At 56.2% G+C, this 52670-nt stretch overlaps 2 protein-coding genes across 7 annotated transcripts; one reads left to right on the forward strand and one right to left on the reverse strand.

Moving 5' to 3' along the window:
* Positions 1-1000: 1000 nt before the first annotated feature.
* Positions 1001-23633, forward strand: NR5A1 (nuclear receptor subfamily 5 group A member 1). 2 transcript variants are annotated; one of them, XM_054084347.1, is made up of 7 exons: positions 1001-1663; positions 4252-4366; positions 4983-5124; positions 8721-9361; positions 16364-16483; positions 17051-17198; positions 21431-23633. In XM_054084347.1, exons 1-7 carry the CDS (start codon positions 1449-1451, stop codon positions 21676-21678), a joined length of 1629 nt encoding a protein of 542 aa, XP_053940322.1. In that variant the 5' UTR covers positions 1001-1448; the 3' UTR covers positions 21679-23633. The 2 variants fall into 2 exon arrangements, with proteins under 2 accessions (XP_053940322.1, XP_053940323.1); XM_054084348.1 differs by having other exon boundaries at positions 1523-1663; positions 4131-4366; positions 21431-23632.
* Positions 23634-24488: 855 nt separating this feature from the next.
* Positions 24489-52428, reverse strand: ADGRD2 (adhesion G protein-coupled receptor D2). 5 transcript variants are annotated; one of them, XM_054084573.1, is made up of 26 exons: positions 52099-52428; positions 50235-50299; positions 50084-50147; positions 49161-49391; positions 47798-48451; positions 47085-47183; positions 46531-46616; positions 45849-46130; positions 44428-44539; positions 43897-44031; positions 43508-43625; positions 42782-42887; positions 42163-42218; positions 40955-41081; positions 40739-40842; positions 40293-40395; positions 39890-40043; positions 38966-39099; positions 38222-38337; positions 36619-36739; positions 32347-32388; positions 32087-32140; positions 31644-31788; positions 31089-31147; positions 28473-28503; positions 25256-27598 (listed from the first exon to the last, which is right to left on the reverse strand). In XM_054084573.1, exons 2-26 carry the CDS (start codon positions 50280-50282, stop codon positions 27414-27416), a joined length of 3366 nt encoding a protein of 1121 aa, XP_053940548.1. In that variant the 5' UTR covers positions 50283-50299; positions 52099-52428; the 3' UTR covers positions 25256-27413. The 5 variants fall into 5 exon arrangements, 4 of the variants coding, with proteins under 4 accessions (XP_053940550.1, XP_053940548.1, XP_053940549.1 ...); XM_054084575.1 differs by lacking the exons at positions 25256-27598; positions 52099-52428 and adding an exon at positions 24489-25249 and having other exon boundaries at positions 50235-50362; XM_054084574.1 differs by lacking the exon at positions 52099-52428 and having other exon boundaries at positions 25256-27554; positions 50235-50362.
* Positions 52429-52670: the final 242 nt, after the last annotated feature.

A 52670-nucleotide genomic window follows, 5' to 3' on the forward strand; every position in this document is an offset into this window, starting at 1 on the left:
TCTGGAACGAGCTTCCCAACCCGCCGTGGCGGTTGGGCCGTGGCCTTGGCAAGCGCCCATGCAAAGGAAAGTGCCCAAGGCCAGCGGGGACGTATTTACCCCTGAAAGCACCTTGCCACAAAAATAGCCAGCGGCCGGTGTGAGGCCGGGGCTTCCCAGGGGAACAATGCCCGGCGGGAGGAAGCGGCCGTGGCTGCCCCGCGGCTCCATCCCTGCCTCGTGCGGTGCTGAGCCGCGAGCCGCTGTGTGCTGGCCCAGCAGGGACCTTGAACCCGCCACAGATTTATTTTCTCTGACATTGGCATCGCGTCGGAACATCTGGCATGCGGCTGATAATTGCTGGCGATCGGGGCGGAAGCTGCTCTGGGCCTGGAGCTTCTTCCAGAGCTCTGTTTTCATTAGTTTCTCTCCTCTTTTCAGCTGCAGAGTGAGGAAAAAACAAGCTGGGCTGCGCAGCTTCACCGTTCCTCTCCCCGCAGCCGCAGTGCCGGGGGTCCCTGCTCCCTCGGCGCGGGCGCACCACGGGCTCCGTTGCTCCTGCTGTGCCTGGGCTGCACCCTGACCGACGCCGAGGGGGAAGAGCCCTTTCTTGAGCCCTGAGCCGGAGATTGTGTGTCCTGCCCTGCCGCCCTGGACGCCGCCACCGGCCCATCCTCGGGGCCGGCGTCACTGCGGGACGAGGCAGAGCGCAGGACCCCGTGCACGAGACGCTGTGGTGATGGATGGCTGCAGCGTGGGGCTGGCGCTGGGACCGAGTCCTTGCTCTGGCTGCGCAGGCATCCCCTCCGGCCTCTCGCCCCCGCGCCTGACCTTTCTGCCTCCTGTTTTCACAGGGCTGTTGGAAATCAAAGCCCCGGAGCCAACGTGGTGCCCGTGGGTCTGGCTCTGGTGATGGAGGATGGCAGAAGCCACGTGGCAAACTCCTCCATCTCCGGGGCTCAGCTGCCCTGCCACGTCCCCAGCCCAGAGGAACATGCTTTCCTCCAGGGCCATTTCGGCACACGTGGAGCCACTGGCTGTGAGCATCGCGTGCTCCCAGGGTCCCCGGGCACAGGGCGCCACGCATGGAGGAGCCGCCTCCTGCCCTCCCTGCAGACCCTGGGCTGCCGGTCCTGGTGCTGGGAGGGTGCAATGGGCTTGTGCTGCTCCCGAGGCGTCCTGCCCCGCGCCCACGGCCCCTTCCCTCCCGCCTCAGGCCATAAATCAGCGTGGCTGTGGGTGCTGGCGCGCTCGCGGCCGCCCGCCTGTGCCCCCCGCCTCCGCGTAGGGTCTCTCTCCCCTGGCGCGTTATCTGCCGCAGGGGTCCCACTTATCTCCCCTGTCACTTTCTAATGCTAGTTTATGGTCAGCATTTTGTAGCTTAATTGTGATGTTTTTCAGCACGGTCACGTGGCCGCAGAAACCAATAAGGCACCGAAGTGGGTCCATCCTGGTTGAGCCTGGCCCCCATGGGGAGGAGATTGGCTGGTGTCCTGCCTTGGGCGGCGTGTGCTCAGCCAGAGCCCCGACACCTTCCCAGCGGACAAGGGTCCCATAAATCCCCCATCCCGCTGCGGACGGAGCAGTGGTGCCCAGCACCCCGTGGTGGCTCCTTGGTGGCAGCTCTCAACCAGAGGTGTGAGCAAGACTGTGCGGTCGCAGCAGGGCACGCAGCTGCCTCGGGGTGAGTACGTGTCCGTGGGGAGCACCGCGGTGCCCCATCCTGCCTGCCTCCCACCCGCTGACGCCGTTCCGTGGCATGGCGGCGGCCGAGGCTGGAGTTGGGGATATGGCAGGGCTTGGCAAGGAAGCGGGAGCCATGCGTGGGCCGCCGCTTCCCGTTCTGTCCCCATCAGTAGGGATGGAGGCTCTGCGCACGGTGGGCAGCAGAGCGAGGCCTCGCCGTAGCCTTGGCCTCTCGGCCGTGCTGCTGCCCAGAAATGATAGATGTAGCTGCCAAGGGGCTTTGGAAGCCGGAGGGTGGCTGGGAGTCCTCGGAAACCCCAGCACTGTGTGTCAGCCGTGGGAGGACAGGCAGCCTCCTCACCCCAGAGCAGGCGTGGGAGCAGCCGGGACCCCTCGGCACCCAGGGCAGGCTGAGCCTTCATCCCTTTCTCATCCCATTCCGTTGGGCGCTGCAGCCCTTGGCCCCATGTCGCTTTTGTTCCTCTCGATGTTTGCTGGGCTCTTCTCCTGAGCTGCGGCCCCTCCTGGGCTCCTCTTCCTGGAGGGCAGATCTGCTGCGAGGCTGTCCGGCAGCTCCCCCGGGAGCCTGCAGTGAGCACGGGGGCCACGGTCCAGGGGTTCCGCTGGTGGTGGGAGCACTCCTTCCTGGCCCAACAGTGGCTGACCCGCTATTCTTAGCCTGGGCTCCATCCCTGGTGGCTCTGGAGCGATGCTTCACCGAGCCCGTTTCCTGTTTGCCGCTCTCCCTGCCAGCTTTGCTTCCTACCCACTGCGGCAGCGTGGAGCGAGCCGGGTGGGATGAGTTGTGTGTGATGAGCCATGAGGGACAAACCCTGTGGGATCAGTTGTGCAGGATAAGCTGTGTGGGATGAGCCACGCCGGGCCAGCAGCCACAGCTCCCCTTCGCAGGGCGCTGCTGGCAGCACAGACCCCAGACACGCGGGAGCTCCAGGTGCCCACAGAATCAGGGACCCCCTACACTGCCCTCCCGGCAGCTCCTTCGGGGGTCAGAACACCTCAAATTGGAGCTCCCTCCCTGGAGTTCTGCAGGTAGCCGGATCCTGCCCAGGCTGGGACAGGCTGTGCCTGCACACCAGCCCCAAAGGGACTTCTGATGGAGCAGGTCAGCCCGGGGTTGAGCCACAGCGCCTGGCTCAGTGCTGGAGCCTCCAGCTCCCCGCGGCCGAGTGCGGCACACGGCCAGCTTGGGAGCATCCGGATAAGCAGGACGTGCTGGGAGCATGGGTGCCTCTGTGCCAGTGTGCTGGCACTATAGAACAGTTCATTAAGAATGTGAAGCAATGAATTAAATCCTGGCGATGAACAATCGCTGTTGGAAGGCACGTCAGGACTCCGTAGGTAGTGGCTGTTCCGTGCTAGGTGGCCAGTGCTAGGTCTGAACTGTCACCTCCTTGGTGGCCCCAGTGGAGGTGTCAGGATGTGCCGAACACCCCAGTGTTCCTCATGTGCCATTCCCTGAGCTTTGTGAGCATCTCCTCGCAGCTGGCTGGCCAGTGGGACCACCCAGTGTGGGGTAACGGGGTTGGACCTGGCAGGGCCTGGGGGTCCTGGGGGTTCTGCGCGGAGTAGGGCTGGCTGTGGAGTGTTCCTCTTGCTCAGATTATTGCGCTGCAGCCTCTGGGATTCTTGGCTCCCATGCTCAGTGCAGCCCCCAGTATTCCCAGTTCCAATGCTCATGTGCACAGTGCAGTATTCCACTCACAGGCTGGGCGCTGGGGGAAGCGGAGGGCTGGTTATTCCCCACAGATGGTGTGGGGCAGTGCGCCCGAGGCTTGGGGGAGTAGGCAAGGTCTCAAACCCCTTTCTGCAAAGAGGGTCCCTGTGCCCACTCTGCCCTTGGGGTCTGTGAGGCCTGGCTGAGCATCTTCCCCCATCCCGGGAGCAGTGGCAGGAGCTGCTCTTGGGGGGCTGCTCCTGCTCCCGACTGCTGCTCCCCTCGCCTGGGGCTGCCACTGGGGCCATGCCCACTGCTGCTGGGGCTGCCACCAGTGGGGCACATCCCTGCATCCCCACACCCTTGCATTCCTGTGTCCCCTGTTGCGGGTCCCTCTGTCCCTCCATTCCTCCTTCCCTGGGTGTGGGTCCTTCCATCCTGCACCCCTGCAGCCCCAGGTGTGGGTCCCTCCATCTCACATCCCCAGGTGCGGGTCCCTCTGTCCTTCCATCCCCGGGTGCGGGTCCCTCTGTCCTTCCATCCCCCCGTGCAGGTCCCTCCATTGCTGCATCCCGCATCCCTGGGTGCAGGTCCCTCCGTCCCTGCATCCCGCATCCCCGGGTGCGGGTCCCTCTGCTCCTCCATCCCCGGGTGCGGTCCCTCCACCCCTGCATCCCGCACCCCCGGGTCCCTCCGCCCCCGTCCCCCGGCCGCCCGCTCCCCAGAGGAGGTTCCCCAGCCCCCGGGGGGGTGGCCGCTCGCCCGCACCAACATGGAGCTGCTCTTCCAGGCGCTATAAAGGGCTCGGCGCCGGCACCTGCCGCTCGGTGCGCGCCGCGCCGCTCCGCTCCGCACCCGCCGGGGCTCGGGGCCGCCCGCCCGTCCCGCTGAGCCGCGGGCTCGTCCCGCAGCGCCCTGGAGGGGATGGACTATTCCTATGATGAGGACCTGGACGAGCTGTGTCCGGTCTGCGGGGACAAGGTCTCCGGGTACCACTACGGGCTGCTCACCTGCGAGAGCTGCAAGGTAGGGGCGTGCGGGAGCGGGAACGGGGCTGTGCGGGCATCGGGGGACGGGACCGGGCAACGGGACCGGGGCCGTGCGGGCATCGGGGAGGGAGACCGGGGTAACGGGAATGGGGCTGTGCGGGGAACGGAGAACGGGACCGAGCATGCGGCGTTGGGGCTGTGCGGGAAACGGGGAAAGGCAGCCGGGGCTGTGCGGGGAGCGGGGGGAAGCGCGGCTGAGGCGCGCGGGGAGCGGAGCCCTGCGGAGCCGGGGAAACGGGGCTGGAGCCGTGCGGGGACTGGGGCTGTGCGGGGACCGGGAGCCCTGCGGGGGCCGCGGAAAGACGGCGGAGGCTGTGCGGGAGCCGCAGCCGGGGCTACGGCCGGGGCCGTGTGGGGACTGGGGTTTTGCGGGACTGTGCGGGGCCCCCGGCACGGAGGAGCGGGGAGGGGGCTCTGCAGGGCCGGGGGCAGCGGGGCCGGCCGGGGGCCCTTCCTCGCCCGTTTTCGTTAGCGGCGAATTCGCCTTCGGCGGCGGGACCGGAGCCCGGGGGCGCGGGGACCGGGTGCCGGTGCCGGGATATCGGGATGCCGGTGCCGAGGTAACGGGGTGCCGGTGCCGGTGCCCGCCGCAGGGCTTCTTCAAGCGGACAGTGCAGAACAACAAGCACTACACCTGCACGGAGAGCCAGAACTGCAAGATCGACAAGACCCAGCGCAAGCGCTGCCCCTACTGCCGCTTCCAGAAGTGCCTGACCGTGGGGATGCGCCTGGAAGGTAGGAGGGCTCCGCCGCCCCCGGCCCGGCCCGCCGCCGCTTCCAGCCCGTTTTCCTCTCCCAAGTTAAGGAAAAATTCGTTTTTTCGAGTCGCCTCCTGCTTTTCCTTTCTTTGTTTTTGTTTTGTTTCCCCGGGGTTTTTTTGGCCGCTGCGGCTTCAACTTTCCAGGATTTTTTTTGCTGGCAGAACGGGTGGGAACTAGCGCACAAATAATTGTTTTCCTTAAGAGCGTAATTCCAGAAACTGAGACTTAAGGAAAATGTTGAAAATGTTAAAACGACAAAACTGCTGCGGTCCCAGCACGAATTATATTTTCCCCCTCGGTGAAACGCAGCAAAACCGATTTCTCGGCTGCCTGACTTAGGAAAAACATTTACAGCCCCCACCTCGCTCACGGCAGAGAATTCGATCCCGATTGAGGGATCAGAGTCGGGCCCCGCCGCCCCCAGGGTGGGTGTCGCGATGTCTGCAGTGTTAGTGCAGGCGAGCGAAATCCATTCGGGACACAGAGAGCGGCAGAAGAGCGCGGAGCAAAAACACCCGCGGAAAGGATTCCCCCGCTCCGAATCAGCTCCCCCTCCACCTCTTCTCCACTGAAATCGTCCACATTTTGCAGCAGATGGGAGTGGTCAGATGTGCCAGCCGGGCTGAGCCCCCCATCCTCTCTCCTGGCCGGGCTGAGCCCCCCATCCTCTCTCCTGGTCGGGTTTAGAGCCCCCCATCCTCTCTCCTGGCCGGGTTTAGCTCCCCCCATCCTCTCTCCTGGCCGGGTTTAGCCCCCCCCATCCTCTCTCCTGGCCGGGCTTAGCCCCCCCATCCTCTCTCCTGGCCGGGTTTAGCCCCCCCCATCCTCTCTCCTGGCCGGGTTTATCTCTCCCCATCCTCTCTCCTGGCCGGGTTTAGCCCCCCCCATCCTCTCTCCTGGCCGGGTTTAGCCCCCCCATCCTCTCTCCTGGCCGGGCTGAGCAGAGGCGCAGGAACGAGACACAACATCGAGCTGCAAAGCAGCCCCTGCGAACTCCCGGCGTGGGCTGCCTTCAGCCCTGTGTCCAAACAGCCCCCAGTTTGGCTCTGGACTGGAGCTACCGGTGCCCTGAATCAATCCGTGTGGGGGAGTTCGGCGGCGCTGCAGAGGATTCGGGGTGCCGGGCAGGGGCAGCGCTTGTGTGTCCGGTGGTCTCCCTTTGCCCGTTTTCAGCGGTTTTTGTCTCGCTCTCCGCCGGTCCCGTGGCCGGGGAAGGGCGGCAGCCGGGGTCTCGGCAGGCTGCTCCTCCCAAACTCCCGGGTTTTGCTCGTTTTCCTTGCTGTCAGCTCCTCGGTGAAGCCCTGCGGTGGGGCAGCTGACGGGGATCACCCGACAGAGGGTGACTTTCCTGCAGAATTGTCTTTTTTGTGGTTAAAAGCGGAGCCCGTCTTTTCCCAGATCTTAGTATTTTTCGGGAGGGACCCCAAGCTGAGGCTTTGAAGGTGAGCCTTCAGCTCTGGGGCAGGAGCGAGCCCGAAACAATTGATTCTGGGGACAGGGTGCTGACCCAGGCTCTCCTTGGCGTGCCCAGAGGGATGGGGCAGCGCAGCCCTGGGCCCCCCCAGGCACCCCCGGGCAGGGGAGGCAGAGCTCGGGGAGCTGCTCCCACCATCCAGAGCTGCGTGCCAGGGCGAGGGCAGGCGAGGCCGAGGGAGCGGGAAGGGAATCTGCAGGGCGCAGCGTGTGCCCACTGCTGTGCTGGCTTTGTTGGGGGATGCTGGGGTGCAGGCGCTTCTGGGAGTCTCTGCTTGGGCCCCCCTCGCCCCAGAGGTCGGGGGGCATCGGTTGCTTCCCAACAGCCAGCTGGGACGCAGCAAATAGCAAGTTGTTCCCGATCCCAACGGAGTCACGAACTGCAGGAAAAGCAGAGCAGGAGGGAATTAAGAGGCCTCTTCTCCCTTTGTGTCCGTGCTGGGGAGGGAAGGAGGTGTACGTGCCTGCGGAGGGTTTGTGAGGGTGGGCTGCGAGCACCTCTGGCCGTGCCTGGGGGTGCGGGCAGCGCCAGCTCCCGTCTGTGCACCCCTGCCCAGGGTCGTGGGGTCTGCCTGGGGTGCGATGCCCGGGCATCGCTGGGCCCAGACTTGAGCTGTGGTGGAAACGTGTAGCTTTGAGCGGGTTGGGGCTCTGGGCTTTCAGTGCGGTCTGTGGTGCCATCCTGGGCTGGGTGAGGGCTCTGCCCGCGGGGTCCTGGCGGGAGCGTGCACACATGCTGACTGCGCCCGCCGCCCTCGCACCCCTGAGCTCAGGAGCTGCCCCAGGGCAGCGCTCTGTTGCCCAGAGGCGTGTGGGCAGGTTTTCAGGAGCTGGGGGGCTATAGCACCCCCACCTTAGAGGATGCTTCTGGCTGCCCTGCTCCCAGCGAGATGCTGTTTTCATGGATAAAGAATGAGGGAGGAAGCGCGGGGCGGCTCTCCTGGGAGCACATTCCTGCTCACCCTGGAAATGCTGCTGCTCCTGGCCGACGCTCCCGCTTTTCCAGCCAGCCTGGAGAGAGTCTGGGAGGTGTCCTGGCTCTCCGGGGTGGGGGGGCTGGCCACACTTCCAGCATCTGCAGGATAAGTAGGCAAAAGAGAGGCAGAGGTAACAGCTGAGACACAAAAGCAAGACCCGCCTGCTGTCAGCGCGGACGTAAACTAGCAGAGGTTTTTTTCCCTTTGATGCTAAGTCTGCAGACTGTTCTCTCTGTCGTGCTCTCCTCCATCCCTCCGCATTGCCATCCAGCTCCCAGCTTCTGGGGAGCTGAGGCTCTTCCAGGGGTGGGCTGGGAACGCAGCCGGGCGGTGCAGAGGGACGAGCTCCTGCTGCAGAGAAGCACCTGCTCCCGTGCACGCTGACACATTCTTGGGTTTCTTTGGGGGTTCAGGGGGAACATCTGCTTTGTTGCAACTGAGAGATCACGATGGGGCCATCAGAGTGACTCTGCCAGCGGGACGCTCCGGCAGAGCTCTCAGCCGTAGCTGATACCCAGCAGGGATGGGCAGCATCCTGCCCACAAGCCACCGCAGTGCTGCCGCGGGGTACACCATGCCCGGCTGGGCCTGCCAGCCGTGCTGCCCAAGAAACAGGCAGAGATTTGCATGTGCAGCCTCGATGCAGGCAAACCAGGCTCTGAGAGGGCTGAGGGGTCTCAGGCTCTGCAGAAACAAGGAAATCCTAGGGCAGGTCCAGTGTCAGGGGTTATAAAAATGAAAGTGGGTGTCGAGATCCTTCATCAGCCCAGGCTTCATGGACTGTCCCCCCAACCCACGAGGGATGCAAGCTGCTTTATCCCCTAGTCCATTTTGTAGTTAAAGCCAAATGTCTCTCCCTTTCCTGCAATTCCCAGAGGCTCTGATGGTGACACCAGCAAGGCAAGAGCTGGGGCCAGGCACCCGAACCTGCCATGCCGTGTCCCTGGTGTAGCTGGCTGGGCGAAGAACAGCATAGTCTGCCAGTGGCTCTCTGGGAAGGTCTCCCCAGTGTCCCCCGGCCCTGTTTGTCCACCAAATCCCCATTTTCTTCATGCTGTGTGGAAGTGCTGGTGTCCCTGGGGCAGCTTCACTGCAGCCTCTGCCTCTCTCTGCCCCTCAGCTGTGCGTGCCGACCGGATGCGCGGAGGGAGGAACAAGTTTGGACCCATGTACAAGCGGGACCGTGCCTTAAAGCAGCAGAAGAAAGCTCTGATCCGTGCCAACGGCTTCAAGCTGGAGACCGTGCCTCAGATCATGTCCCCAGTGCAGCACGACTACAGTCTGTCCTCCACCATCCACAGCATCCACACCATGTCCAAGACCTTGCCACCCAACTCTGCCGCCCTGACGCCCATCGACTACGAGCGCAGCCCCTACGGGACACCCTCTCTGGGAATGACTGTGCCCAGCCACACGCCGCTTGCCGGCTACCACTACCCTTCCTTCCCCAACCGCACCATCAAGTCCGAGTACCCGGACCACTACACAAACACACACGAGTCCATGCCTGCCTACGTGTACCCAGAGACCTACCCCAGCAGCTCCCCTCCCGACATCCCCGAGGTCATCCTGAAGCTGCTGCAGCTGGAGCCCGACGAGGCCCAGGTGAAGGCACGGATTCTGGCCTGCCTGCAGCAAGAGCAAGGCAAAGGTCGGCATGAGAAGCTCAGCACCTTTGGCCTCATGTGCAAGATGGCTGATCAGACTCTCTTCGCCATCGTGGAGTGGGCGCGGAGCTGCATCTTCTTCAAGGAGCTGGAGGTAGGAGCCTGGGCAAGGGGGAGGGATGCTACGCTGGGCAGGGGGTGGGAGGCAGGTGGGACTGGGGCTGAAATGTCATAAAGATGAGATGCTGCCATGGGTAGGATTGTGTTAGAAATGCTGTGAGGTTGGGATGCTGTAATGGGCAGGATTGGGGCTGATACGCCCCAAGGACAGGGCGATGCCTGCAGGCATGAGCCCAGGGCCACCAGCACTGCTCTTGCATCTCTGTCCCGCTCCTGGCTCCTTGCGTGGCAGGGTTGGAGGCACCAGGGCCCCGTTGCAATGCTGGAGCGATTCCCGCTGTCACCGTGGGGCTAATGATTTCAGATTCATCATGGCAGAGGCAGGTGTGGAGGCAATTGCCGGCAGAGTGACGGCAGTGTCAAGCTCAAGATATAATTGAAAAATGTAACGTTGAGGAATTATAGTTGAGACAATTCTCCCCTCCGCCTTTAGGAGGAAAATCGATGCTGTCAGGTGGGTGCCTATTATCACCAGGCAGCAGGGTAGGGCTGGCCGGGGTGGCGGACAGGAGCGTGCCTGGCTGGGGGACGTGATGCTGACCCCCATCCTCTCTAGCGAGTCCCCTCCAGTACTTACTGGATTAAGGGGTGGGTTGGCAGAGGTTGGACAGCCTCTGCCATCCTGCAAACCTTGCCAAGACCCCTGATGTTTTCCAGCCGTGTCCTGAGCTGACCTAAGATCCCAAACCGGCACAAAAATGGGAGACAAAATTTTGCAATGTGGCCAAAACCCAGAAAGCCACATCCTGGGGTGGCTGGGAGACCCGTGTGACTTCCCGTGCTCCAAGTGTGAAGCTGCACTACCTGACTCTGGCCAAAGCCACCCTGTCCTGTGGTGCTGTAGGGACCGTACCCTGGGACGGGGCCAGACTCTTCCTTGTGCCCACCCTGCAGGGAGCCATGGGGCCACACGTGGCAGAGCCTCGCGGCTCAAAATAGCCCCCGGCTACCAGAACAGTGTCAGGAAACGGCATTGTAGGGGTGGGTTGGGTTCATTTCAATCATATCAGTGTCCAGCCTGGATTTTTGGGAACAGGGTGGTGGTTGTTTTGCGGGAGATATTGTAAACACTGTAAATTCAGCTCCCGACTGTATTGCTGTGTAGCCTTGTAACTCCATTGTCAGCCTGATTGTGCCACCAAAATAGGCTGTTACCCTATGAATCCGTGTCTGCAGGCGCTTCTCCTCCTGCAGGGGTCGGGGGGGACGGCAGTGACAGACACCCCACCTGGGCAGGGCCACCAGCATCCTGCTGGCAGCGGGACACGTCCCTCCTGTGCCCAGGGATGGGGGCTCAGCTGGGCATCCCTGCCCATCCCTGACACCCTGGGGACTCGTGCCTTTTGCCTTCATCCGCATGGTGAGCATGGGACATATTCCCAGCATCCTGCAGGGTCAGGGACCTAGAGATACTGTGTCCTACCCTGATTCCAGAGGGTGTGTGAAAAAGCACGGCTGTGGGCAGCCTCGGCTCCCTCCCGGGCGCCAGGGCACGGTGTGGCGGTGCCCGGGCCCCTCTGTGCGTGCCCCACCAGGGATGGTGCCGAAGCCGCCTGCCACCCACCCGGCACGCAGTGTCCTCCTCAGCACAGGGCTGTGGCTTTCCCGTGGGTGTGTGGAGCAAAGCCTTTGGAAAACAGGAGTAGTTCTCCATCTCCTGAAAGCCCATTCCTGCTCCTGCCAGGCACATAAAAGCAAACAGCTGCTGGGGCGGTAAATGAACTCCTGCTAGTGCCGCGTTTATGGCTTTGCCCTAAAGCCCGCTAGCACGGAGTAAAATTGCGCTGTTGGAGATCGATGGCCATCGTGCAGGCACTCCTTACCCGGCACTCGGGGCTCCTCGGAGCAGGGGATGCCAGCAGCCCTCTCCTCCCCTGGGAATGTCTGCGGAGGGCGATGGTCTCCATCTGAGTCTGGGAAGGGCTGTTGGCTGAGGCTGGCGTGGAGATGCAGGCATTGTGTTGGGGCATCACTCCAGGGCGTTACGCCGAGGTGAGAGGGTGCAGGTGGGTGACGGGGTGTGGGCAGATGACCCCACGCATGGTGTCCCCCGCCTGAATGCTCCCAGCACCCACGTGCTCCTGCTGCAGGGCTGGTTTGCAGAGGTCTGGCTTCTCCCCTGGGCACCACGGAGAGCCTGGAGAGGAGGGGACAAACCCTCAGGGGCACGATGGCCCGTGCCTGGCCAGGACGAGCCTTTGCTCCCTGCCCAGGGAGAGCAGGAGTGGGTCCCCCTGGAAGTGGCAGTGTCGTTGCCATTCCCACACCAGCGGCCTGGCGAGGTGCAGCGGCACACCGGGGGTTTTGCCATCTCCTGGAGGCAGGGTGGGGTGTGGTGGGGAGAGCCCCCCTGGCTCTGCCGCTGCGCCGCGGAAGGAGGGGGAGATGGGCTAATGGCCTCTTGACATCGGCTCACACGCCACGTCTGCCCGCAGGCGCGGGGCAGTCAGATTGAAAACAGATTTAACTTCCCAGATATATCGTTTCATTTAAGGGCCAGTAATTCTGTCAGTCTGCCACTGACAAACGAGGGTCCCCATGCCAATCCGCCGGGGAGACTGATGTCGTGGCGTTCATCTCGTGTCACCAGGCAGAGAATTACGGACTGCGCTGGCCTTCGGAGGCAAGACTAATAATGCCGAGCGGCAGAGGGGGATTTGGGGGCCCGCTTGTTTATCGAGGGCCGGCCAGGCAGCCGCGGCGCGAGGCTGCGCGGGCGGAGGTGGAAGAGGTCAGCGCTGACGCCCATAAATACGAACTTTAACTGAGTCTAGATGAGATGTGTCAGGACTGAGGGAAGATTTGCAGCATCTCTTCAGGAAGAAAAATATGGGCTGGGGGTGAAATATATTTTGTCGGGTCGTGCGTCTCAGGCAACTTTGTCCTTTCAGATGTAATTTTTTCATATATATATGTAGACAGACAGACAGAGAGGTGTGCACACTCACGCACACTTGCACACTCACGTTGTGTCTGGGTTTGGTTTGGTTTATATCCCGCACAACCTGGTTTATATAGGTGTTACGTCCACATGTATGTATAAATACTGTGCACACAGGGGTGCAGTGACCTTTAGATTGGGATGAGCAGCCAGGAATGCTAAACAAATTGCCTGGTTTCAGCCTGAAGGCCGGGCTGGGCTGGGTGCGTGGCGGGCCCCTGCTGCTGGTGGAGGAGCACGGTGTAGCCACGGGGAGATGGGCTGCCGGGCCCCTCCTTGCCATGGGGCTGAGGCAAACCGCCCTCCCAGCCACGGACGAGCACTAGTGTTGGGAGGTCTCGGAGGGCAGCATCGTTCCCACAGACCAAGGGGTTCCTGCGGGTCACTGGGTCTGTCTGCTGGGCTGCTCTCTTTTGCTTTCTTGTTAGAGATCTCGGAGCAACGATGAAGCCTATTTGTAGTCAGTTTCTTCTCTGCCTTTAACATGCATGGGTCATCTTGACCCCATCTCCTGGCCGGCAGCCAGAGCGTTTTTGGCAGATTTAAAATCTCCTTCTGGTCATGGATGCTGCAGCGATGTTTAGCATCCTATGCACTGGGGGAAATGTGACAGCTTCCCCTGCCCGCGGGCATCCTGGCTGGCACAGCCCTGCCCTCGCTCCTGGGGCACACACACAGAGCTACGATGCCCATGCAGCCCTGCAGCCAGCAATAGCAGCAGCCTGGGCACAACAGCATGCTCTGCCAGCTGAGAGATGAAATCCTGGTCCTGCCGCCCCGGTCTTGGTGGTTTTCTTGCTCTGTTACCCATCGTGGTGGTACCTGGGCAGGAGGATGAGGACCTGCATTGACAATTAACACCTTAGACTTGTGAGGGGTTTTGATTGCGGGTGGCTGGTGGACAGTAATCCACTTTCGCACTTCTCGGTAGCCAAGGTGATGCGTCCTGCTCACACCCAGTAATTGCCTGGCAGTGGCTCGGGGTGCTGGTGTGTGCTGTGCTCCTACATGGGAGCTGCTGGGGCCAATCCTGCACCAGTGATCTGGGAAGCTGCCCAGAGAGCATCCCTGGGGGGAAGACAGGTTGAGGGCATCCAAGAGATCCTTGTGTTCATGGCATGCTGGTGCCAGGTGGGCAGAGGCAGGGGATTGGTGTCCTGGGACCCACTCATGGCTTCCAAGCAAAGCAGCATTGTTGGTGGCCACTGCTTCCTAATGCTGCAGAGGTGTTCAGTGGCTGATGGTGGTACCAGGCTTGGGGATGCCCTGGAGAAGCCATGCAGGGAGCAGCAAGTGGGGCTGTGCTGTCCCTGTGGGTGTTTGGTTCCGGGGCGCTGAGGAACTGGGGTGTCCTGGGCACATTTTGAGGAGCCTCAGGATTCACAAGAGCTTCTTCTCCCCATGCCAACTAGCCCGTAGTGAGGGTTGCAGGAGGTTTAAAGCTCAGGGCAGCACTGTTGGTGCCTCTGCACACCCTGCCTCCCCTCTGGCCCCTGGTCCGAGCCCAGCTGCTGCAGACAAATGGATTTTTCTGTGGGTCGCAGTAAGATGCATTCAGCTGCCAGTGGCCGTGGAGCGCTCGCCCTGCGTGGAGAATGTTTCTCTGCTGGGTTTTGTGAACGGGTTAAATGCTTGCTTTAAAAAAAAAAGGAAAAAAAAAAATTACCTCTTAAAGACAGCTTGCATCAGGTCCTTGACAAAGCCCTCCACTGAAAAGCCTTGACATTAAAAGAGGAAAATCCTTTGCTTAACTTTTAAAGGCAGGAGTGTGTGCGTGCCGCCTGGCCAGGAGGATTGATGGACTCTGAGTGGCCGTCCATTAGCGGCCCTCTGCTCCTGGCGGGCACCGGGGAGGTGACGGGAGCCCCTCGCAGTGGGGCTGTGGGGGATGCCTGCTGCGCCGGCCGCGGGCACGGAGACCGCTGGGTGCTGGGGGTGGGCAGGGCTGGGGGTGCTGGTGCCGTCCCCGAGCCCTGCCCATCCCCCAGAGTCCCCAGTCTGCCTGGTCACGCTCCCAACCACATCCCCTCACGCCGTGGCCACGAGGCTCTGGCACGTCGCGATGCTCCAGGGAAAGGCCATGGCACGCTGGAGCACGCTGGCAGGGGAACGGCACGCAGGGCAAAACGTGCTGCTGATGGGGTGCGCGGAGATGCTCGGCTGAGGGAGCTGGCCCTGCCGCGGGGCCCGTGATCAGCCGGGCAGGCGTTTTTAAAGGAGTTAAAGAAGATTTCAAAAGCTGTTGAAATGCTTCCTTTTAGAGAAGCTAAATTTTTTAAAACTATTTTTCAGAGCAAAACCTTTAGTCTAGCTCTTCCGGAGCTCATCCCGCTCAGGAATGAGGCACAGGAAGAAGCTTCCAAAACAAGGCTGTGCCTCAGCTGGGGCGGAGGAGCTCGGTCCCGGCTGGGCTGGCAGTGCCGGGAGCCGTGCGAGGGCTGCCACAGCCAACCGCCTGGCTCGGGGCAGAGGTCATCCGGAACACCAAAAATCTCCATTTTGTTTTGATGCCGAATGAGCTTTTCCCCAGTTCTTTGTTGAGTAGCTGAACAGAAACCTCGCGGTCAGTACCTCCGGGCCATGTACCGCTCCTGCGCTCTCTCGGGTGCTGTGCCCAGCCTCGGCAGCCCTGTGGCCCCTCGCTGCGGGCGGCCTTGTGCCATCGGGCACCACAGCCGTGGCCCCAGCGCTGCCCTCCCCAGCGCTGCTGTGTGCCCAGGCTGACCACCCACCGCGCTCGAGAAACAAATCCCGGCGGCTGGCGGTGAGTGCTGGGCTCCGAGACCATAAAGCTCTTTCTCATCTGACTTCTATTCCTTTTGCAATCTCTCAGCACTGGTTTATTGCAGCTTCTTCAGCAGAACGAGGGTATTATCCAGTCCTGCGATACTGCATCTGTCTTCCTTCTATTAAAGGCAGGGAGCACAATGGCCTGCAGAGCTCTTTGCTCTTTGCTCTGCTCTGCAGGGCAGCATCTCCCACAACCCCAGCCCTTTCCCTGCACTCGCCTCACAGGAGGGGCTCCGGGCAGGGTGCGGGTTCAGCTCTTTACAGAAAGGAGCTGGGGTCCTGTGGAGAGCACCAACAGTGGGACAAAGCCGGCGACCCATGGCGGTTGTTGGTGAGGTGGTGGGGAGGCAGCTGAGCATCCTGCGCGCTGCCCGAGCTGGGATGGCAGCGTGCCCTGTGTCCTGCCGCAGCTCCAGGCCCTGAGCTCTTTCTTTGACCCAATACAGTTTGTCCTGCTGCCCACCGGCTTTCCCACATCACCTCTGGAGGTCCTTGGGTCCTTGCTGCTCGTGTCCTGGGTGAGCTTTCCACCAGGGCGTTTGCAGGCATTTCTTTGAAAGCATAGCTGTGGATGCTTGTATTTGTGCCCGCATGTACACACCAGTAGACGTGCAAATGTGCCCGTGATCACACGTGTGTTGCTGCACGGGCAAGGGCTGACGCGGCAGCTGCAGGGCACAGCGGTGCCCAGTGGCTCCCCACGGCCATGTCCCCCAACACCAGCAGTCCCAGGCAGGGAGGTGAGCTTGGGCACTGTCTTCTTTCATTTTAAAGTATCTGGAGGGGCTGCCTGGAGACACGGGGCCTGTGTGCAGCAGCCGTGCGTTCCCTCCTGTCCAGGGATGTGTCCAGCAGTAATTTTGTTAGAAATTTGTATGCGGTTTGGGGAGAATGTGCCTGCTGAGGGAAAACCTGTGCTGATAAGAGTTGGTGAGTGCCACCAAAACACTGAGCTGCTTCAAAGCTGGCTCTGGACAGCCCCCCAACTTATCTCTTCTCCTGAAGCCCAGGTTGCCCCTTGCTTGGGGTAAACCTCATCCCTGCCTGCCTGAGGGTACCCCGCTGCCAGCCTGGCCTCCCCTGGGACATCTGCCAGGCCTGGGGTCGGTGCTGTAGAGCAAGGCACGCGTGGGGCGTGAGCCCGCAGGAGTAACGTGGCTGCAGGACACTGATGGTCGCAGTCCTTGCTGCAGGTGCTGCCCCGGCACGGTGGGCATCAGCAGCACTGCTGTGGCTGTGTTTCAGGTGGGCGACCAGATGAAGTTGCTGCAGAACTGCTGGAGCGAGCTGCTAGTGTTCGACCACGTCTACCGGCAGCTGCAGCACGGCAAGGAGCACAGCGTGCTGCTCGTCACCGGCCAGGAGGTGAGTACAGGCCGACGCAGACCGCAGTGGCTGCTGAGGTTGGGGGAGTGATGGCTGGAGTGGGAGCCCAGGGGTGACTTTCATCTTAATTCTGGCTGTGTGGCCAGCCTGGCACAGAGTAGATGGGTTGATATTGCTGCGCTTTGGGACTGCTTGTTCAGAGAGTCATGTCTCATCTCATCCCATCCCATCCCATCCCACCCCATCCCATCCCATCCCATCCCATCCCATCCCATCCCATCCCATCCCACCTCTTCCCATCCCATCCCGTTCTGCCCAACCATGCAGCTTCTGATTTGGGTGGAAAATATTCTCATGGAAAGATCAAGACGCTCATCTATACTTGCAGAGATGGAGTGTGAAAAGGGATCCTCCCTTCCAAAGGGATGGATTTGGAGGTGCAGATGACCACAGCACTAGAGAAATGGGGTTCACATTTCACCCATTAGTCTTTGCTTTGGTGTCCCTAAGTGGGCTGATGCTCGACTGCTGCCCTGCGCAGGGTCCACTACAGCGGGTTTGAGAGGGCTGTGGCTTCAGCAGCTGATGCCGTCCCCATCCCTGCAGGTGGACATGTCGACTGTCGCAGCGCAGGCTGGCTCCATCCTGAACACGTTGGTGCTGCGGGCGCAGGAGCTCGTCCTGCACTTGCACTCGCTCCAAGTGGACCGGCAGGAGTTTGTCTGCCTGAAGTTCCTCATCCTCTTCAGCCTTGGTGAGTACCACTGTGGGGACACCGGGGTGAGGGGTGGTCACGCTTGAGAGTCTCAGCCTCTGCTGCGGGGTCTCGGGAGCCAGAGAGCAGGCGGGACGCAGCCCAGGGTCTGAACATGCTGCTGCACATGACTGTGGCTGACTGGCGACCGAGGGGCTTTTAGTGAGGAGAAAGGGTTGGGAGCTGCTGGCTCCCCACCTCACTGAGCAGTCCAAAACTCCTCTGGCTGTGGGGCCAGGCTCTGCATCCAGCCGCGGAGGATGTTGTGCCCTGCTGGCCAAGTGGAGCCTGTTTTGGTCCCTTGGCTGTTGCATCGGGCAGGGAAACAACCTGCTGATACGGCAGCGGCAAAGCAGGCGTGTTGACAGAGGCGGCAGCCGGGGATGGCCCTATCTCCCAGGATTTGCGTCAGATCGCCCGTGCCTCCGCAGGGGGCAGGGGCTGCACGCGGCTCCTGATTAGGCTCAGCTCCGGGCCGAGGCAGCGGGTTCACACGGTCCCGCCTCACCCAGACAAAATAAGTGGGAGCCGTGGGTGCTGCTGCCAGAGCCCACAGTGTCCCTGGGGCTGTACAGTAGCTCTGCCCCGATCCCGTCCTGATCCTGCCCTGCTCCCATCCTGGCCATGCTGCTGCTGCCCCCGCGGGGAGCACCTCCCCATCCACCATGGCCTGGGTGGCACCTCCTTTGCCCACAGGCATCGCCCCAAGTCAGGGATGCTCGTCAGAGTCCCACCAGAACGATCTCAGCCCTCGACGGGGCTGCAGGCAGTCCTGAGCACCATGGGGACCCCACAGCGCCCACCCACCCACATTACTGGCGCCGACACCTTCCCCTCAGCCCCGTCCCGGTGGGAGATCTCACCTCCTGGCGTTAGGATGGCGCTGGGGCCTGTGAGGGGCTCAGCTGGCTGCCACGCTCCTGGCTTGCACCTCTGCCGCTGTGGCTGCTTCACTTCACACACCTCCATGGCCGCTGCTAATTGCACGGACACAGACAGAGCAGGAACTGGCATTTCCCTGTGGAAACTTGTGCTTGGATCGCTGCAGTGCCCAGGTGTTGGCACCACTCTGGGATGGTGATCCCAGTCGGGGCAGCCCTGTCGTCACCCTCATCCCCATCCCCGTTCCCGTCCCTGCCACTCTATCCCTATCCCATTCCCAAAGCCTCTCCTGGTGCTTGCGCTGCTGCGTCGCAGGGTCCCGCAGGGAGCTCCTAGCAGCTCTGCCCCATCGCCACGCGCAGGGCCGGGAGCAGCAGAGCGCGGCCATCGCTGGGTGTTTTGGCAGTTTGGGCTGGAGGGAGGGCCTGCATCGCCGTGTGTCACCACCGCCCAGGAGCCAACCTGCTCCACGAGCAGCGCGGCCGCCGGCTGGAGAGGTTAAGTGGGAGCGCAGACGCGCTGCAGGCAGTGGGAATCCATTCCCCCACCCAAAAGGCCGGGATCAGGGCCAGGGCCAGAGCCGCCTGAAGGACCCACTGGGTTGACACCGGTTTGCGGGTGAGCCTGAGGGGCGCAGGGGCCCAGGGAGGGTGGGTGCCTCGGGCGCAGGAGTTGCGCTGCCGTCCCATCCTGCACCTGCGGCATCTCCTCCCGCAGCTTGCTTTTCCTCTAGAGCTGTTTTGAAATCCAGAGAAATTAGATATGGTGATTTGCTGCTCAAACAGTGATAAGGTGTGGCACAAACAGTGCCCGGGCTGGGAAATCCAGGAGCTCCCCAAGCCGGGCGCTTCCCTGGCTGCTGCCCCGGGGGCTCAGCGCCGGGAGAGTGCGTGCCCCGTGGTGCCCCTCGTCACGGCACGGTGCCACCGCCAGCATCCTCCCGGGGTGCAGCCGGCACCCACCGAGGCTGTGCCGAGCACGGCTGTGGTTCTGCTTCCCCAGAGCAGCGGCTTTCAAGGAGGGCATGGAATCAAATAGCTGTATTTTCCCATACATCGTTTTGCCCCAAATCCAACTTTTTCTCTCCATATTGCAGAGCTCACTTGTAGTAATTTGCCCTTCACAGGCTCAGCTGTAGAGGATGGGATTGTGTATTATGTGCAGGATGTAATTGCCTTTAACAAGAGAATTTCCACATTTACCACTCTGCCACAGCACAATCAAAGCCAAGCCCTGCTCACAAGAGCTGCCATTTGAGTTCTAAATAGATTTCTCTCCTGAGCAGGTAAAGAGATTTAATTAAAATTAGGGCTTCTCAAAATAGCAATATTTATGAGGACGGCACAGGTTAGCTTTGTTCTACAGAAGGGCTTAATAGAGCCTTAATGGATTGACCTATCATTCGATTTCATGACTTACATTCATGAAGCAGCTACTCTTGGGGAGGGGAGGAAGAGAGGCTTTTATAGCCCACATTCCCTTAAGCGTTTGCAATTTATCAGCAGCTTCTCCCAAACAAAAGGAGCTGTGAATAGGAAGAACACTTGAGGGCATAGAAATAATCCCAGGCATATCTGTATGTGTGATGGGAGGCTTTGTCACAGGACAGTCTTTGCAACTGCTGCAGTGTCTCTAAATGAAGTGAGTCAATGTTATTTGGACAACATTCTTTATTCCTTGCAGGAATGAAAAGATTATTCAAATATTCAATTAAACAGTGAATAGGGTCTTTCAGAGAACCAGGTGAGTTCATCGAGTAGAACTAGCTATTGTTGAGCCAACTCAGGGGATAGATTTGACATTTATCAATATAACTTCTTTTTTTTTTAATGACATGCACAATAACCTTATGCAGATAAAGAGATTTCATAACAACCTCCCAGGTAGAAGAGAGATGGCCACAACAGGGGCAAATGTGCCGCAGGAGTGACAAGGGAAGGGTGATCTGATAAAGCGCATCTTGGCATGAGCCGTGGCGCTTTATGCCTGCGCCACGCAGGGCCCGGCCGTGCAGCCTGGCGTAGGCGTCGCTGGAGGCTGTGTCTCCCCAGGACCCCGCAGACCCTGACAGTGCCTCTGCTCCCCAGGCTCGGCCCCACCATGGGCCGGGGGCTCCCAGCTCTGGGGGGCTGCAGCAGCACTGGGGGCCGCGGGGGCTCGAGGGAGCTCTGCCGGAGCAGGCAGCGGCGTGGGGAGGGCAAGCGGGGTCCCATCTGCCACCCCCACCGCCCTCCCAATAGCTGCTCAGCTCTTTGGCTACAGCAGGAACCCGTCTGGGTTAAAAGCTGTATTTGGTTCCCCTCTTTTTTTGAGTGAAACTCAGAAATAAACCCCAAATGCCTTGGCCAGAACCCGTGCCCACATTCCCCTGTTCCCAGCCCGCAGGTGCGATGTGTCCGGGCTGCCAACACAGACCTGAATTTGGCTGTGTGTCGGCAGCTCCGTACAGTGGATCCGCTAAATCCGCTGCCCCACACGGGCTCGGTGCCGGGGTTTGCAGCAAGGTCTCCTGCGGGAGGGCGCTGAGGTGCCATCGCTGCGTGTAGCACCGACTCCCGAAAGCCCCTGGAATCTTTGTGTGGGGCTGAGTTGATGACATTGCACAGGTTGAAAACCAGCGTTGATTCATGGAGCGCTCATGGCAACCCAAGCCCCAGGGCGGCGTCCTTGGAGGGCAGACCTCAACTCAGCTGCCCCATAAGCCTGGAGAAACCCTGACCCACCACCCTGGGCTGTTCTTGGTGCTGTCATCTCTTGGGGTGAGCGCTGCCCTGGGGCTGTGCGGCCCCAGTTCCTGCAGTGCTGCCCTTGGGGCTGCAGCGGGCTCTTGGTTGCCAGACCTGTCTGCACCCCAGTGCCGCTGCCTGCTGCGCCTCTTCCTGTGCTGCAGGGATTGCGGGGGAGCTGCTGCGACCCTGGCGAGGCGCGGAGGATTAGGGTTTCCAGGCTGGTGAGCCTGGTTGCCACACTGGAAAGATGAGGTTTATCGAGGAATTAATTTAGCTGCTTGCCCAACCTTCGGGAATTAAAGGAGGCTGATGGCAACGGCTCCCTGAGAGTGGGCGCAGGTGGTAACACATTTCGGCTTTGATGCTTACTGGGTGGCAAGGAGAGAGGGGCACCAGCCCTCCTGCTGCCGTGGAGGTGTGGGAGTCTGTCTTCAGCATTGGGGAGACCCAGGAGGCAGGGCAGGGATGGGTAAGGATGGGGCATGGAACCCCTCCTGCACTGCATCCTCATGCATGAGAGCTGTTGATTGGGGAGCACGGGTTCCTCCTTGCGCAGCACAATATGGATTGGGCAGATGCATGGGTTTGGCACGGTTTCACTGTCCCGCGTTCCCCTTGCAGATGTGAAGTACCTGGAGAACCACTCTCTGGCTAAGGACGCTCAGGAGAAGGCCAACGCGGCACTGCTGGAGTACACGGTGTGCCACTACCCTCACTCCACGGACAAGTTCCGGCAGCTGCTGCTGCGGCTGGCGGAGGTCCGAGCGCTGAGCATGCAGGCAGAGGAGTACCTGTACCACAAGCACCTGAGCGGGGAGGTGCCCTGCAACAACCTCCTCATCGAGATGCTGCACGCCAAGCGGACTTGAGCGTGGCCGCCAGCACAGACCTGTCGGAGCCGCGGTGCTGCCAGCAGCGCAGCAGGGGCAGGATGTGCGCCCGGGCTGGCCGGCCGGCGCTGCGTCTCCACCCCGCCTTTCTCAGTGATGCTATTTAACCTGTACTATTGGAAAAGTCCCAGATGGTTTATTTTAGTACACAGTAAGGATGGTTGCTGGCTGTGGGGCTGTGGGCTCGGCTGCCAGCCTGCCCCATCGGCAGCGCTGCCCCCAGCTTCTCTGCACCTGGGGTGCCTGACCTGTCGCCTGCCCGACACAGCTCTGCACCAAGAAGGAAGGGCAAAACCTGTCTGGGCTCTGCTCCTATTTATGCTCCTCTCCTGCTGTCCCTACCTCCCATTTCTCCACCACTGCCATCCTTCTCCCAACCCTGCTGCATGTCTCAGGGCCCCTCGTGCACAGGGCAGGGGAGAGGCAAGGTGAAACCTCCTCCCGGGTTGTGGTTTCGCGGTGGTTGTGGTGTCGCCGGGCACCGGCATAGAGGCAGAGGAGTTCTGCAGGAGCCGCGCAGAACCCAGGGGCCGAGGCTGGAGGGGTCAGCCCCACGCAGCCAAGCCGGGACCCCAAGGTGTGTGTGCTGGGGTCCTCACACGCAAGGGCAGGCAGGGAGGGCAGCGCTGAGCCCACCATACACATTCGTTTTCTCAGAGCTTGCCGGTGCTGGAGGCAGCAGCCGTGGCTTTGCAGCCCGTGGCAGCCACGGTGCCCAGAGCTCACAGGGCAGCACATCTCTGCCGTGTCAAAGATTTGCTGCAGAGGCTCTAAGACATTCAGTACTGGGAGCAGGAACCATCCCTGGGACATTTTGGACCCGTGGCCCTGCCGCTGCCCCCTTGGTGCCAGCACAGCAACCCCGTGGCTGGAAAGCTTTGCGAGTCACAGTGCTCAGGTGGCATCGGCTCCATGACCCAAGCATGGGAACAGGGTGGCCCCAGCACGGTGGCACCGGGCAGCACAGGTCCGGCCTCACTCCAGCCATCAGCCATGCCCGGGCAGCGCCTGGAGAACAGACCGGGACGGCATGGGGCTGTGATGGACCCTGTGCACGGGTGGCAGTGGCAGAGCAGCCGGGCAGGAGGGAGGTGCGGGTCCAGCTCAGCAGCAGGTCCAGGCTGCAAACAGCCCAGAGCTGCTCTCGCACCCATGCGCTGGGGGCTGGGGGTGGCTGGGGAGCTTTGCAGCCCCTCCTGCATTTACTTGCCTAAGTGTGTGGGTAAGGCAAAGAATCATCCTGTGCTTCACGCCGGGCTGTGTCCTCGGCCCCTCAGTCACATTCTGCTGTGTCCTCAAGCAAACTGTGTTGAAGCCACAAGAGCAGAGCTAGGGGTTCCTCTGCCGTTGCGGGGCAGGGGCTCACAGGCTGGACTGGGCAGCACTGGGGGCTGTAGCCCCAGGAGCTGGGAGGTGCTGGGTTCTCTCTACTGCTTTCTCTCGGTCTCAGCCATGCTCTCCTCTCCTGCAACCCCGCCACTGGGCAGCCCAGCTCAGCTCCCCCACCGCAGCCAGGCCACCGGCTCCCCTGGGCTCCTCCTGTGCGACTGGGGTTGCTTCAGGTCTGTTTTCCACGGCGGGCGTTTGCTCCTCATTTCGAGGGGGCTGTTGTCCGTCACGGCTCTGCGCAGAGCTGGTGCCTTGAGGAGCTGCAGCCGCTGTGCCCGGAGCTGCATGGATTGTGGAAGCTTGTTAGATGCAGAAGAGCATGTCGGTCTGCTTTTCAACATGTTTGTGCGTTTTCCTCCTCAAGTCTGTGGTTCGGTTTCACCTTCTTCTTTCTGTGAACTTAAAGAACTGGAGCAAATGGTTTGGGAGGTAAAAGATGTTTTATTTTCAGAAAATGAAAAGTGTCCTTAAGTGTCTCTCTTTCTCTGTCTCTCACATCCTTTTCTCCCTCTCATCCCTCCCCTTTCCCACTCCCCACCCTTCCTTCCCAGGCAGGAGGTTACCAACTTCCTTGTCAGGAGCAAAGCACTGTAATAAATTTTGCAGTTCATTTAAAAAGGCGGACTTTGTCTTTTTTGACATCTTTCTGCCCTGCTTTGTTGGTGTCACCGCCTCCCCCTGGCGGGATGCCCTGCCTGGTGTCCCCGCAGGAGAGCACCATTGGCCCCAGCGCCCATATGTGTCTCTCCCGGAGCACCGACTGCCTTTGGTGGGACTGGGGCACCATGGCTGCGGGAGAGAGGTGGGATTCCAGGCACTGGTGACTCAGGATCTGGCTCAAAGTGCTGCTGGGAATTGCCATAGCGACTCTGAGTGTGCTCTGCAAGTGAGCTCAGGAATGACGACGTTTATGGGCAATTGGCTCAGACTCGGGATTTTTCTCGCGGCCCTTGGTGGTCCCCATGGCCCCGGCATGTGCACCACGGAAGGGAGCAAACCCACCGCAAATCACAGCACTGCGATAGGTTTGATGACCCGTCTGCAAGTCTTTCAGTGCTGGAAAGTGCCCCACGCCCCGGCTCTCCCCGATGCCAGCGGCGGCAGATGCTGCTGGGCTGACCCTGACAAGCGGAGCGATGGTCGCTGCGCACACCTCGCTCTCCTGACCAGTGCCCGGCTGCTCTAGCACATAACCACGTGAATACCTGGTGGCCAGCACATGCTGTGCCAAGACCAGGAACACCACGCAATGCAGGAGACAGCGCGCAGTGCCCTCTTCCCCGCACCACAGCCAAACAGCCCCTCCCAGCCACGTGAAGCCACCGCACGCTGCCGCGCCCCAGCACCAGCCCATCGCCACGGATACACTGCGACACGGAGAGGAGGCTGCCTTTAAAATCAGCATTTACTGTCATAATCAGCAAAAGAACCAACAAGTTTTATGTGCTCTAAACACTAGGAAGGTAACAGGAGAACCAGTCGGATGCGAAGAGAACAGGGAAAGGAAACATAACCGCAGCTGGCAAGGGGCCACGGCAGCCGGGGGGGAGCCCGGGGAGGAGCGGGGAGAGCATTTTCATCCTAAGCAGCAGGAGATGCTACTGAAGCCAGCTGCTGTCTTCCTTAGTGCATGTGCTTCCTATGCGGCTCATCCCCAGCCCTGCGCTGGCAGAGCAGTGTGCCAGCGGGGGTCAGGATGGCACAGGAACACGGGCACGGCTGCCACGGGCAAAGCGGGACTCGCTCCCATGCCGCCTGCTCCAGGTCCCCCAAGCTAAACAAGCTCTCCTGGCAGCACCTGCACACGCTGCCGGCCACGTGCTGCCGGCGGTGCAGCGGCATGGCAGCGCCCCACGGGCCGGGCTCGGCTGCTCCGGGCTGGCGCGCGGGCTGGGTAGGGGTCATGGCGAGCACCTGCCTGTTGGGTCCCTGTCCCTGGAGAGCTGCAGCGCAGTTTTCAGCAGTGGATGAGACCTCACGCTACCCCAGTCCAGCCTTGGTGTTGTCCGCACATGCTGCCAGGAGGAAGCGCAGGGCTAACGCCTCTGCCTAGACAGGGACAGCCCTCTGCTTGGAAGCCAGCTCCGCCGACTCGCTGTCCTCCTGGCCGCTGGAAGAGCTTCGGTGTTGTGGACCCGTCACCCAGAAACTTCTCAGAAACCTAAAGCAAAAGAGAGATGGTCTCAGCTGCCCCAGCAGGGAGGGGAGGGCAGGGGTCTGGGTGCACCACTGAGGTTCCCTCTAAATACAGCCCTTACGGCAGGGACGCAAAGCAGCCTCCGTGCATGGCACCGCAGTCATAAGGAGGACCTCTCTTCTTCCCTCCTCAGAAATTAGCCTGCCGTGCATGGCAGCAAGCTCGGAGAGTGCTGAAGTAGGAGGTTTAAATGGGATTTAATGGGAATACTAGTGCTACCATGGCACTGACAGTGCACAGGCTGCACCTCCTTCTGTCAGGGCATGTGGTACCTTCTACCCATCAGGAAGGACTGTGGCACATACGACAGTGGTGATCCCACTGCAGAACGGCCTGGCGGGCTCGGCCTGGGGCGGTTCTGCATTTCTCCCACTGCTCACAACACTCAGGTGCTTTACCGGCTTTGAATCCCAAAGACTTATAATGTCCTTATTATTTCAAACCCAATCTTATTTAACACGGCATGGCGAGAGTTGCAAAATTACTCAGTATCGATCAGAGAAAGGCTGGGCCATGGAGACAAGATCCGTGTTGCTATGTGTGGCTTAGCAACATATAAACGTATTCAAACAGAATAATGAAATTATCGTGGGGAAACAAAGCAGCCATCACTTGAAGAGATGGAGGATGTGGAGGCCTCTTGGAGCTCTTGTTTGCCAAGACAAGGAAGACGGTACTTATTGTTTGTGCAAATATGTGAACCCCCCCGGCCATCCCCTGTTTACATAAAGGGTGTAATGAATCTGGGCAGCGCTCACTGCAGCGCGCAGCTTTGTACAGCTGGGCTGGAGCTCATTACTGCGGAAACGTGCGGCCTCTCCAAGTGAATTGAGTCCTCGCGGGGGGAGCCCTCGTCCTGGGGGTGGGGAGGGAGCCCATACCTGCCTCCCGGCTGCAGCCGTGCTGCAAAACTCCTCATTTCTGTGGTTCTCACACCGGCCTGGCACTTACCTGGATTTTATCCACCCTCATCCTCACACACGTTAATGCATCAGTGGGAGCCCACCCACCACAGGCCACCAGCTGCCTCTTGCACTTGAAGCCAGCACGATGCCCACAGCTCTCGCAAGAGAGGTGCTGCAGCAGAGGAGAGGTGGATCCCATCTCAGATCCAGCATGGCTTTCCTGGGAGACTGCGAGCAAGGCATTTAAGTGCTAAGTCTCCCACTGGCACCCAGGTTTCAGTGCTCTCCCTTCCACCAGCCCCTGCGCTGGGCTGCGGGGCAGCAGGCTCCTCCCGGGTCTCTGCAGGAGCTCCTGCAAGCCTCGCTGCTGCAGGGACATCACCATTTTCATTAGGGCTGGCTGGACATTTTCAAATAAAGATATCTGGGGCAAAATATGCCTCTTTTCATTGAATTATTTGGGAGAAAACAAATAGAAAAGGAGAAACAGTGTCTGTGTTGAACTGGCTGGTCTCTTGCCCATCACCAAGCACCCAGGTTTATGGTTTGCTTCCCCTGTAGACATTATCCCTCCCCATGAGCTACACAGCATTTTGCTCTGTTGAACAAGCTGTGAAGATTGGAGCCTGTGCAATGCTGAGCTGCTCTGTGCTCTTCCAGGCATTACCACAGCTGGGAATTACTGTCCTTTATTATTTCTTTCTAATGGCTGCAAGCACTTGTCTTTGAGCCCAGCACCTTGGAGCAGCAGGCACCAGCGCTGTGCTGCACGCTGGCTTGCACGTACACAAGTGTGCAGAGGAGTGCTCTTCTGGTTCAAGGAGATCCTCTTGTTCACCTCAGGCTGAAGGGTGCCCAACCTAGGGCTCCCTCACCCCTGGGCTAATGAGGAGCCGCTCTCCGTGCTAGCAGAGAGTGTTGGCCATGCACCCACCGGCTGCTTCTATGGCCGTTGTGCATCAGCCGGCGCTCAAGGGGGCAGGCAGCGAGCCCAGCCCGGCATCCCCACCGTCCTCTGGGCAGAACCAGGCTTTTAAAAATACACTGAGGACTTACCTGAGCAAAGAAAACCAAATTAAGCAACCCACCTCTTTGCACAGCTGGAGTTTAATACACATGTGGCCATATCAAAATATGCAGGAACAGGTGAGGGTGGGAGTGTCGGGGGCAGAGCACAAACGCATGCGCTGGGTGTAGGTCATGCGGTCTCTGAGACCCCACTCCTATGCCTGAAATGCTGCAGCACATTTACTCCAAGCTGCCACCTTTTCTGCCTTGCTCATGTGTCCACTCTGGGGAGGAAAGCTGCAGTGCTTCTGGGTGGCATCGTCTGGAAAATAGTCTAAGCATGCCCTGCTTAGACACTTAATGTGGAGCAAAATCAGAATCCTGCTAATGCACTGCTTCCCTTGACAAAAGAAAATGTAACAATGCAGAAATAGTAATATCTGTCCACTCCCAGCGCTCCTTCACTACCCTGTCTGCTTGAGTGACCCCATCCAGAGCCTGCATCCAGTGTGCTGGGAGTACTCAGCAGTTGTTAGTAAAAAAAATAAAGCTAAATGTGCTACACCCGTAGCCAGAGGAAGTGGGGACCTGCTCAAAGCCAGGCATGGAAGTTGGGGAGGAAGCAGGGAGCTGCGGGCTGGCCAGCCTCTCCCCAGCACTGCGGCAAGCAGAGATCTGGGGCTTAGAAGGGATTTCTGGTTTTAATTCTACCCACCTCCATGGTGACATTGGCCTTTCTACAACCTGAAACAGAAGAAGCTAAATGGCTGCTTTTAAGCTCATAAATCCAGCCCTGTCTGAATACCCCACTTTCCCTTCTTTGGAAGCAAGTCCCTTCTAACACCCACCAGTGCTTTCTGCGGCAGCGGCTGGTTTAAAATACCCCAAGGCAGCAAGGAGCTGTTGCCACCCAGAAAGCAGCCCAGGTCTCACCAAGCAGCGAGGAAGGAGCAGAGACACAGGGAGAAACCAGGCGAGTGCCCTCAGTTGGGCATCCTCGGCTGAGCCACCAGTGCTGCCGGGAGGAGGCAACGCCAGCAGCACCAGCAGAGCTGCTGGGGCTTCATAATTTCCCTCTCCCTCATCTCTTCAGGGGGATACACATCTCCCAACAGCCTGGCCAGGACTGCAGCCGCCTGAACAGTTTGGAAATAAAACGTTTCCTAAAGCCTGAGCAAAACCAACCAGCCCTCTGGGCAGGACACTGCCGTGAACCACAGGAACCAGTACCAGCAGTAACAAAAATTAAAGAAAATTATGTAGGCAAATGTTACCTGAGGATTTGAACGCTGTCAGCTCTACAGCCTGAAAGAGGGGAGAACATTTGTTAGTAGAAGGTACAAGTCTGATTGCTTCGCTGCTGACAACCCCTTGCCATGCTCCCTGGGGCCAGGCAGGGCTCCCCCAGCACCGGCATCGCACTGCGCTCTCCCACAGCCACCACGAAGGCTGGGAACTGGAGCCTTCATCCCAGTTCCGGAGGGATGGGCACCTTGCAGAGTGCCCCTGGACACAGCTGTGCTTCTCAGCAGTGCTTGGGCAGTGAGCTGTGCCCACTCCACACACCCTCCCCGGGGACCCTCCAGCCCCCAGGTGACCCAGCTGTCTGGAGACCATGCTGGAGACCACAGGAAAACCCAGGAGAAGAGAAAAAGAGAACTTTCCCCCCAGTGCTGCAGTGGAAAAAGTACACGCAAGCCTGCTCCCTGTGCTGAAGTGATGGTTAATGCTCCATGAGGTGTGAAATTCCCGCTCCCAGCCCAACAGCAATAAATATCACCAAACAACATTTAAAAAAGCTGAAACACAAAGAACATCTCGTCTGTGTTTGTATGAAGATACAAACTTCACTCACTCAGTGTTTTGTCATTTGGAGTGTTTTCAAATGTTTTTAAGTAGCATCTTCTCTTCATCCAAACTATTGTGCAGCTGCCAGTGACATTCTCAACGCACCGCTCCTCCAGCGAGTGCCGTGACTCATTTCACCAGGGAACAGGGAAAACAGCTCTGCCTTATATAACTACAGAGCTCTGAAAGCTGCACCAATCCAGCACCACCCGGGGTGCAGCTGCGCCCACTACCTCTGCAGTGAAGATAGGGCTCGGATGGACCCCCCCGGCTGGCTCAGCATCGCGGGGCTCACACTGACACGGAGGGAGTACTGAGGGCTGCGCGGTTGCAGCACAGTCTACACGGGCAAGGGCCATGCCCGCTCTCCCCAGGCACCCACTGGCATCAGCCTCGCCTTCTGCTGCATCCGTGTTAGTTGGAATGGAAATAAGTGCATTAAAAATGCAATGTTCAAGCAGCAAAGATACAGCAAAGTCCTTGGTGACCCTCACACGGAGGAACACGCTTTCTGACTTTGCCTGCTAGGAAATGCCATGGCCTTGGCATTTAGATCTGCTGCCTCCTAACGCTCCCTGCCTTAGTGAACTCCAGTCCCTGGGCTAATCCCTTTGGCCCATGTCTCATATCTGGTGCCAGGAGCTTAGCCCCTGTCCCCGTTTACACAGCCAGCACCTGGCTGACTGAGAAAAGCATCACCTGCGAATGAATCCCCATCCGCGTTCAGCAGGAGGTGAGGAATGGCGTTAACCACAATATAAATCATGAGAGATGGAAATATGGATTTTATTGAGTAGCTTCAAAACGATATGCCAGCTATAGAAGTATTATCTATTGGATAAATAAGAGCTGTCTATGTGACACAGGTTTTCAAAGGATAAATATTAGAGAGGGAGAGAGAGATCCTTCAGTGAGAGACTCATGAAAGTAGTGTTGGATTCTATTCTGGGGAAATTACAGCACTTGTACATCAAGTGCACAAGGACTGATGATCATTTCAATAGTGGGAGAGGGAAGTGCTATCCAAGTAGTCAAATTTAAATTGTTCCCTGCTTTGGGCCGTACCTTGCTGAGCTCTGCACCACACTCCTGAAGTTCAGCACAACCCAGCCTGTGCTCCCTGCATGGGTGCGGCTCACCCACCGCAGGGACAGCAAGCCCCTGCCGCCCACTTCTAATTCGCTATCCCTGCAGGAAGTATCCTGCCTTGATATGTACCAGCTTGGTGCTTTACTGGCTCAAATTCACTGGCTCCTTCTCTTCATTTATGTCCCTTGCTACGCTCACCCTCTCAGTGCAGCCGTGGGGCTGGTTGCCCATTAACTCAGGGATGAGCTCTCACTTTGGAAATGGGCCATTCTGTGGCCTCTCCCTTTATGCCCTCAGAACACATGGTCTCCCCTGCTCTCCTCTGCTGCCTGCCCTGCCCAGGACAGCCTCAGCTCCAGCAGCTGCCTCCTGAGCCAAGCCCTGCCAGGGCAGGTCAGTGACTGGGACCTCCTGCCCAAGAGCCCACCTAAATCTCCACCCCATGCTCCCACAGAAGACAGCAAACACTCAGCTGCATCTGGCTTGACTACCAGGAGTGGCCACTATGGACACAGACCCACATGTCTCAGATGATTTTAATGACTTTAATCAATGCACTGCTAATAATGAGTATGCATTTTAATAAACCGTCCTTCAGGATGTACAGCAAAACCTTCTCGGTTTAGGCAGGTGGGCCATGTGTCTGCACTGGTGCACAGGAGGAGAGCACGGATGCTGAGCTAGCTCACTGCCTGCTCCCTCACCAACACTCAGTAACTTCTTTAATGCCCTGGGACAGAGGGGATCAGAGTCACCTGCAGCCTGTGCCCAGGGTGGATGAGTCAGGCAGCTTCGGGGACTTACTCAACATAGACTGGATTTGTGCTGGAGCTGGTAGCACTGCCAGGTGTCCTCAGCCCCAGCCCCTCGCTGGAACCATCAGACATCATTCCTGCATAACTGCTACGCTCTGTGTATGGGTAATTCTGTAAGGATAACAAGACATTACGTACCGGTCTCTCTGGTGACATAATTGATGAAATCCCCACGGGAATTTTGGGTCCAAAATTTCCTAAGGAGCGAAGGAATAGAAATATTAATGCTTTACCAAGAACTCAGTGATTTGCGCCCCATAAGTATCTCCCACTGAAGCAAAAGGACTAAACAGGTTATCTGCATAATTGCACCCACAGACTGGTTTGGAGCACGTGACACCTTTTTCCCCCAGAAGCCAACCCCCCCCTGTTTCTACTGCCACCTTTGCCACCCCTTCTCCAGAAAATTCATTTTGACACAAACATGCATTCTTGCCTCAAGAGAACGCAGCGCTGCACAACACAGTGATGAGATGCCCGTGCTCAGCTAGGCTGAAGGGACAAACCCAACCCAACATTCGCATGCACATGGTTGCTGCTTTCCCTGAGAATCCTGAGAGTCTCCCAGACCAGAAGTGCTCACATGACCACAGGATGCATATTGGTTAAACACAGTGTCCACTGAAATTGAGGCCCTGAGAACAACATTTCACCGTAGTCACATCACACAGCCTGGGTGCCACTCCTCCTTACCTTTGTTGGTGATGTTCTTCACTGGAGGGTCTCTCTGCACAGGGCTCGACAAGGCACTCTCAGCTGCAGAAGGACTCAGCTTCCCTGTCTCCCAGGAGGTCGTGTTCCTTGGACTTGATAAGTAGTTGACGGGATGAGAACAGTTCTGTAACGATGGGGAAGAGAGAGAGGAGAGTGAAAACTGCAGCAAGAGTTTTGCTAGATCCAGGCCCAAGATTGATTTAATCTGCTGCCTAATCAGGGCAGATTATCTCTGGGTCTGCATTGTCCAACAGGACTGCAAAGAGGGAGGGAGCCTCTGCCACGCTCCCTCTGTAGGACAAGAAAAGTAAGACTTCCTGTCCAACATCATCTCCTCAAAGGAGTCCAAACACACATCGAGGGACCTCCTCTGGTGGGTGCATGATGAACGAAGAGGGCAGCAGGGCTTCCTTGCAACTTACTGTGAACGAGAGTGCTTTCTTCTTGTCCTTCATCCTCTGGATGGCATTCCTCACCTGGAGCAGAGCAAGGACATTAGAGAGAGCCACAGCAACTCCAGCAGAGCAGGAGATCCTCCGAGTCATGGAGAAAAAGCAACCACTGTTCCAGAAGCACAGTCGGGGCTATGCTGCCTGTTCCTACCTACCCCAGCTACCCCCTTGACTGCTAATCAACAGCTGATGTGACAAGTGACCGAGTCCCAGCCAAGGGCAAGTCTTACCTCACTGTTATAGATTGCATAGACCAGGAATATGTACAGGCCCTGAAAAGGAGAGAGCACAGGAAGGGTTAGAGATATACAACTGGCTTGTGCTACTTTGCATGTGAGGAAGAGTCTGATGAGCACCAGAGTGGGTAAGGACTCAGGCTAACAGGAAGAGGCACAGAGGGCCAGCACGGCACAGCCAGGGGCAGCTGGGCAGGAAGGACTTTCCTTAAAACGACACTTAAGACCAGGCTCTTCACAGACAGTCCAAAGCAGAGACGGTCCCTGCCCCAGCCCCTTCTCATTCTCTCCTCATTTCATTTCAGGGGAGGAGACATCTCTCACGGAGCACTCAGCATCCTGAGCCCAAAGCTCTCTTGCACTCCTGTTCACTCATGCATGCAAAACCCCTCAGGAAACACCTCCTTCAGATCTCAGAACCAGAAACCACTGGGAATTAATTGTGAGCGGAACTGAAATGTGGGAAGTAGCTCTCCCTTACCCTCAAAGCACCGACTCTGAGGGGGCTTTTACCACCCTCCCACAGACCGAGTCAGCTTGATGCTGGGAACGCTTCCTCTGTCCCCCAAAGTGACAGACCACAGCGTTAACAGGACCCTCCAACTCAGTGGGGTGCTGGTGCAGAGGCTTTGCTCAGCCCCAGTCTGGACAATCCTTCCCACCGGCACACCGGGGCTCCAGCAGCCTTGGCCACCCTCTCCCTATTCGCCAAAGCAGAGCTGTTGCGTGCACACACAGAGGATGGGCAAGCAATGACCTGGTCTGCCATGACAAAACGCGCAACCACAGCTCCATGCCGGGTGCTGGAGCAGGATGCACTAAGAGAAAGTGCCCAGGGCAGGGCTGGAGCGAGCATTGCCTGGAGACCAGAGCCTGGGGCTAATTACAGCTCCAGCCCAACGATTCTGGCATTAAGGCAGCCCTATCTGGCCCACCAGATTTATGTTATATCTGTGGGGTGTTTGTTATCGCAGCTAGATAAATCAGCTGCAGCAAGAAAAGTAATCCATCTTGTCTTCAATAAGCCTTGCTCTTCATCTGCGAGCTCTTGGCAGGCGGAATGGTAGCAGTACCCTGGCGCCGTGCCATGACCTGTCCTTCAGCCAGCAATGCCGGTCACTCCCCCAGACCAGATTTCTGGCCAGGCTGCCAAGGCAGGTCTTCCTTGAAATAATCATTCTGGATGAGCGCGGGGAGGAGGGGAGCGGTGAGGTCTGCTGGGAGGAGAGCGAGGAAGGAGAGGAGGCCCAGCTGCAGCAGCGGGCGGAAGCGGAGTCGTGGCTCCGGAGAAGGGTGTGCTGCTGCCCAAGCTCCTGCTCCTGCGCCATCTTCTCTGGCAGAGCCCGCAATGGCCCGGCGCCGTGGCTCCCGTGCTCACAGCAGGGCAGGCACTGGGTGGCCACAGGCAACAGCACAGCACGTGCTGGGACCTGCAGAGCAGGATGGATGCTCCTTCCTGGTGTCTGTCCATCCAGCAACCACATCCTGCTGCACTCTGCCACTCCATCTGGGAGCAATGCCATCTCCCACGCCCCTCTCACCAGAGACGGGTGAATGGCTCTGTAGATCCCTGTAAATCTAGCCTCAGCACAATTCTTCCTGCTCCTCAAGTTCAAATGCAGCCAGCAGGTTTCTACCTACACTTATCCTTAAGAGCAGGCAGCTCTGCCCAGCACTGGGTGCTTGGCAGGGTGTTCCTGCTGCTACCGCCAAGATCTTGGGCTGGAGGGAAGGCACCACTGCTTGCTCGCCAGCATGCAGGGCAGCCACGGCAGCCACCTCAGCTGCAGCACTGCTCTGTGCTGCTTTCCAGTCACTCAGCTGAATTCCTGTGCTGCCTGGCTGGAGAAGGAATTGTCATGTTTGGTGTCGACGCACAGAGTAACCTTGAAGACAGGCTTTGGTTTCCACAGATAAACAGAAAGCAGTCAAACAAACAAACAACCACAGCAGCAAAACTTCTCTGCACAAGGCTCGCACATGAAGAACTGCAACGGTGTTAAAGAAAATTCCAAGGTGATCCCTAAGACAGGCAGCAAAGGGGCTGAAACAAGATGGCTTTGTCCCTGCTTGCTCTCAACTCCACAGCTTCCCAACAGCACTTCTCTTCTGTGGTAAATGGCAAATTGACCTGAGCTGGTAATGAAAGGACAGAGGCAGCCAAGCACAGCAGAACCACGGGCAAAGCCTTCACTGTCTGTCCACACCACAGCCCCGGCCCCAGCGCTGAGCCTGGGGTTCTCCTCTGCTCAGTAGCCGAAGCCCGGCATGAGCAGGCAAGAACTGCTGCTGTATTTCATCACAGCTTGGACAGCCCTCCTGCCAGCCTTCTGATATCCTTGATAGCAGAGATGCAGCGAGGCAGCCCTTGTCTAGCCTTGGACCATGCCCATCTGAGAGCCGACGGATGTGCGTGAGCAGCACGCGGCCGCTGGAGCAGCGCCAGCCACAGGCAGAACATCCCTGGAGCAACCACCCATCTTGTGCACGTGGTGATAACGCCTGCATTTCACCCTTGAAGAGCTGGGCCAATGCTACGCTGAAACCCGCCAAGTATGCCAGAGGGAAGCACAGCAATCTCTGCTGCTGCAAAAGCTAAGCAGGAGCTAATTTCTACCAAATCCAAACTAGAAAGGGAGGTGGGGTGGGGAACGCTTTGCATCCTGATGGTTTAGAGGGCAGTACTCAGGTGCTCTTTTGACTTGGATCCCTCAGAGCAGGATTTGCTCTCGAGCACTGTCCAAGGGACTACGAAAAGCATAGCTGTGACTATCCGGTGTGAAGGGAAAGGACTGACTGTGGGGGTACCCCAGGAGCTGGATCCATCCCATGCCTGTCCCCCTGGCAGCTCCCTGCCACCAGAGACCACCTGCAGAGCCCTGGGACCATCCTCTCCTGCACAGTCAGGAGCAGTGGTGCTCAGTGCTTCTCTAGCTCCATCTACAGCTGCTTTCTCTCCAGGTTTGGAAAGCTGCTGCCAACAAGGAGGGGCGATGCCTTTAATCGCAGGTGGCAAGCACATGTTCCCGGTCTTTTTGTCACCATATATCCCTGAGTTTCAGATATCCTGAGGTCCTGGGAACCATCCTACCTCAGTGCTGAACTGAGCCCTCCTGGCTGCTGTGACTAACGCAATTTGCTCTGCTCTCTTAACCACAGACGGCCTGGGTAAGGTTTTAAACTCTCCTGATGAAGTCGGTAAACTTAGAAGCAAATACTAAGCATTGCTTTACACACCAGGGTTACTTTCTGTCCTGTAGAGATCCCTACCAATACCAACATATTAACGAGATAACTGAACTACAGTAGCATTCAGGAGTCACAGTCATGGCCCTGGAAGATACTCTAAAAACTCAGCCAGATGCTACCTGAAGAAGAGGCTGAAAGAGGTGAAATTATTCACTCAAGGCCTTGCAAGTCAGAGCTAGAAACAGCACACACACTTCCAGTCTTCCCATGCAACGTTCTGATCACCAGCCAACATCACAATCTGTTTCACCCAACACTCCTGCATTCCCCACAGGTTCCAGTGCACCTCTCACCAGGCACTGGGAGCATCCTTGGGGAGTGGCTGCATGGCTGCAGACAGCACAGATTTTAGGGGTAATGATTTTTAGTCCTCGATGCTTAATTCTTCTCATGTCCCTGCAATAAAGCTGACTCCTAGGCAAAGGGAAGAGGGTCCTGCCAGTACAGTTCTTAGGACACAAACTCTTAAGTATGAACATGAACCAGATGAAACCCACTCATCCTAGAAAACACACCAGCAATCAAGCATGCCACGGCTGTAAGAGACCTTTGAGATGCTCTCCATGAACAGCCCTGTTCTGACAGTGATGCTCTAACAGCAGCTGGGATGTCTGCCCCACTAAACTGGACGGTTAGCATTTAAATTATCCATTAAATGGCCAAATCAAAACGATAATCAAGTTCCCTACAAGTATGTCAGTTTGGAAGTGTCATTTTCAAACTGTGCTAATGTCAGAGAATCTAACACGAGAAACAAGGTTTGAACGGGTAAGCTGTGGCACCGGTAGGACACTCCAGAGCCTGGTGCTGAAGGGCCACTCGATGAACAAAGTCTCCAGAACTGTATTTCGTATCTTGGGAGCATGAACTTCACTTCCTTGGACAAACCAGAACAATGGCTAGGGAAAGCTGGGCTGGGCTTCAGAGAGCTGACAAATGTTAGGATAGGCTGAAGCACAAGAAACCACAGATCCCTGCTTGGCTGTGATGTGAGCATCCAGCTGGTACAGGACTCACCTGGAGGGAGTTCAGCACGATGAAGACATAGGCCCAAACGATGCTGAGGTGGACAAGGATTCCACACACCCAGGTCAAGCCCAGCACTGGCAGCAGCACCAGGACAGGCTTGGCTGTTGCCCTGTCAGGATGAAGAACTCAGAGTTACCTGGGCGCATTTCAAAGCCAAAACACCGTGCACTGACACCCCTGAGCTCTCTAAGAGGGTGGCTGTCGTGCCCCATGTCCCTGAGCCCAGGGTGTCCTGACAAAGTGTCCCAGCCTGCCAAACGTCCTTCCTGGCTCTGCAAACCCTGCCCAGGGTCTTGCCAGGATCTGCCTGGGGCTTCTGCATGGGGTTACAGAGCACAAGTCAACCTGCCCTGGGAAGAGCTATGTGGGTTGAGAAACACCCTGGCCTGTATCTTGTGGTTTAGAAGAAACTTTCCTTGCCTCTAGGCTGGAGACAGCTCTCCTCCCCCAGCAAGTGCCTTTCAGACAACGTGGCACCCAACATGGTAGCTATGGAACAAATTCCTTTGCAAACAAAATTAGTTAAGAGGGGAAAACCCAAATATTTCCAGCCTCCCTGTACCATTTATTTATCACTGAGAGTTAGGAAGAAGGGAGCTTTTTGACGTCATTAGCCATGAGAAAACAGCTATTTTCACCCTGATTGCTGCGACAAGGGGAGCTTCTGTATTTGTTTTATTCGCATATGGATGTCACCCTGCCCTCTGCCAATGCCCTATCTTTGCACTTCTGCAAATTTGGGAAAATTTATTTATGATACAGAGGAACAATGTGTGTCTAGCAGGGGTATCTGGCGCCAGCTAACAACAATAAAGATTCACAGCAAATGATAAAGTAATGACTCAAGCAGCAATTTTTTAGAGATCTCTCTATATTGACTGATTACTGAAGTCCACATTGCCTCTTTCCCATGTCTGCAATCCCCTCAGTGTTACTTTCAGTCCCTCATGTCCCAAACTCATATAGAAAATGCTTTCTGTAATGAGAAACGGCCCAAACTCCTGCATTCTCTACAGCTGCCATCTTTCTGCAGGACACATGCCATGCTAAGGACAGGACGGGTGTGAGACAAATTCCATTATGACCCCTTCCAACCGCAACATTCTGCAGAGCCGAGAGGAGCTGCTTCTGCAGCTCAGAGCTCTATAAGATTCCATAGGAAATGGGCACTAGGTTGGGTCCCTGGGTTCCTTCAAACACCCCAAGCTGTTGCCTCATTTCCCTGTGGTGATGTTTTGCAGGACACCTGTGTGTTTGCTGGCTTAGCTGCACAGGGGCTGCTGGCAGTGAAGGGGCAGGCAGCCCTGCACTGCGAACTGTGCTCCCATGCACACTATCACTACTGTGGCTGATGGGGATGATCCCCAGCACTGGGTTCTCCACGCTGAAAGCACTGGCTGGTCTTCCCTGTGGTACAGACATGGACAGACTGCCTTTGGGTGACCCTAGAGGAGAAAATCCTTTCTGCCCTGACTCCTCTAGCTCATGATCTTTCACTTTCCCCAGGCAAAGACTCTCAGCTTAACAGTAATTTCACCATTTCACACTCAGAGCAGCCACGACCAGGAAAACCAGCCCCTTCCTTGCTCACCAGATCTGTACGCCAATCTGGTTCTCCAGGCTGCTGTTGGGCGTCAGCATCTTTGATCTCCTGCGAGCACTGGACACGGTCACCATCACCACCCGGAACAGCACAAAGGTGTTCACCTGCCAGAGCAGAGCCATTGGACCCAGAACCCCTCTGAAATCGCAGCTCCAGTGCTGTGTGTCTTTTCTGCTGGGAACTCAACAACATAGTGTCATAATTTGGAGAGAAACGCACTATTCACTGCTTTCTCAGGAGCAAAATACTTCACAGGGGTATCCACACATGTAGGAAATCTAGAAAACTTGCCTCAAAACTTCTCCTACAGAATGTCTTCCCTAAGTGCCTACTCTGGACCCCTCAAACATTGCATCTCTTCCTGCTACTGACTCTGATGCTACTTCAAGGATGCAGATGTTCCCATACTAAAATCAGAGCTGTAGTTAAGGTGATGTCACAGTCAACCTACACATTTAACTATGTTCCTAATTTAACAGCTGATACAAGAACTGGTCAGCAAAATTTTCTTAAAGCACAAAATTTTCTAAAAGCTGCTTTAGTTAAAGAGATTTATTTGTGTCGTGGAAGTATGCATAAAGCATAACAAAAAATCTCCTATGGAAGCAGCAGGCACTACGAGCCCTGTGAGCAAGCACCTTAGCTAGAGAAGTGCTGACACCCAGACTTTGCAAAGCTTTCCTAAAACCAGACACAGGGAATCACACCTTCGCGGCAGGTTTTGGCACTTACAGCCAGGATGAAGAGAACGGGGCCGACAAAGGCCCAGATGACGTTGGTCTGGACGTTCAGCCAGCAGTGGTTGTCTGCCACATACTTGTTAAAGGAAGTTGCAAGGGTCACACCCACTATAACAACTGGAAGGCCTGCAGACAAAAAGCACAAGTTAAACCCCAGGAAAAGCAGAGACAACCCATGCAGGTCAGCTGCACTCTAGACAATTGCTTCAAAACCCCCATGACCAGACACGCTCCAGCCTGAGCCAGTTTAGCCTCTGAAACCCCATGAGCAACATCAATTTACTGCAGCTGAAATCTGTCCCGGTTCTGCAAGAGCAGATTTATACGCTGTCAGCATCACTCTCCTAGGTATAAAGCATTCCAAGTCCTGAGTCCTGATCAAAGCAATTTACTCTTCAGATTGCTTTTTTAACAAAATGGACAATCAGAGACATAAGCCAATCCAAAACATTTGAACCAGTGGTCCAGTGTCCAAGTAGGTGTGTGTTGTGCAAGGAGTGCTGACCTGAAGAGCGACCTCCTCTTTGATATAAAATTCAGCTTATTCAAATGAATTCTATGTCCCTGAAAGGTTCACTCAGGATAAAGGATGCTTAGTCTGGACCAAATTTATATTTTGATTGCCATCAGAGAGTAGCAATGCTCTCCAATAATAAGAACTCACCATAAACTTTCTGCTCCATTTCTTTTCTATTGAACTCTTGGTTTTAGAAAAATAACAGAAATGCTTTTTAACTTACATTCTAAGACCAGCAATTTGACACACAAAGGTAAGAAAACCTCTGCAGAGCAGTGGCACCCGACTCGCATATTTGAATCAAATCAAACTTTCTGGAATCTCTCCTGTTGAATCTTTTGCTAGAGAAAAAATTGACACATTTTTCTGATGCCCCAAGGCAGAGGAGTCTGCAGATACCCCAGCCCGTCACATAGTAGAACTTCATTCTCCTGTCTTCACTCATGTTGACCACTACCACCTTGCTCCACAGGAGAAGCCCCTCTACCAGCATCCATGAAAAGGCTGCCATGAAGAACAGATGGAGGCAGGCAGTGACCATGAAACACAGCACCTGGAGAGGACAGAAATCACACGCCATTCAGGAGGAGGAGTCCTCTACGAGCTGCTGAGTCCATGTGGTCAGAAGGAAGAGAGCAACCTGCAAGTCATGCTGCAGAATGTACAGAAATGTATTTCAATGCAAGTTACAGGTAATTAATGAAACATTAATAAATGGGATTACACTTCTGTTTGCTCTGACAATGATGCCTGAGCAGGCCTGGTCGTGCTGGCGAGACAGGACACTTTCTGTTGAGCTTACCTGGTTGGTTTTGGCCAATTTACTGAACACGAGCAGAGCTTCTGCTGCAGCTAATGCAAAGATGAGGTTCTTGTGCACAGTTGTTCGTTCGCTCTTGGGGACACTGAGAACGGAGAGAGGAAGGCCTCAGCTGCAGTCAAGTGAAAGGGTGCCCACGTTCTCACTAGTGCTTGCTGGGCTGTGCAGACCTTTCCGCGGACACTCAGGTGTGTGCACAGCTCGCAGAAGCATCTCTACAGACACAACCAGCACTGCATCAGACAACGACAAGTGTTCTCCCTCTCCTCTGCTACCGACCACCAGCACAGCTCCACAGCCTCACCCCACACCCCTGCATCCCCCCACCTCCCACCTCGACAAAGGACACTTTGCCTGTATTCTTGTTCTGACGCAAAATATCGAATGAAAAATACAGAGAAGGGTACAAGTGTCTGGACTTTTCTTACCCAACTGCCAAAAATAAAATGAAGGTAATTATCAAGGCACAGAAGGAAACTCCACATCCAATAAAAGTCAAGGTCTGCAGTGTGAGGTCCTCCTCGGTGGTCCTCTGCTCCAATCACGAAACAACAGAAGACACAATCCCCCCACAAATTAACCACAGACTGCTCGCTGCTCTGGCATCCACCCCACAATGCAGCAGGGAAAGGTTCCTCACTTACCTGCATCTCGTACACCTGCAGCAGGACAGCAAAATTTGTGGTGTGGTTGCAAACACAGGCAGTGGAGTCTGGGAGAGATGTTACCACAGAGCAGCCAGCTGTGGACCACACCCCACCAGCATCTGGGCTAACATGCAGCAAAAAGAGAAAACACATGGAAACTACCATCCACCAGAAGAGAAAGCCAAGGCTTTAAGGGAATTTCATTTTCCCAGAAGCAGGAGAGTTGAAAGGAGGAAGAAGGGGGTATCAGAGACAGGTCTTCAGATGGACTTCTCCTTGGCTCATCCCGAGTCTCAGCAGATTTGCCTTATCCCTCAGGCATGCACAAGAAAATAGTTGTGGTGTGCATTAAAAAACCCACATTTTGGTCATCGCTGCTTTGAACAGAACTCAGTAATTGCACGGCTCTGGGAAGATCTCCTCTTACAGCACATTCACTGAGAGCACCACTGGCACAGGCGTGTCCAACCTTCTCCATCAGGTCACCCTGCCCTATACCCTGTGCGGTCCCACCAGACCCTTGATCATCTCCAGAACAAGGCAGCCTGTCTCCAGGCAGCCAGCAGACTCCAGACCTCAATGCCCTGCGCAAGGAGCAAGGCTGCAGCGTGTCAGCTCTGTCCTCACCAGCAGCACTGCCCCTCCGGGCCTGCCCCAGTACCAAGGGAAGATCAAATCCAGAGCAGGGCTAGTGGAACTGTCTGTGCAGTAACCCGTTGCTTCCAAAGCCACCCTCTTCCCTCTTCTCGGTTACAAGACTGGGACTGTAAGGAGTTTTTTTTTGCACTTGAATGGCTTAATTACCAATCCATAATACATCACAGTCCCGGCGCTTGCACTGCCGTGACATCTCAAAAAACACATCTCAATGCCGAACAGTATTTATGAGGCTGGGAGTCCTGCACATCTGTTGGGCTGTATACCTTGGACCAACCCTTCTTTGTTGCAGGCAACAACCATAATTAACTAGGGCTCTCCACTTTAGTTGTATATACCTGATTAAAGGTCACTCAGTTGGGAATAGCTTCTCTAAAGGAAATCTTCCCAGAAGAGCTTTCTCCTCCAGCAGATGGAGGATGTCAGCATGCAAAGCAGGCAAAGCATTACAGATCCCTACTCTTACCATTGCATTTATACTGTTATGTTTAGTTTTCCAGTGGACATAAAAGATCATAAACACAGGAACCTGAAATGAAGCAAGGCACCTGAGGCTGAAGTTCCAGAAGGCACAGATGGGCCCCATCAGCTTATCAGGCAGAACCTGCAAGCAGAGAGGGAGAAGAAGAGATTAGACAGCCATGCCTGTACTGTACACAGACTGATGCAGTTCACTCGCCAGGCTGCAAGAAGGCAGCACAAGACAAACACTTCCCCAGGGAAACAGAAGTCAAGGTGAGAGAGATGGGCATGGGACACCCCGAAGTCCAAGAGCTCTGAGGGCCTTAAGCAAAAGCTGGGCACAGCCCACGAGGCTGATGGGAGACCTTATCACTCTCTACAGCCACCTGAAAGGAGGCTGGAGTAAGGTAGGTGTCTGTCTCTTTTCCCAAGTAACAAGAGACAGGATGAAAGGAAACAGCCTCCAGTCACAGCAGGGGCTGTTTAGATTGGAACAGGCCATCCAAGGAGTGGTGGAGTCGCATCCCTGGAGGATTTAAAAGCCATGTAGATTTGCCTCTTGGGCACATGGTTTAGTGATGGAGTTGGCAATGTGAGGTTTATGATTGCATCCAACGATCTTAAAGGTCTTTCCCAACCTAAATGATTCTACAATTCTATGCCACTAGCAGAGGGGGTGGGGAGCACAGCCTCTCCTCAGGGTACCTGGATGTGGTGCTGCAGCTGGTAGTGCACGGACGTGCTGATCTCCTGGTCTTCACTGAGCACAGTGGATGAGATTACAGCAGTGCCCACCACGGTGCTCCAGTACCTGTGAGGAAAGGCAGGGTGCTCACAGGCACAGGAACCACAAAATGCATTCAGAAAATAGGTTCTTATGTTATACGAGACAGCTGGAGAGGTCCAGACCCCTTTCTGTACCACCAGCAAAGGGCCCGGGCACAGGGCAGAATCCACCTCAGATTAACTGGCAAACAGAGAACACCCCCACTCCTCACATAACCGTACAGATGAGGCACTGGAGCACACTACAGGGTTGGCAGCTGAGCAGCACCACGGCTGAGCCAAAAGCCTAGTGGAGGAGCAGAGCGTGCCTGGGATGTGCGGGCTGCCATCCCCATCTAGTGTCCAGAGCACTCCCAGGGAGAGCAGGGCTCTGCCTTCCACCCTCCCCGAGCCTCTGCATCTGCAGCTTCAGCCTCAGCCGGAGGGCCCCATGAAGCACTGACTCCAGAGCCCCTTTCTGTTGTCCGATCATGACAGGCATATTGGAGAAAGGGAGGACAAGGACAAACGGGATGGGATGGAGCAGGTGGAGGTGACCCCAAAACAGAGACGCTGAGAGATTGCACACAGACTTGAAAATGAATTTTCATGTGGTGCTAAGAGGCAGCCCTGGGATGCTGGGTAGGGGGGTTCTGTTTCACTCACTTCTGTCCTCCATCAGGAGACACATCCTGGAAGACAGCACTGCTGCCAGCGCCGGCCAGGCAGTGCTGCAGGGAGCCGTAGCCAAACCACATGTTTTTCACCATAACCCTGTGGAAACCTGGAGAGACAGAGCATCGTAGGACGGGTGCAAGCAAGAGGGCAGCTCTGAGCAGCCCATGCTTCATCACTGCTGCCCCAATCTGGGGGTCCAAGACACCCACAGCTCCAAGCTGTGTCTGCAGAGAGGTTGTAGATAATCTCTCCCCACAGCCCTTCTCCCTTTCACCAAGGGCATCTCCTCCCCACACCTCTCCAGACTGCATGCATGCAGGGTAAAGAGTTCCTGCCATAAAGGAAGATGCTGCAGATGCACAGGTGTCATAAACTACCTCTGGCTTTCAGTCTTTGCATTTCTTCTGCAGGAACTTCAATGAGGTCGTGCCTGCCTCTCTCAGGGCTCTGGATCAGGTACGCCTCACTGCTCAGCTCCTGTCCGCTCAGGTCCAGTTTCCTGACCTCCATTCCTGTGGAAGGGGCAAAATCATGTACTGAACCAGGGCTCAGCCTTCCTCCAGAGCTACTCCTACAGCAAAGTACCACAAGGACATGACAACCGCAGTCAAGATTCACAGCAGCAGCAGACGGATCCCTTTCAGTGCAAACCATGTGCATCTGGGCTCAGGTTACCTCCTGTACCCAAGGGGTTTTTACCATCCTCTTACAATGCACAGTGTGAGAGATGTCTCCCACGCAGTGACAGTTCTGCGTGAAGGAAATGGGAGAAGGCTACATGGGTGGCAGGAGATGAGCCAGAGGAGGAGAGCTGCCAGGAGTGGACTGGACTGGGAACCAGATGCGATGACTAAGCAGGGTCCCAGGGCGGTGCGATGCCTCCCCTGAGCTCTGCCAGTGCCACTCACCAACACTCCCGTGCTGGATTGTGACCTTTGTCCTCCCTGCAGTCAGCAGTCGTGCTAAATGTGACACCATTCTGTCGCAGAGCTCAACAACAGCCATGGGCCCTTTGATAACCTGCGAACACGGAGAGAGCAATGGGAATCAGCACCTGCACTGCCAGCTCGTGCTTCCCACAGCTCACAAGAGTTTTCTTAAATGCTTGGTCCTTGGAAGAGAAAGAGGAGTTGGGACTCAAAGTTTTTATTTCATTTTAATTTAAGTTCTTCAACAAGGGATGTTCTCAGTTCCTTCGGCAACTGAGACAAGACTGGCAGCGAGGGAGGAAAACTTGCTGGTCTTTATAAAAAGCCATTAAACTAGCTTGGAAATAAATAGCCGATTGTGCTTCTGTAAAGAAAGTACTGATTTTTTAGGTCTGACTCTTGATTTTTGCAGACCTGTAGAATGACTACACTCTCTTCCTGGAGAAGATATCACCCAGAAACAGAGTCCACTGCTGGAAGGGTGGCAAGTGACTGGCTGCATTACTCAGGGTCCTGTGTATTGGGCAGCACAAACGCCACCCCTGCAGTAACCAAACTCAAGCGCTTTCTCCCTCAGCAGACACATCGGCTGCACCAGCTCAAATGGGACTGGCCTGGCTTTATGCTACTACCGAGAAGCTGTGAGTAATCGTGGCCACAGAGACCTAAGCAACTCTAAGTGATGAGGTAAACTCAAACTATTCAGCATCCTTTCATCTCTGGAGGTCCCTGGCTCGGTTCCTGGAGCACTGGCCAGGGCAGACAGTCACACACTTCCCAGAGACAGGTGGTGAGTGCAGGCCTTACAGCAGACACAAAAGACTCATGTGACAAGGGAAGAATCCAATGGAGACAATCCCAACAGGGGTGGGATGATAGAAACCCCTCACACAAAGCCTGACGATGTTTAGAACAGTGTGGGGGTGATGACAGATAGCTCCTTGGCAGCCCACCCACAGAAAACACAACAAATCACAAGCAAATGGCATTGCCCTGCCAGAGGCAGCAGGATGTGGGAGCAAGGAATCTACAAGGCATTGGGAACCAGCAACCTGTGTGCAATCCTGTAAATCCAGGCTGACAAAGTGGAGAGCTTGAAGAGAGCTGACACGACCTCTGCAGAGGTTTGCTAGGAAGGCACCACTTAACTGCACTTGTTTGCAGAAAAAAAGTTATCTGCACTTCCAACAAATGAGGCAACAGCACAAGAGCTGGCCCTTATAGAGCTGGCAGATTTGCCATGCCCACGCTTGCTCCAGAACTCAGCCAGAAAGGCTGGATGTGACCAAGCAAGGACAGGTCCTCAACCTGTGGTGACACAGCAGCCCAAGGAGCTGCATGCACAACACAACGAATAGCTGCGGCACACAGCTGGCCAGACCGCGGGCGACGGGCGTTACCTGGCTGATTGATGACCACGTTTCCATATTCTGCTCTTTCAAGATTAACTCAGTCACTTCCACATAATATCGGCCCAACTGCTCCAACATCTCCAGCTGCTCTCGCTCATGGACTTCCACATCAGAAACTTGTTTCAGTAACTGCAGCACCGCAAGGAGGTCAGACGACTCCAGCACGGGTGTCTTTCCTCTCCTCAGAACAGTTGCCAAGACATCGAGAGCACCAAGAGCAACAGAGAAGTTCATGTCTTGGACAGCACTTGTGAAGATGTTCTCAGGAATCTGCCATGGAAAAGAAGTTTTAGTTCAGTGCAGAGCCCTGATTCTGTCTGACCATCAAATATGTCTTCGCAATGCCCCGCATGCCCTTGCTGGTGTAAAGACACCTGCATGGCCAGTGCGCAGGTCTCAGCGGGAGGAGATTGGCCTTGACATTTTGAATGCTCCTGTTCAGCCCCTCAGCCTCAGTGAGGGGAGTCGCCCTGAAGCAACACTTTGCTTGTTTGATCACAGCATGAGTTACAGTCGTATTGGTCACACTCTCCCAGAGCAGCTCAGAAAATGCCACAGGCACAACTGCTGGCAAAGTGACCTCAAACACCAGTAGGTGCCATCAAGTCCACCCCGACAGCTCCTGCCTGCTCCCGGTGTCAGCTGCCACTACTGGGGCTGCAGGACTCACCACAGTCCTCTCTGCAAGTTTGTTCACGCGGCTGACAAGTGAGTGGCTGGATTCCAGCTGAGCTTTTTTCAGTTGCCAGTACGCATCTGAGAATAAAACAAAACCATAACCATTGCTGTGGTTAACACATGCCATGTTCAAAGTCTGGGGAACGCTTCTCATATGGAGGGTAAGTTTGTGGGACAATCAGGACAAGAAGACTTCACAGCTGTATTTTAATTCTAGCACAAAACCTCATCTGGAGAGACGGTCTAACACTTCTTCTCTATCTCCCACTCCCCCTGTTTGAGGAGCCTGAAGAGGCCTGGACTGGGAGGAACTCTGGCATCGCATCCAGAAGCCAGGTAACATGTGCAAGCACTGCTTAACTGGAGAGCAGCAAAATAACCTGTCAGAGTGCATGCAACTGAAGCGAAGTCACAGCTCCACCATGTTTTGTATCTGATCTTTTCACAGCAGATATGACCCTCCCCACCACTGGCCATCATCCTAGCTAGGACCTCCAGGGAGTGAGCTCCCCATGGAAGTAATGAATAAATAAACAGATGCCGTACCCTTTCTGTAGTGACAGATAAAAGGTAAAGACTGCAAACAAGATGTATGACTCAATTCGCTGCTGCCAACCTCAAAAACTCGGCATTCCTCAACAGGCCCTGTGGAAACACACAAACAGAAGGCACAGGTCCCCCAGAGACACCCGCTCCCAGCAGGTATCACGTTTCCTGCAAGCAACCCACAAACCCCGTGTAGGACAAAAGCTGCAGGCTGCTCCCGAAGCAGCCCCAAAGCTCAGAAACTGCTCCCGACCCGCCTGGTAAATCGTCTTCAGACTGAACTTGGAGGAGGTGGCAGTGCCAGGTCCCGAGCTTGTGATTTATCGGTAATGTCACGCCAGGCTGGCTGAGAGACCGAATCTCTCCTCCGCACAGTGTCACAGCACCAGGTGTGCAAACCCCTGGAAACAGCATTGCAGACAAGTAAGGGGTATCTCTCAGTAGAGGAGAAAGCTGTAACGAGTCCAGGTCATCTTTGCCAGGGTCATTGCAGGGGTCCTCAATGACCAAGGGTTCAGTGATGACTGTGTCTTCCAGTGCAATTTCTAACTCCCCAGCCCAGCTCTGGATGAGCTTCTGCTTTCCTTCCTGAAGGATAAACTCATTCCACAAACTGCACTATCTCTAAGGATGTCACGGGACTATCCCTGCGTGTTGACACACCCCTCAACCCTGGAACGAGGAAGTGAAGCAGCGAGGGTAATGAGGCTTACCTGGGCAAAGAAATTGTGTAGTCACTTTCTGAACAGTGCTTTCAACTTCCAGAGCATTGGAGCTCCATCCAAATACAAGGTCTTGCTCTACCACCCAGCACGACCGAACCTGCTCAATCTGTTCTGCACTGAGGACTTTCTGCCAGATGTGCAAGTCAGTGATGTTCCCACTGAAGGACTCTTTCTCCCTGAAGGTGCTTCCCAGGGAATCTTGATCTTGCCCAATTATGAAAGTCCCTTGGCCATAGATGGCCTGGGGGGCAGATGGCCCCCCAGGACACAAACCACTGGCAGATGCCCTCCTTTTACCATCCGCATAGATGGCCCAGGTCCCAAATTCCTGCTGCCAGGTCACACAGAAGTGATGCCACTGTCTGTCAGCATGGAACACAGGCAGGTACGGGGAATGGTGCCCATGGACTATGAGAGCAAACCGAACAAAGCCTTCCTCGTCGACAAATCCACGGAGCTGGAACTCATTAACAAAAGCTGGCACAGCATAGGAGAAGATGGTAGCAATCTCCTGGGTCCTGGTGTCCCACTGGAGGTGGGCACAAGCTGTGACAGCAGGCAGTGCTGGGAAGTCAGAGAGCACCTTCACGTATTTTGTGTCTGTTTTGACTCCGAATACCAGGACTGGTACAATGTGGTCCCCTAGAGGGAGAAATTTCAGCCAGCATAAAGGAAGCATGGGCCAAAGCTGGCTCATCTTCCACCAGGGTGAAAATATCATTTTCATTTGCCTCCTACTGAAGCTAAGAACTCATGGACCCTGCAGGCAAGAACGGCCTGTAAGCATGCAGCAAGGCTTCTGCTTCTCCTGCACCTGGAGGAGGATCAGGAAGGCAGGCAAACTGAGATTGCACCATTTCAGCAAGTATAATTTCCATAATCTTAGTTTTCTAGCAACTAGGGTCATAAACAACAAACATGGAAGGAATAGCGTGTACCCAAGCATCCCATGCTATAGCAACCAAGAGCATAGTCAAATATGACCTCGAAGGCACCTGCCACTGTCCCTTGCTGCTGGAGAACGCCCATTCTCCTGGCCCTGTCTCTTAACATCTGCCAGACTCGCAGGTCCAAATGGTGAGGCTGAGCAAAGCCAGACCTGCTTTGATGGCGGTAGTACAGCAGGAGAGAGCAGAGGAGCCCCTTTGCAACTCCCCTCTGTTGCAATGCATTCAAAAATCTTGACAGCAACCAGCTGATGTGCTGGGATTGCTGTTGCTCACCCTGCCAGTTCCAGCTTGTGACTGGAGCTCCTAGCATTACCACAGTGACAATACGAAACAAGTTGGATCCATTTTTCAGAATGAAAAAGACCAGCAGTGAACATGTCTCCAAGCCCACTTATACTCACGTCTCTGTCTTGCTTTGTGCAGGACACCATCCCTTTCGCTTAGCCAGAGAGAACCTCTGATGTGGTGGGACTGCAGCAGTTTGCTAAAGGAAGCTTGCTCACTGTCCTGGGGTTCAAAAAGCAACCGAGCGAAGCGTTGTTCACAGTATCGGTCTGCGTGCCACCAGTCCAAAGCAGTGGCCACATATTCATACACGTGTCTCGATGTCTCAATCGTGACAGGAGCAAAACCTGGAGAAAGACACACACAATGTGGAGAAACAGGAAAGCGTCTCCAACTCACTGTCATGCCACAGGGTCAGCCTCCTGCAGCCGACCCAGGCATTTAAAAGCGGTGCCTGGAGCACCCCAGAGGACCTGAAGGCAGGAGCTCACTGCCATGTTCAGCCTTTGGCATGTTCAGCAGGCACAGTGTGACAGCAAAGTCCAGACTATCTTGGACCTAAACTGAGGGACATCGGTGAGTCCATTCACAAACGGAATCGCTGGCCTGGGGATGGAGCTGGGCATGTTCTCTGCAAAACGCAAACCTGTGCTGAGCTCAGTCCAAAGAAAAAGCTCACTGTGGTACGTCCAGGGACTGCCCTGAGGGTAGGCTGTCCAAAGCAGATGGACACAAGCACATTTTCTCCTTTTATCCCCATTTCCCAGCTCCTGCCTCTGCAGGTGCAGTTTGCACCCACGAGATAATCTGCTTTGTTTGCAGTCACAGCCGCACAGAGACCAGCAGCTGAGCACCTCGGTTTATTCATAGTTAGCCAAGCAAATACTTAGCTATGCAAATATAATTTCAGGCACACAATAGCGTATCAGAAAAAGTTTCTTTACCTTTGTTTCTGTCACTGGACACTTTTTAATGCATTGTTTCTCTGTGCTGAATATTGCTTTAAGAAACATACAGAAGTGCTGATAAAAACACTAACCTTTAGAAGTCTGATTCTTGGCAAGGGCTGCAAAGGCAAAGAGACTCCCGGACAGACCACTGATCTGTGGAGACGATGTTTGCTAACATTCATATACAGCATTAACATTATCTCAAATACTCAAATTATAAAAAATTACTATAAAACTCACCAGAAGGTTGAGGAACCAAGAATGAAGTCTCGAGTCTCTCCTAAACATGCTGAGCAGCTGGAAAGCTTTCACAAAGAAAATAATTTTAAACAAAATATTACTAGAGCTGCACTGCAGAGACAAAAGCGTTCGGCAGAAAGCTCATTCTCAGACGAGAACTGCCTCAGAAAGTCTTGAATCAAACATGAGAAAACGATCCCCTCTGAAACACCTCTCCTGCGTAGCATCCTATCAAAATAATTCCCCGTTCTTCTTAAAGAACTCAAGGTCTCAGTTTAATGTTTGTTTCCAGGATACAAAATAATTAATCATAAAATATATACCGATGTGTGATATTAATAGACAGGCAAGTTAGCAGAGGCTCATTATCTGCATTAACTAAATAAAAAAGCCATCATAAATTGCATTGTTAAACAGTGACGAATCACTGGCAGCTTTTCTCATTCCTTTTAAAGGCCACAGAAATATAGGACCAGGGCAGATCCTGCAGACCCGCAAATGCAGCTTTCTCGCGCAGTGCCTGGACACAGCTCAGCACCACAGAGCCGTCCCAGAGCGCTGCCCAGCAGCGGGGCTCTGCCGCTGCGCCCTCACCTCACCACCTCTGCGCTGTGGGAGGGAAGCGTGAGCGTGCGGCCATATAAACTCTAGTAAAGCCATAGATAAGGGTATGTAAAGGGACAAACACGGAAAGTGGCAATGTGGTCTACAAGGCAAACAAGTCCTAGCACGTTTTCTTGGCACGAGCACTGGCAGCCGCGAGCAATCTCTGCTCTCAGTGGGGCTGTGCTACCCGCACAGTACAAGCGCACATTCAGGCACGCTGCTGCTAAGAGACCACGAGGTCCGTCCTGAAGCCCAGACTCTAAGTTTGTTCACAGTCTTCCACATCTCAGCAGTGACTTTGCAAACCTGGAATGCAGCTCCAAGCCCTCAGAAGGATGCCTGTCTCTGCCCCGCGTGGGGCTGCCAGGCTGGCATTGCCACCTCCCGCTTCCCCACCTGCACCTGCAGCCCCGGAGCTGCCCTCTCCATGGAGCCCCTGAAGATGCTGCCGAAGGAAAACTGGAACCCAGTCTTGGCAGGAGAAATGGCACAGCACCGGTCCAAAAATGCACTAGGAGCCGGGGAATGGCTGCAGGCAGCGCAGGCCTGGGGCTGCAGCTCTGGGGTTGGGGCTCATGGCCGCAGCGGACAGCGGGGTCCCGCTTGGCTCCCTGCCCCACATGCTGCACACTCTGCTCTGTACACACACACCGCTGGGCTTCCCGCTCCCCACTCCATGCTCCACAACCCCTGTCCCATGCTCCACGTGGGTCCCCCTCCCACACATCACACCTTACACCCCCTACCCCACACAATCGCACCCCACACTCTGCACACCCTGCCTCACACACCTCACCCTGCTCTGCACACCCTGCTCTGTTCCACACCACACCCCGCATCCTACTCTGCACACCCCACTCTGCACCCTGCGCTGCCCCGCAGCGCTCCGACCCAGTCCAGCGCAGCCGCTGAGCCCCTACAGCCCTGCACAGCACCCCGAGCCCACACCTCAAGCACGGGATGGCTCCTCCAGCCCCATCCCGCACCCCTACCCCTATCCCACATCCCCATCCCAGGACAGCTTCCCCAACCCCACCTGCACCCCCAGTCTCATCCTGCACCCCAACTGCACTCCACTCTCCATACCCTCACCCCTGCTCACAGCAAAGCAGTCACAACCCTCACACTCCACAAGCTGTGCTAGCAGCGTGGGGGATCTTCTTCCCAGGAATCACTTCTCCATCAAAGTCCCTGATAAAGCTTCCCAGGAAACCTGGTGCGTGGTCTTGGCAGCAAAATCGGGTGGTGGGTGAGTTACCAGGGATCCTCACAGCAGCAGGAGTCTGACATCTGGGTGCTGAGGGTGCAGGGGAAGAAGGCGAGGGGTGCCGAGGGGTGCAGCTCAGCTCTCGAGATGTCCAGGGAGACAAAGAGAAGATCCAGGCTGATACAATAAGCAGGAACAGGGCTGAAAGCCAGAGTCAAACCAGCAGGAGCTCTGTGGGGCACCTCCAGCACATCCCTCATCTGATCTTCTCACAGAGCAGCTTCAGCTGTCTGGCGTGTCCCCAAACCCAGGGCGGTGGCAGCGCCGGGAGGACGTGGAGGGCCCAGGCCACCTCCGTGGGCCAGCAGCGCTGCCCACCTCGCAGCGCAGAGCTGCTCTACGGATGAATGCCCGCTCACTTTTGCTACAGCAACAGGCACACAGTTCCCACTCCTCCCCTCCAAGCGGATGCTTGAATCACACCATGGATTCACGGGCAACTGGCTTTTGTTCTTCAGGGTTTTCGTCTGGGAATGAAGGCAATAATCACATCCCAGCGTCTCTAATCGCTGCAATAAATCTCTCGCAGAAGAATGGACCTTTGAGGCAGCTGCTCCCGGCTG

The sequence above is a fragment of the Cuculus canorus genome, chromosome 19 (genome assembly GCF_017976375.1).
Source record: "Cuculus canorus isolate bCucCan1 chromosome 19, bCucCan1.pri, whole genome shotgun sequence".
NCBI classification, from domain to species: domain Eukaryota; kingdom Metazoa; phylum Chordata; class Aves; order Cuculiformes; family Cuculidae; genus Cuculus; species Cuculus canorus.

Coding starts and splice junctions, on each gene's coding strand:
- NR5A1 (XM_054084347.1), top strand. CDS start 1,449: ATGGGGAGGAGATTGGCTGGTGTCCTGCCTTGGGCGGCGTGTGCTCAG. Junction 1,664..4,251: donor GGGCACGCAGCTGCCTCGGG/GTGAGTACGTGT, acceptor CTCGTCCCGCAG/CGCCCTGGAGGGGATGGACT. Junction 9,362..16,363: donor TCTTCTTCAAGGAGCTGGAG/GTAGGAGCCTGG, acceptor GCTGTGTTTCAG/GTGGGCGACCAGATGAAGTT.
- ADGRD2 (XM_054084573.1), bottom strand. CDS start 50,282: ATGTTTAGGAGAGACTCGAGACTTCATTCTTGGTTCCTCAACCTTCTG. Junction 50,148..50,234: donor CTTGGTTCCTCAACCTTCTG/GTGAGTTTTATA, acceptor TCGTCTCCACAG/ATCAGTGGTCTGTCCGGGAG. Junction 36,740..38,221: donor CAGATTGGCGTACAGATCTG/GTGAGCAAGGAA, acceptor TCATCCTGACAG/GGCAACAGCCAAGCCTGTCC.